The following is a 71606-nucleotide window of genomic DNA, read 5'->3' as shown; positions in this document are numbered from 1 at the left end:
TAAGTGACTCCTTTTAAAAAAGAAGCAAATTGACCTTGTCCAAAGCAATAATATCCATTAGGTTGTACATTGGCATATGTTTGTCTAATACATGTTAGACTAAGTGCAGAACTATTAATATTTAAGTTGTTCTTCTATCTCCCATCGTTTTGAAAAAAAAAAAACGTATTTATTTAGTCAGTTATTTATGTTTTTGGCTGTTCTGGGTCTTCGTTGTTGCATGGGCTTTTCTCTAGTTGCAGTGAGCAGGGGCTACTTTTTAGTTGCTGTCCTCAGTCTTCTCATTGTGGTCACTTCTCTTGTGGAGCACAGGCTCTAGGTGCTCAGGCTTCAGTAGCTGCAGCTTCCAGGCTCTCGAGCACAAGTTCAGTAGTTCTGGTACAAGGGTTTAGTTGCTCTCTGCAGCATGAGGGATCCTCCCCCAGCAGGGATCAAACCCATGGTTCCTGCATTGGCAGGGGGATTATTTACCACTGAGCCACTGGGGAAGCCCTGTCTCCCATCTTCAATCATTTCTTGTGCTGATATACACCCCATTCTGGGAAACTACAGTCTAGAGGCTACGGTGCAGCCTCCACATCACCATCTGGTTGTGGCTTCCCTCCCCAGCTCCTGTCTCTGGTTCTCCTACAGACTCTTCCATCCTCTTCTCTGTCCTTCTTCCCCAAACCATATGCCTTTCTTCAGCAACAGCGTATTTTGTCACATCTTTGCATGCTTTGTTCTCTATTCATGAAACTATCTTGATTCCTTCCTTGACCAGAAAATTCTTCCTTACTCTTAATTTAATCATCTCTACATTTTGAAACATCATTTAAACTTCACGCCAGTCAAAGGGCAGCTTTGACCTCTTTCACATTCTCCCGCTCAGTGAATTCCTTTGTAGATTCAAAATATAATCTGTGCAGGAACTTCATATAGTAGGTCAGCCTGTCACTTGTTGAGTGAATAGTCAAGAAGTAGATGAGTTATCTGATGCCTGTGGCTTCTGTGGGATTTGAGGCTGGGTAAAGGCCACCCTATGGCACCCCACTCCAGTACTCTTGCCTGGAAAATCCCATGGATGGAGGAGCCTGGTAGGCTGCAGTCCTTGGGGTTGCTAAGAGTTGGGCACGACTGAGTGACTTCACTTTCACGCATTGGAGAAGGAAATGGCAACCCACTCCAGTGTTCTTGCCTGGAGAATCCCAGGGATGGGGGAGCCTAGTGGACTGCCATCTATGGGGTCTCACAGAGTCGGACACGACTGAAGTGACTTAGCAGCAGCAGCAGAGGCCACCCTGGAGGAGGGAACAGAGTGGTGCACACGATCACTATGGAGCACAAGATGAGTGCTTACAGAGTGGCCCAAATGAGATATTCCAGTAAATCTAATACACGAAGGGCAGCAGATCCTAACTTTGAAGAATTAAAATTCAATAAAATATGATTTGCAGGGCACTTCTTCTGAACAAGGGCTCAGCAGTAACCTCAGGACCTTTCATTTCTTCCAAATCTTGCTTCATGCACATGGACTGTCTGGTTATTTGATCTAGAGCAATAGGACATTTCTAAACCGACAGTAACCCAGCCATCAATGACTCAAGAGGTCAATAGCACCTAGCCTGTTGTCTTATCAACATTTTCTAGACTCATGCTCCATGGAAAGTGCAATGCTAATCTCTGGTTTAGAAGAATTTTGGGGGGATTAACCAAGATACTAATTTTAAAATTACAGTATGGGAGGGCAATTTGAGGGAGAATGGATACATGTATATGTACAGCTGAGTCCCTTCACTATTCGTCTAAAAGTATCACAACATTGTCAGTTGGCTATACCCTAACACAAAATAAAAAGTTCAAAGAATTATAATATGGAAATAATAAAAGTCAAAAACATAAGCTTTAGGGGTCAAACACCTGGGGTTCATGCTCCTATTTGGCAGCTTCCTATTTGGATAGCCATTACTAACCACTTCTCACTTTAGTCCTCTCATCTGAAAAATGGGAATAATAATGCTTACCCTAGAGTATTGTTTTGAAGATACAGTAATCATTTTCATTTTTTTTTAATTGGGATATAGTTGCTTTACAATGTTGTGTTAGTTTTTACTGTGTTGCAAAGTGAATCAGCCATATTTATAAACACATCTCCTCTTTTCTGGATTTCCTTCCCATTTATGTCACCACAGAGCACTGTGCTGAGTTCCCTGTGCTCTACGGTAGGTTCTCGTTAGTCATCTATTTTATACACAGTAGTGTATATATGTCAGTCCCAACCTCCCATTTTATCCCACCCCTCCCCTTCTCTCCGTGGTGTCCACACATCTGTTCTCTATATCTGTGTCTCTGTTTCAGCTTTGCAAATAGGTCATCTGTACCATTTTTCTAGATTCCACATGTATGTGTTAATATACAATATTTGTTTTTCTCTTCCTGACTTACTTCACTCTGTATGGCAGGTTCTAGGTCCATTCACAGAGAAAGCATGTACTTAGTCAACTAGTGGAAGGTGCATTTTATCACTGTTGATGTCATAGAATTCATGGAACTGAATAGAAATCACGAAAGAAGTTGTCGATCTAGAGGAGCTGAGCCCCCAGGAGGGCTACATGGAGAGGGACTGTAGAGCTCAGCCTTGAGCAGTGTCAAGAGAGTGACCATTCTGACCCTAAATGGCTGATGATTCACAGCCCAAAGACACAGAGAATGCAGCGCTGGAGGGTGGGGGTGTTAAGGGTTGGTCAAGGGTTGCCTGGGGAGAGCTTTCTTTTTGAAGTGCCAGGCTGACTGACTTTGAAGCCAACTGGAAGCTTCCAACACTCAGAGGGCAAGGAACACAAGGACAGGGGGACACGGGGCAAGCAAACACTGTTAGCTTTTACAGCCAACACGGGAGCTGTACAAACCAGCCTTGCAGATAAGTTCCGAGTTCTTCCTTGATTACATCAGCCCTCAAGTTAGTACTACTGCCTCCCGTGCAATTCACAAGATTTTCTGCTTTACTGTGTCACAGTAAACTCACTGTGGGCCCAAAGTGAATCACAGGAAGGACTCACTTTTCATCATAGGGATAGTCCAAAAGGTTATTGTAGAAAAGGAAATTGTATTGAATACATTTTTTCAGTATAGTCTGTGTAAGTGTGATTTCTCTTACAGGGCAAGCTACCACCCACCATTTTGTTTGGTATATTTGTCCTTGTGCCCCCCTAGTGACTTCTTCAAGCAAGCCAGACCTCTAAAAGGCCAAGGATGTTGAGTGGTTCCCATTCCAGGTACTGGACAGTTGTTATAGGAGGGCATTCTTTCTTTAACATTTATTTATGTTCCATGTCATTTATTGGACTGCATCAGGTCTTAGTCGTGGCATGTAGGATCTTTCACTGCAGGGCACAGACTCTCTGGTTGTGGCTCACAGGCTCAGTAGTTGCAGGTCGAGGGCTCTCTAGCTGTGTGGCACCAGTCCTAGAGGATGTGGGTTTCAGTAATTGCAGCGCACAGGGTTTCTCTACTTGTGGTGCATGGGCTTAATTGTTCTTCAGTATATGGGATCTTAGTTTCCCAACCAAGGGATGGAATCCGCATCCCCTGAATTGCAAGGTGGATTCTTAACCACTGGACCACCAGGGAAGTCCTAGGATGAGATTCTTTAAGGAGCTTACAATGATTGAAGAGACAGAATAGAATATGATCAGCAAGGCTTAAGAAGGTGTTTTAAACATTTTTGTCAAAGGATGTACATCCTGAAATCCCACCCAAAGGATCTGAAATAGCACGTGACAGAAACAAGAGACTTGCAGGAGCGATGACATGGCCGACGAAGCTGATATGAAGTCTTCCCTCAGGATGAACCTGCCACTTGAACCATAACCGTGTTTCCAATGTACAGTTGAGGTTACAAGAAAAGAAAGAAAAATCCCTTGATGCCAGGAGCTCCGTAGGAACTGAAAGTTGGAACAGTAAGCAGTGAGCTGAGCCTGGAGCACCTAGAGACATTACCCACTGGCCCAGGGAGATGGGAAGGAAGCTTGTCCTCAAGTTTTGCGAGTGTGTGTGCTCAGTCACATCCAACTCTTTGCAACCCCGTGGACTATAGCCCACCAGGCTCCTCTGTCTATGGGATTTCTCAGGGAAGAATACCGGAGTGGGTTGTCATGTCCTCCTCCAGGGGATCTTCGAGACCCAGGGATCGAACTTTCATTGTTTCCTGCATTGGCAGCAAGGATTTTTTAAACACTGAACCACCTGGGAAGCCCTGTCCTCAAGTCAGATCAACATAAAAGTTGGTCTTGAGCGGAGATACCTCTGGACACCCAGCAGAAGCAGATGCAAAGTGCTGTGACCCCCCATCTGATAAGAGCGTCACATCCCTGAAGGTGACACAGGTTGACAGTGTTTTCAGGATACAGAGACTGTCAGGATCATTCAACAGATAAGTAAGTGGAGCCCCAGAGAAGCTCAGGGCTTTTGTTCAAGGTCACACATCTGTTAGCAAGGAGAGCTAGACCCAAACTCAAGTCCTTCCCCTCCTGTAGCCCTACCTCTAAAGAAGTATGGCTCACATGGCATCTCCCAAAACACCCAGGAAATTGGGCAAACTGGAGCTGCAGGCATCCTGGGGTCAGATCTAAGTGCAGAGGAGCCTGGCCTCAAATGAATGGCGGTCATATTCTGGCTACCAAAAGGCTGTCCCTACTTCCATGCCTCCACGCTGCTCATCTGAGTAGGGAAAGTAAGGAGGAAGAATGTCTGGTGGGGCTCAGAGGGGGCTGCAGTCTCTGAGTGGACAAAAATCAGACGCTGAGACCGTGAAATAGGAGTCTTTTTTTTTTTTCTTATTGGAAGCCACTTGAACTTTGTCATCGAAATTGGACTTATCTCCTCTTGTGTTTACTTAGCTCGTGGGCGAGAAATGTCATTACCCTTTTTGATTTTATGGAAAACCATTTACAAGTGTTAAATTTTGCTATGGCCACTAATCTCTGTGGCTTCAAGACACACACACACCCCCACCCCCCACAGTCTAGCCAAGAACAGGTTATCGAGAGTCTGAGAGTCTCCCTGTCTTGGATCTGGGGGAGGGAAGAAGCCCTTGCTTCATACCTGTAGTCTTGGTCCACATGCCTCTGTCAGGCTGTCTCTGAGTGGGGGCTGTAGGGTCTCCAGCAGCTAGGCCAGCCCCTTGCCCAGTCTCTGAGCCGGTCATGCTCAGTGCTGCCTGGATGGGGAGGCAGGGAATGCCGGGCAGGTGGAAGGTTTGCAGGGAATTGGTTCTTAGGCACTGCTCTCCCTCAGACACCAGAAAAGGTAGCCAATCCAGGCTTCCTGAGAGGTCTCTGGGGTTGATACTGTTCTACCCTATGAAGAAACTTTGATGATGCTCTGGCCCCCTCTCCACCTTGGAGCCCACTGAGCAGCACTCTGGGTGTGGCATTTGACGTTCATGGTCAAGGGGAGAGAGTCCAGAGGTGGAATTTATGTCAGGTATCCCTTTTCGAGGAGGGGTGTTAGGCAGGCATGACTGCATATGACAGTGTGGTGTGTCCAGGGCACTGCCATTGGTCCTCCCAGATAGAGCAGGGAAGGTTTTGAGGTGGGAGGAGGTCTCAGGTATAAATGAATTTAGCCCAAGGCTCAACCACCGCACAGTCATTAGACAGAAACATGCCAGCTATCAGCCTGTGGGCATTAGCCTACATGTGCTTCCCTGATGGCTTGCTGGTAAAGAATCCGCCTGTCAATGCAGGAGATTTGGGTTTGATTCCTGAGTTTGGAAGATCCCAGGGAGAAGGAAATGGCAACCCACTCCAGTACTCTTGCCTGGAGAATCCCATGAAGAGAGGAGTTTGGTGGGCTACAGTCCCCGGGGTTGCAGAGAGTCAGGTATGACTGAGCAACTGAACAACAATAGCCTATGTAACCCAGATGCCAGCAGAGATTGGATGGTCCTCTGGGATTTGAACAAAACTAGCTTGAATTTCTCCTAAACCCAACCTAAGATCTTGGGAGATCCCTGAGGAAATGCATCCCTTGGCCACTGGTCTTCCTGGTACCGTTTTCAGTACCAGATACTGTTCTGAGTATTTCTTGCTTTCAGTACCAGGTGGCGTTCTCAGTACTTCTTGTTTTCACTGTGCTGTCTTGGCGCCATCACATCAACCCAGAAGTGAAGCTCAGCCCCTCATTATTTTCCTCTTGCACATCTATTGATGCAAGAATTATGCTTTACTGAAACATGGAGGCAGCTGGCGAGAGAATTAAAGAAAGATGGATGGGGATTCACTTGGCAGCAAACAAGCAGCTTCAGATTCAACATCAGTCCTCCTAGAAACCTCCCTGTGCCTGGGAGTGCCTTATTGACCTGTCACCCCATACCCTCTTACTGGCCCCTCTCCTTTCTGCATGCTGCCCTGCTCTCCTCTCTCCAGCCATCCGGGAAGGAGAAAGAAGATGCAACCAGTGTCTCTCTCTCCATCTCCTGATCAGCACAGCCCTGCTTCATCATCTCAGCCTCACTGAACACCTCCCCAGCTCCCTTGCTCTCTCTCCAAAGCAGCTTATCTGATCATTTTCTCTCTCTTATTCACACACACACACAGTTTCCTCTCTGAGACGAATTCTGATTCCAGTTCTTAAGATAATGGATTTTACTTCTTTGTGTGTATGTGTGTGTGTGTGTGTGTTCAGCTGCTTCAGTCCTGTCCAACTCTTTGAGACCCCATGGTCTATAGGGCATCAGGCTCCTCTGTCCATGGGATTCTCCAGGCAAGAATACTGGACTGGGTTGCCATGCCCTTCTCCATTTACTTTCTTATATATCCCACCCCCCAAAAAAATCATCGTCCCACCTGGTGGAGACCCTCAGTACAATGAGACATATTTAAGGAACCTAAGGTTTCCCCCAGTGACTCAGATGGTAAAGAATCTGCCTGTAGTGCAGGAGACTTGGGTTTGATCCCGGGTCAGGTTGGGAGGATTCCCTCGAGGAGGGCATGGCAACCCACTCCAGTATTTTTGCCTGGAGGATTCCATGAACAGAGGAACCTGGCGGGCTGCAGTCCATAGGGTGGCAAAGGGTTGGACACAAGTAAGTGACTCACACAATCAAGGTTCAGAACAAGACAAGAGGAGGCTGTGCCGGCATCCTCTCTGAGCCATTTCCCCCACTTCCATGCCAGGGCCAGGGCATTCGTGGTGACTAAAAATGGCTGTGAGTTCTCAGCATACAAGTCTGCTGCTTAACGTTCTCCAGGGACCGTCCTGACTTGCAGCCTGGAAAGCATGTTGTGTCCCAGGCACTGTCAGAGGGAGGGCAGAACAGAGCCTGCCTCTGCACTTGGAGGGAAAGGTTTACTGGTGCCAGATCCCCAGGCACATCAGCTGCTACCCTCTGCCCACACTGTTCGGTAGGTAGTGATCTCCCTGTGGCAGGACGTATGCTAATGCACCTGCCAGGAAAGCCAGAGCTGGGCTCTGGCATGAGCACAAGGACTTCTAAGGTGCTCTGCTGGATCAACAAGTCTGAACTCTGGAAGTTTGGCAAAGTATTGTGAGAGGGCTGGAGATAAGGGAACGCACCTCTACGTGGGCTGACACACCCTGTTAGTCTTGCTCTGGGGCACCGGTGTCCCCCGTCATGAGTCCTCAGCTACTCATGGGCCCCCTACCTCATGCACAGTCAGAATCTGAGGGCTTCTAGGCTTGCAGAGCGGATGGGCCAGCAGCCCAGCAAGTTCTGGGGTGCAGAATTCTGGTGGGGAGGGCTGCCAGTTTGGCAGATGAGAAAGTGAGCACCTTGGTGACTGTGCTACAGGTAGGACCAGATAGGATCCCCCAGCAGCGGAGAGAACTATCCAGCAAACAGAGAGAGCTCTGTCTGCAATCTCCCACCATCCACTCAGACTCAAGCTGGAATGGCAGACGAAACTGCAGAGAAGGGAGAGAGACTGACACGGGTGGGAAGCAGTCACTGGCTCTTGGACCTGGGGTCCACAGTACCAACCCTATTCACATCCACTCATGCTAAACTTTCAGCCAGGAGCAAATCTGTTAGATACACACACACACACACACACACACACACACACACACACACACACACACAAATCTCTTGGCTGCCCAGCGCCAACGATTCAGTGGTTTGATAGGGTGGACCAACCTGACTACTCTATCTCTCGTTTTTGTTTAACGAGAAACAACGCGGCCTCATTGTCTGCTGACCGTTTCTGTTTGCTGACTCATCATTCACTGGACGTTGACTACGTGCCTATGTGCTGGGAATACCAAAGAAAAGGTACAGTGGAAAAGAAGACTTAGAGAAAAAAAAATCCCAGTAGGAATGAGAATATAGATATTTGCAACGTGATCTCTGAGCCCAGAGTATTCACAGAGAAGGTGATCAAGGGGAGAAGAAAAGAGAGGCCCCGTGAAAGCCAACAGGGAGGCAGGGATACCCCAATAGGTTCAGTTGATCCAGGAGGTCCTTCCCTCTTCTTTCTCCTAACTTGTCTCTGGCTAATTAAATGCATCTCAATTTCTACATGTCTGATTTAAAGGTATTCTTTCACACTTCCAAAAGGAGACTGTGTACCCATGGTCATCAAGGAGGGATTCCCAGAATACAAAGCAGCTCTAGGGGCTGATGACAGGTTTGTGTGAAGATAAAGATGGGAAGACTTTATGGACATAGTGGGGATGGACTGAGAGAGTAGCACTGACATATATATATACACTACCATGTGCAAAATAGACAGCTAATGGGAAGCTGCTGTATAGTACAGGGAGCTCAGCTCAGTGCTCTGTGATAACCTAGAGGGGTGGGCTTGAGAAAGAGGGGACATATGTGTACTTACAGCCGATTCATGATATGGTCCAGCAACATAGTGTACAGTATGTAAACTAACATAATATTATAAAGCAATTATCCTCTAATAAATTAATTTAAAAATTTGTTTTTTTAAAGATGGGAAGAGATGGTAAGGTTATGTAACTAAAGTGAGATTTTGAGACTGAAGGGATTCCTTGGCATTTTTCCTGGAGCTTCTAGATTTAGACCCCAACACACACACATACACACACACACACACGTGTATATGTGTATATGTGAACATGCACACACATGCAGGTTTGTGTGTATAGGTATATATGGGCTTCTCTGGTGGCTCAGGGGTAAAGAATCTGCCTGCCAATGCAGGAGACCGGGGTTCGATCCCTAGGTTGGGAAGATCCCCTGGAGAAGGAAATGGCAACCCACTTCAGTATTCTTACCTGGGAAATCCCATGGACAGAGGAAGCTGGTGGGCTACAATCCACGGGGTCGCAAAGAGTCAGAAACAACTGAGCAACTAAACAACAACAATAGGAATGTATGTGCACACACACACACACACACACACACACACACATTTTACAGAAAGTAGCACCTTAAAGTCTGCAGGGTTGTAGGGCTTTGTACCTGATTGACACTCACCAATGTTTGCTGAATTGGAGCAATCCGCTGCCAGGCCCATCCTGTTTTTTTATCGTTGACCATTGCTCTCAAGAGTTAATGTTTGACCCTGGCCATAAAGGAGATGACAGCTGATGACTTGTGACCGACTTTTGGAGGGGAAGGAGCCCCCTATAAATTAGCCCACACTGGCCCATACTGGCAGCCCTGCCAGAAGAGCTGGTGGATCAGCTGTGAAGAAAGCCTCTCCACCACCATGAACTTCTCCGGCAAGTACCAAGTCCAGACCCAGGAGAACTATGAGGCCTTCATGAAGGCAGTCGGTGAGTGCTGGGCCGAGGCTGGGATCATGGCCATGAAGGCTTGGCCCTGCGAGTGGTGGCCAGTCAGGGTCCTAAAGTCAGACAGGAGGAGCAGTTCAAGCTTCATACAGATTTGGAATCATGTTCTGCAGGTTTCTTGTGCAATTTTGGGCTATTCCTCCCTGGACAAGACTATACCTTAGGCAAGTGGAAATGGCACTGAACTAAGATCTGATCTAGATTGAAGCCACCTCCATGGCTACCTCACTGAGTGACCGTGTTCATTCACTCATTCATTCCTTTCTTCATTCTTCTAACAAACTCTTATTCAAGGCCAACCACACGCTGAGCAGAGTGCTGTGCTGAGCAGATACCACAGAGACAGATAACAGTGAGCCGCATTTCCAAGGTCACAATTTATAGAGAGAAGAAAGAGAAGAAATGAATGCAACACAGCCTCTTCTAACGTGTCTTGAGTGTTGACTCAGTGCCAGGTCTCGTGCTAAAGCCCCAGATGGGCAACTTCCTGTTGTTAGCCTCCTCTCACTCAGTCATGTCCAACTCTTTTCAACCCCATGGACTGTAGCCCACCAGGTTCTTCTGTCCATGGAATTCTCCAGGCAAGAATACTGGAGTGGGTTGCCATTCCCTTCTCCAAGGGATCTTCTGGACCCAGGGATCAAACCTGGGTCTCCTGTATTGCAGGCAGATTCTTTACTGTATGAGCCACCAGGTTGAGTCCTCACCATTAACTCTGAGCTCGGCACTATTATTTTTCCTATTTTACAGGCAAGGCAATGAAGGCCTTGAAAGAGCAACTAATGCCAACTGGGGTCACACAGATCATAATCCCAAACTGAGTTGAGATATAAAGCCAACACTGGTTCCCAGGGACCCCACTTTAAATCCTTGTCACCCACTCACCCCACTGAGTCACTTACAGGAGGATGTGGTGCCTGTGGGAGGGTGTCAGGGGAAGGCTTGGTAGGAGCGAAGGTGAGCCTTGGGCCTTGAGAGATGAGAAAGTGTCCCCTGGGGACTGGAGGAGGATATTGTGCTCCAGGGGGAGGAAGCAAATGGGGTGGGGAGACAAGGAAGAGTGCTGAGCAGGAGACGGTGGGGAAGATAGCAAAGGCAGAGATGGGAAGCATTCTGGGGTGGCTGAGAGCTGGGATCTTCTCCTCTAGGACACAACACAACACCTCTTGTCTCTGTATCCCTCACCTGGCAACAGGAGCCTCCCCATCACTATCAGTGCACCCGGTTTTCCTGAGCCTCAGTTCATATGACAGCACAGACACACTCTGATATTCATCACACTCTGTCCCCGGAGAAGGGACTCCTGGTCCATCTTCCTTAAAAGCCTTGACGGCAGAAGTGGAGGTAGGGATGGGGGGCATAGGCTTGCCAGGCACGATCCTGCAGCCTATTCTTGTCCGTGAATAGTTTTTTAATTCATTTATTTTGTATTGGAGGATAACTGCTTTACAATGTAGTGTTGGTTTCTGTCATATGTCAGCATGAATCAGCCATAAGTGTATGTATATCCCTTCCCTCTTGAATCTCCCTCCCATCCTGGCATAATTTTTAAGAGCTTCCCTTTCACTCTCAGGAGGGACCTGACTTGGGAGGCAAGCTGATGGTCACCCTGAGTGTGGAGGAAAAAATACTTGCACTCTAAAAGCAAAGTCTCCGAGCTTTAAACAGGGAGGATGGAGTAGGGAGAGCGAGTAAGAAGCAGGTGCTCAGCTAAGGAAAGCTTCCCCGGGGCAGAGAAGTGATTTTTTCTTTTTTTAACAAACCAAACTGGCAAGATAGTGGGCACCTGAGGTCAGGCCAAATCAGGCCACTGACCTTCGCTTTCAGAGGTCAAAGCTCAGTTTGCTCACAGGGCTCCAGGAAGTGCCACGGCCTCAGGGATCTCTCCTCCCCCTTCTCACCACAGGGTTTCTCTTGTGACCGCCAACTTGCAGGTCCCACCTCTGCTGTTTGGTGGCTCAGTCATGTCCGACTCTTTCCATCCCCATGGACTGTAGGCCACCAGGCTCCTCTGTCCATGGGACTCTCCAGGCAAGAATACTGGGATGGGTAACCATTTCCTTCTCCAGGTGATCTTCCCAACCCAGGGATCTAACCCGGGTCTCCTGCATTGAAGGCAGATTCTTTACTGACTGAGCCACCAGGGATGCCCCACTCCCACTTCTACCCACCTCTAAACCTTCAATGCTTCCCTCCAGGAATGCCCGATGACGTCATCCAGAAGGGAAAGGATATCAAGGGGGTGTCGGAAATCGTGCAGAATGGGAAGCACTTCAAGTTCACCATCACCGCTGGCTCCAAAGTGATCCAGAATGAGTTCACCTTGGGGGAGGAGTGTGAGATGGAGTTCATGACTGGGGAGAAGATCAAGGTAAGAGTCGCCCCCTCCAGCCACCCTCTGCTTCCAGAACTTTTCCTGGAGCCTGGCCCCAGGCTTCCTCCCTCAAGGCTCCCAGCTCACAATTCCTACTGCTGAGACCCTATCTCTGAACCCCCAGCTGGGGTGGAAAGGCAGAGAGATAGCAGAAACCAAGACAATACTGTCTCCACATGGTTCAGTGGATAAAGAATCCACCTACAATGCAGGGGACATTGGAGACGCAGGCTCGATCCCTGGGTCAGGAAGATCCCCTAGAGTAAGAAATGGCCACCCACTCCAGTATTCATGTCTGGGAAATCCCATGGACAGAGGAGCCTGGCGGGCTACAGTCCATGGTGTTACAGAGTCAGACACAACTGAGTGACTAAACACACAAGCAAAAAATACAATATTGTAAATAAATTATCCTCCAATTAAAAATAAATAAATAAACCAGCTCTTAAGAAAGAAGCTCTTAGGGGAGGTGTCAGTTTCCTGGGACCTCCTGGAGGAGCTCTGGCCTGAGAATCTATTATTGTCGTTCAGTTGCTCAGTCACATCTGACTCTTTGTGACCCCATGGACTTCAGCACACTCAGCTTCCCTGTCCTTCACTATCTCCCTGAGTTTGCTCAAACTCATGTCCTTTGAAGTCAGTGATGCCATCCAACCATCTCATCTTCTGTCGCCCCCTTTTCTTCTTGCCTTCAATCTTTCCCAGCATCAGGGTGTTTTCCAAAGAGTTGGCTCTTCACCTCAGGTGGCCAAAGTATTGGAGTTTCAGCTTCAGCATTAGTCCTTCCAGTGAATATGCAGGACTGATTTCCTTTAGGATTGACTGGTTTGATCTCCTTGCATTCCAAGGGACTCTCAAGAGTCTTCTCCAGCACTATAGTTCAAAAGCATCAATTCTTTGGCACTCAGCCTTCTTTATGGTCCAACTCTAATATCCATACATGACTACTGGAAAAACCATAGCTTTGACTAGAGGAGAATCTGAGCTCTCCCATATGGAGGGTATGGGGGAACCAGGCCCAGAGCAGGAGTCTAAAAGATTCAGATTCTCCCAGGCCCAGAAACAGGCAAATGGGAGTCAGTGCAAAACCTTAGCAGAGCCCTAAGTTCATCCCTGATCCTAAGGAAATGGCTTTGCCAAGCCTAGAGCTGGTGGTCATGGGGAGAGACTTCCTGAAGGAGGTGCTGGCTATACCAGAGAACCAAGGCCCCAGACAGGCCTTCAGATCAAGCCTTGCAGGTTGGTCAGTGACCCCTGGTCTTCACTACCTCATCTGTGAAATGGGCACAGTCACTTCCCAGAGCAAAGACAGTGGATAAGCTAGCATCACCTCTACTGGGCTGTGGATAAGGTATTCAAGCTGAGGGGTAGGATGTGTGAGTGGTGGGCAGGCGGTGGCAGGGAGATCCAGGCAAGGGGGTGCCCCTCACAAAGAGTCTCTATTCCTCCCTCCCAAACCCCACAAGCCAATACTAGCATCACCAATACCACTGAGCAGAGATCCCCACTCCTCTACCCCAGTATCCCCTGACCCCAGAAAACTTTGTGGATCTGTCTCAGCACAACCATTGGTCTTTTTTTTTTTTTTTAATCTTTTCTAGTGACTCTTGACTTCTGCTTCCCCAGATAAAACATTACAGGTCAGGAAACCTATGATAAATTTTAGAAGGGAAACTCTCTTATACGCCTACAGTAAGGGGCAAGCTGTCATGGCCCTTTCCAGCTGTCCATTTTGGAGGCAAATTTTAACCTTGGCCAGTATCTTCTGCTCCCTGCTGGGTTTCTGTTACCTCTTCCTGCATGTGTGAAAAGGAGACCACAAGAGGAAAGATGAAGGTGCTAGAAGGAATAACATAAGGTAACACAAAACCAAGACAGTTGTTCTCCCAAATGGCCAGTGTTTTGAATCTTACTACTTCCTCCCTCCATTAACTTGGAAAATTGTTACTTGACTTTAGTGTTTGATTTGAGACCACTTAGCCATCTTATGCTGACTCATGGATCACAGCCCATAAATGAAAAGTCTGACAAAAGAAGCCCTGCCGTTTTCTTCAGTTCTTACATGACCTCACTTGTGTTCAGAGCCAGGGAAGGGGGTTTGGTTGCTGTAAGCAGAGTCCCATGCCGGGGAGCCAACCTCATTAGCAAGAGTTACTCCCTCTTGGACCCCTCCTCACAGGCTATTTCTTCTGTCCCCTACAGGCGGTGGTTCAGCTGGAAGGTGATAATAAACTGGTGACAACTTTCAAAGGCGTCAAGTCTGTGACTGAATTCAATGGTGACACTGTCACCAGTGTAAGTCTGCGCTCTCAGCTTGGGCGTCCTAGTACTTGGGGCTGGGTGGGGAGGTGGATAGTGGGGGAGCAGGGGAGACGTGAAGAGCAGTGACTATTTCCTGTGGTCAGTCTCTGCTACTACTTCCTGAGCATCCTTTGTGCCCCAGGCAGTTTCCACACATTTTCTCAAATCTTCCCACCAATGCTGAATTTCCTAAATATGGAAACTGAGGCAGCATACAGCCAGGAGATGGCAGGGCTAGGGTTCCTCTGAACTGGATATCCATGGTGATACACTGCACAACCCTAGAAGGAGCCACTCTCATTACAGACAGACGGGCTTTGTATGTTTCTTACCATCTTGCAATGAATGATAATAAGGCACCTGTGGGAAAGGAAATGGCAACCTACTCCAGTATTCTTGCCTGGAGAATCCCGTGGATAGAGGAGCCTGGCAGGCTACAGTCCATGGGGTCACAAAGAATCAGACACAAGTTAGAGAATGAGCAGGAGCAAGAAGTATTCAATGAAATGTTGAGAAATTGGATTGGATTGAACTGGTTTGGATGGTCTTGCTCTAAGTCACTGATGTAGAAAGGAATTCTGTAAAAGGCAGGACAGCTCTGAATGTGAAGAAGTGACAAAGACTTGGCATGGGATTTTAGAAAAGATTGCCTATCCTTCCTCCGGTCCTATAGAGAACAGAGGCGTCTCTGAGTTGCTGCATATATTAGCATACTGGGGCTTAACTATTCTTTATAATTATACATCAGATGAACATTTCATGATTTCTTTTCTGGCTTTCAGACCATGACGAAGGGCGACATTGTCTTCAAGAGAGTCAGCAAGAGAATTTAGACAAAGTCTGCATTTCGTATTCTTTTAGCGTGTACAACTAATGTAATAAAGTGAACTTTGTTTTAAGAAAAAAAATGTCTTCTTTTTGCTTAAAGGAGGAAAGGGAAAGGGAGGTAAAGGAGAGAGACTGAGAGAGAAGTGGACCTGGTGTTGCCTCTCTCTCTCTTCTTTTAATATTTATTTTTGTTTATTTGGCTTCATCAGCTTAGTTGCGGCATGCAACATGTGGGATCCAGTCTCCTGACCACGAATCAAACCTGGGCCCCCTGCATTGGGAATCTTAGCCACTGGACCACCAGGGAAGTCCCCAAAATGTCCTTTCTTCTTGATGGCTTTTCCTTAATGGGGTTCTTGAACACTGATCACCTCTAGTTTTGTAAAACTTGATCATCTACATATTACATCCTGCAGGGTTAAGTCTGATTCTCACCCTGAAAGCAGACCCCAGGCTGTCCACTCAGGCAGTCCTATAAGGAACACATGTAGCCGGATCTGTAGACCAGCCCTGGAATGACATGTCCCGCCGGACAGCCACACAGCAAGGAGCTGGAGCATGAGGCTGTGTGGTGGACTAGGTCACTCCCGTGGGGACAGAGAGACCAGGATCGCTGGACAGGCAAAGGAAAGCCATGCCCACAAGTGTGGCCTTAGCAGCCCCACCAGCCTCACCCACCTAGGGACATAAACAAAAGGAGCAGGCCCTGAACCACCCAGTGGACAATTCTCCCTCTAGGGGGCGCCAGAAGTGGACAGAGGAACCTCAAGTAGAAAGTCCTTCTGGGCTGTGGGCAGAAGCAGATTAAGGGAGAAGAGGGGTGTTTCCCCAAATGGTACCCTGTTCCAGGCTCTGGCAACTGTTATGAGTTGAGTTGCATCTCCCCAAAACTCACGTGTCAGAGTCCTAACCCTCAGCCTCTGACTGTGACCTTGTTCCACCACAGCCATTGCAGATGTAAGTAGGTAAGTTAAAATGAGGTCATGCTGAAGTAGGGTGGGCCCCTAATCCAAAATGGCTGGTATCCTTATAAAAACGGCAAATGTATGGGGACTTCAAGCTTCCCAGGTGACTCAATGGTAAAGAATCTGCCTGCCAATGCAGGAGACATGAGTTTGATCCCTGTGTTGAGAAGATCCCCTAGATCTCCTCCCCTTCCTAGAGGAGGAAATGGCAATGCACTCCAGTATTCTTACCTGGAGAATCCCATGGACAGAGGATTGTGGCAGGCCACCGTCCATGGACTTGTAAAGATTTGGACACAATTGAGTACAAGCAGAAGCAAGATGAGGGATTCCCTGGTGGTCTAGTGGTTAAGACTCCACGCTCCCAATGCAAGGGGCCTGGGTTCAATCCCTTGTCAGGGAACTAGATCTCATATGCTACAAGTAAAGATCTTGCATGCAGGCCACAACAAAGATTCCTCGTGCTAAGACCTAGCACAGTTAAATTTTTTTAAAAAAGCAGAAATTTATGGAGATGGAAACATGCACACGGGGAGTATGCCATGTGGAGACTGGAGTTATGCAACCACAAGCTGAGGAGCTAGCAGAAACCAGGAGAGAGAATGGGACAAGATCCTTTCCTACTTCCTGCGAAGGGAGCATAGCCTTGTTCACCTTGATGTTCAAGTTCTGGCCTCCAGAACTCTAAGATAACAAATGTCAGTTGTCTGAGCCAGCCAGAGAGCTGCCAAGCTCTGGAATTTCTATCTTACATCCTTCAGCTCTCATAACTGCATCCAGCCCACAGAAATCTCTCAACAAATGTACCTTGATGAGACTTAGAGAATATACTTATGGTTGCCAGGAGGAAGAGTGGGGGGAAGGGATATTTAGTGAGTTTGGGATGGACATGTACCCACTGCTGTATTTAAAATGGATAACCAACAAGGACCTTATGCACAGCACAGGGAACTCTGCTCAATGTTATGTGGCAGCCTGGATGGGAGGGAAGTTCAGGGGAGAATGGATACATGTGTATGTATGGCTGAGTTCCTCTGCTGTTCACCTAAAACTTTCACATTGTTAACCAGTCATACCCCAATACAAAATATAAAGTTTTTTTTAAATAATACATTTCCGGAAATTCACTTCTTAAAAAAAAATGTACCTTGATGAACAAATGACTCTGTCACCTTTCCCACCTTCTTTCTTCCCTTTTCTGGAGCTGAAGCCCCATTACTTTTTACTTGCATAGTATCATAGGTCATAATGGCAACTCCCTGCCTCTCTCTCTTACCTGTGAACATTTACTCCATGAACTGTCATCTTCCCTAAAAACAGCACGGGTCATAATGCATCCCAATTCACTGACTTCTACATGAGAGTCAAACTCCGTAAATGGCATCCAAGTCTCTATAACAAGGATCAGTAAACTTTTGTAAAAAGCCAAGAAGTAAATATTTTCAGTTTTGTGGGCCACCCGGTCTCTTCCACAGACCCCCAGTTCTGCTGTGGTTAACACTGAAGCAGCCACAGATGATGCCCAAACATGTGGGCGTGCCTGTGTTTTACTGAAACTTTGTTTTTGAACACTGAAATCTGAATTTCATATCATTTTCATGTGTTCTTCTTTTGACTTTTAAAAACTTTTTTAAAATTTAATTTTTTTTTTTTATTTTTAAATGTTGGTTATGCTGAATCTTTGTTGCAGTGTACAGGCTTTCTCCAGCTGCTGTATACAGGCTTAGTTGCCCTGAGGCATGTGGGATCCTAGATGCCAGACAAGGGATTGAACCCATGTTCCCTGCATTGGAAGGTGGACTCTTAACCACAGGACACCAGGGAAGTCTCTGGTTGTTTTTTTCCAACCTATTTAAACATGGAGAAATATCCTTTACTGGCACACCATGTAGAAAAAGGTGGTAGTCAGATCTGAGTCATGGACCCTATGATTAAAGTGAAGACCTCGAAATGGGAAGATTATCCTGGATTATCCCACTGGGATCAATGAAATCATAAGAGTTCTAAGTGAAAGAGGCAGGCAAGGAGGGTCAGAGAAGGAGTGATGTGCTGCTGACTGGGGATCACAAACCAAGGAATGTGGGCATTCCGGAAGAAGCACTTAGAAACTGGAAAAGACAAGACACAGATTCTTCCCCAAGAATCTCCTTATTGATTTCTTTCTGCATCCTTAAGAGAAGTAAACCTGAGATATCCAGGTTAAAGGTTGTATCTGGCCTTTAATACACGTCTGTCAATTCACTTGTGGGGCAGTGGACAAGAAGCTTAGTCTGAAGAGTAGTAATCAGAGGTCTAAATTTGTTTGGTGTGGCACTGGATGGCAGAGGTTTCAGAATGCAGAGTTCACCCTTTAATGATCTTTCTATCCATTCTGCTGTATCTATGCAGCAAACTCCACTTTTATCGATTGATAACACTACAAATTAATGCGTTCTTCTAAAGTGCAACCGATCACCATGATGTAAATATCCCCACCAAGGCCAATGGCAGGTTATCAGTGTGATGCCATGCAGAGGTAGGAAGAGGTGTGTGTGGCTGACTGTCAGCTGGTCTAGCACACCACTGCTTGTCTCTCTTCACCTCCACTTTCTTAGTAGGGGAAGGGACACCCCGACAGAAGATGGGTGGAATGCTCATGGACCACTTAGGCACTGTTCTAAGAGACCTATAATTTTTAAAACGTATCTCTTATAGTAACACTCCATGGTATGCAGAAATAATGAAACTGAAGCATGGATGAAATACCCAGTCCAAGATCATCTAGCTAATATCAGGACCACTGATAAGAACCTAATTTGTGTCAGTGTACATGATCTTAAAAACTACACTGAAGAATTCTCTAAAACTGCACTAATACAGTAGACACCAGCCACATTGGCTATTTTCGTTGAAATAAGATAGTTAAAAGTTCAGTTCTTCACTCATACTAGATGCATTTCAAGTTCTCAGTTGTCCCATGTTGCTAGTGGCTACTGTATTGGACACAGATAAAATACATTTCCATCATGACAGAGAGTTCTATTAGCACTGCTCTAAACAGACTGACAGAAAGAAAGAAGCCGCACACATTTGCTTGGAAACATGGAAATTTAATAGCCTCTGTGGACTGCTTTAATAAAAACTCAAGTTACACAGTTCTATGTCTCTTGTGCTCTGATCTAAGCAAATTCATTCACTTAATCATTCATTCAATACATATTAACTGAGCACCTACTATGTCCCGTGACCTGTGCTAGGTTCTTGGATTAGAAAGATGAATAAAGGGACAAAGCTCCTGCCCTCCAGAGGCTTACAATCTGATGGAGGAGGCAGACAAGTAAAAAGGTGATATAAGGTCATGAGGAGAATGTTATGATGGGAGATTCAAGGGTAATATGACTCAGACAGGCAGCTAGCTGAATCTAAAGCTTTCAGGAAGGGCTTTACAGAAGGGGTGATTTCCAAAGAGGGTTCTGAAAGATGAATAGTAGTTGATAGGTTTTACATATTTTAGACACATTGTTTCAAAACTCAGAGAGGCACAGGAGGACATGGGTCACCCAAGGACCCATGAGTAAGTGGCTCTAACTAAAATCTCAGCTGAAGTAGATACTCAGGAAGTAACTAGACCAGTAGTCAGATGTTCTCCTTGGGGGCAATGGGTGTTGAGGAGGAACAGGCGCAGGAGTGGGGAGAAAGGAAAGAGAAAGAGTTCCTTTTTGGACATGGCTGAGTTAGGGGGCAGAACGTTCGACAGGATATGTGGGGCTGATGTTCAAGAACAAGGTTAGAGGGTACAGATTTAAGGACATCAGCCTCAAAAGTATGAAAGTGTTAGTCACTCAGTAGTGTCTGACTCTTTGCGAGTCCTTGGGCTTCAGCCCGCCAGGCTCCTCTGTCCATAAGATTCTCCAGGCAAGAATACTGGAGTGGGTTGCCATTCCTTTCTCAAGGGGATCTTCCCAACCCAGGGATTGAACCGGAGTCTCCCGCATTACGGGCAGATTCCTTACCGTCTGGGCCACCAGGGAAGCCCTGAGACAGTGAGGAAACAAAGGGCCTGGCTGAGCTCCTGGGGGAAGGTGTGCAGAGGGAGATGAGGACCAACCGAGCATGACCAGAATGAACAAAACCAGTTCTAGGAAATACCAGCCTGTCAAGGGCAGGAGAGAAACCTCAACAGAGGATCATTACAAGGATGTGGTGCCCAGAAATCAGGGGCTGTGATGCCAACTGAAGCAGAGAAGCCAAATAATACGAAGGCTGAAATGTCCCGCCAGGAGTCGACTTTGGAAAGAGCCATGCTCATTCTGCAGTGGGTTCAGGAAGAAATGGAAAGTGAAGAAAGCTAAATTCCAGTATACAGTAGGTGCAGACAAATACTGTCTAATTCCACTTATACAAGGTACCCAGAATAGTCAAATTCATAGAGCCAGAAAGTACATTGGTAGATGCAGGGCGGGGCAGGGAGGGGAGTTAGTGTTTAATGGGGACAGAGCTTCAGTTTAGGAAAGTGAAAAATTTGGGAGATGGACAATGGTGAGACTAGCACAACAATGGGAATGTAGTTAGTGCCACTGAAATGTACAGTTAAATATGGTTAAAATAGTATGTTTCATATTATGTAACTTTTACCACAATTTTTAAAAAGGCATTTTTTTAAAAAAAGAGGGACTTCCCTGGTGGTCCAGTGGCTAAGACTCCATGCTCCCTATGCAGGGGGCCTGGGTTCGATCCCTGGTCAGGGAAATATATCCCACATGCTCAAGTAAGAGTTTATGTAACACACACACACAAAAAAAAAGCCCAATGCAACCAAAATCAATAATTTTTTTCTAAAAGCGTTGTTAATAAACATGGGAGACAAAACCTTTTAAAAAATAGTTAGCTTTGAAGATTATGAGTCCCCGGCATGTCAATTAACTGCTTTAAATAAGCCAGAAATGTGAAGAGTCCAAGATGAGAGAGAATATAGGGGAGGTGAGGTTCAAAGACCCAGGAGGGGACAGGGGTCCAAGGCACAAGTGAAGAGTTTGGCTTTGGAGGAGAAGGGAGTGTGAAGGGGGCGGGGCGGGATGGGAAGCACAGATACGACATGTGTGAACCCACGTGGGAAGAAGAAACAGGAAATCCCATCTCCTGGCCCCTCCATGAAGTAGGCGATGAGGGCCTGCTGAAAGCAGAGAACTCAAGAACCAGATTGAAGACCTGAAATAACCACTGGGCAAAGGCGGGGCCAGCGAGGGGCACAGGGAGCACGTCTGGGCTGCACCCCAAGGCCAGCTGAGGTTGGAGAGGAGTCTGTGGAGGAACCTAAGATGAAAGGTGCCATTTTCCTGGCTGCACACAGACCTCCAGGTACAACAGAGGAAAAATAAGACAGCTGAATTAATCTAGGTCAGAACTCCGCTGAAAGGGGGCATGGGCCAAAAGGAAGACAGACACCTAATTTGAGGAAGAGGGGATGGAAAACAGACCAGGAGTATGGGGGAATGACCAGCAGTGTGGCAGATGAGAGTGACAAAGAAGGAAACAGATTTGGAGGAAAGTTTCATATGAGGGTAAGTCACTTCAGTCATGTCCAACTCTTTGTGGCCCCACGGACTGTAGCCCACCAGGCTCCTCTGTCCATGGAATTTCCCAGGCAAGAATATTAGAGTGGGTTTCCGTTTCCTATTCCAGGGGATCTTCCCAACCCAGGGATCAAACCAGGGTCTCCTGCATTGGCAGGCCAGCTTTTACCACTAGTGCCACCTAGGAAGACTGGGGATGGAAGAAGGACCATTTGAACTGGTACAGTTGGCTCCCTGGGAGAGGGCTGGTTCCGTCCTTTGTCGTGTAGTATGTGAGCTTAGAAGAACGGTCACTCTCCCAGTGAAAGTTCTAAAGAAGCAGGTGTCCTCAATAAAGAGCCAAGTGCCAGGTACAAGTATTCTGCAAAGAGTTGGCATCTTTGCAGAACTTTTTGGACAAAGATTTTGGCACATTGGCAGAGCTGTTATGTTCCAAGGGAGGCAGTGGATCATTCTGAGGATGAAGGGGTGTAAGGATGGAGGAAGTGACTCTTTAGGCACAAGTGACAAATATAGGTCCTGGGGGGATCATGTGACTTCAAAATGTTAGTCAGAGCTCTGGGGTCAAGGGTGGCTCCAAAGGATATAGAAGACTTGGTGACACTCCCAAAAAGAGTGTTTTGGTCCAGGATCCCCCAAAACACTGGTGAGAAGTTTGGGCTCCCAGAAGATACAAGAGCACAATTAGGACAACTGTCCCAGGCCAACGGGACAGCTGGATTGGTTGATTCCCAAGACCCTCACTCTTGAGTGAAAAATCAAGAGCAGCTCCCCAGGAGATGAGGGCATGTTGATCATACCCCAAAGAGGTCCCAACCTAAATGTGAAGTGTCCAGATTAGACATTCCTTCTGGTAAGAAAAGCAGAGAACCCAGGGTATGCACAATGAAAGAAATTAACCCAAGGAAGTCATAATTATTCACAACTAAAAATAGAGATTTCCTAGGGGTCAGTGATGAAGTCTAAGCTGATACAGACCACCCAGGCACATGTAGCCAAATCAAATACCCAAAGGCCAATTCTGCTGGATCCATGATTATCAGGTAGGTGGGTTTCCAAATTTTTCTCTCAGCTTCACCCTAAAGAGACTTCTTCAATCCTAGAAGACCAATGGCCAGAGAAATCTCAGCTAACGTCCAACTACTCCCACATCATGGGAATCACAAGGCTTGACACAGAGGGTGGGGAAGGGAGCCACTCCCTCTCTGTTCTAAAAGTAGTTTCAGAATAATGCGGGGAACCAAGACTTTAAACTGAGGCCTTAAGTGGTTTGAGCAAACCTCCATCTCCTTCTGCATAGTACCCTTATTAAAGAGGTTCTAGTTCTCTGAGTAGGACTCACGTGGCCCAAACACAGTCCCTTCTTCATAACTCCACAGTCACCTGTGGAAACTGGACAACACCCATTCCAGTCAGCAAATCCTGAACATCCCTGAGACACCTGTACAGATAGGTGAGCAGACAACTGAGACTCCAGGTACCTGACACCCTCAGCTCAGAGGTCATCTCCTCCATGACCAACTGCTGCCCACCACCCCGACGACTACACACACACACACACACACACACACACACACACTCTAGACACATATCCCTCTCTCCATAGAGCTTACCATTGCATTTATTATCACACTGTGTTTAATTGTTTATGTTTCGTCTCCCCAGTTACGTTTGGAGCTTCTTTATACCTAAGGTCTAGCACCCAATAAACACTTGTAGGATGAGTTAGACCGGGCGGGGCTGGGATAGAGTTAAACTGAACTGGACTGAGTTGAAGTTAAAGAAAATGACACCGGGGACCACAGAGCAGTACGTTCCCATGGCAACAAAGTTGCGTATTACCCTGATTTCCTCATCAAGGGTCTCCCCAAAAACCCACCACCTCCAGGATGTCTCCCCAGTCCCTCAGCCACGGCGCCCCTCCCCCACCCTGCAGGTCCTCATTGCTTCTTGTGGAACAGAGCCGGCGCCGGCTCGTTGCTGGGCTCGGCCATGACCTGCATGGGTTGGTTGTTCAGGGCGGCCTCGCGCATCTTGTGGTACATGAATTCGTTCTGGCGGAACATGCGCAGTTCCATCTCCGTCTGCATCCGCATGGCCTGTGGGACGCAGATACATCGAAAACAGTGATGACAAAGCCCCAGAACGTGTCGGTCTCTGACTTACGTTGGCCCTACTGGAAAGGACATACATACACCCTACACACACATGCACACATGTATACTCACACTCATCCACTGGGGGTCGAATGTCTTGACAGTGGGCTCCATTTGTTAGGAAGAGGCAGTCACACGAACCACTGAGAGAGAGTAGCTTGAGGGACTGTTCTCAGCGGAGATTATTCTTAGAAAGTGCCAAGTGGGGACCTGGGTTTGAACCTTGGCTCTTTAATCCCTTCAGCCCTCAGTTTGCTCATACTTGAAATGGGTGAGATGCCCTTGTACTTTACAATGTGCCAGGAAGACTACAGCCTGTGACACATAACAAAACCCTCACCCTCATAATGTTAATTCAAGAAATATTTACCAAGGGCCAGGCTTCGCTGCAGGGCTAAGGTCAGAGCAGTGAATTCGGTGACAATGACTTATTTGACAAGCTTAATATACTGACATAAAGTTAGTCTTCTCATACATTCCATGACACCAGAGTCTGTCCTCTTTCCCTGTACTGCTGCCTGAGAACAGTCCTTTGGACTCTGTTACCTTCAAATAAATCAGTCTTCAAAGCACAAAGGAAACCAGCAGCTATGAAAAGCATGCCATTCACACACCAACTCATCAAACCCTTGTGCCAACCCTGTCTTTTTCCTCCATTTCACTGATGAGGAGACTGAGGCCCATACATTATTAGCAGCCACACAGGTGGAAAGTGGTAAAGCAGGAATTGGATCCCAGCAGTGGTCTGATTCTAGAGCCTGTGCTCTGTGACTCTACTCCACGTAGCAGGTTTTCTAGTGTACCTGTTATACACACATGCACACCATTAGGTTTTCTCAGTCCAGGCTTGGAGCAACCTAGGGTTCAAGTCTGAGTTTTGCCATCCACTCGCTTTGTGACTAAGGACAAGTTACTCTCCTTCCCTGGGCTTCAGTTTTTTCAGATGTAAAATGAGAGGAGGGACTAAGCATGCCTGAATCCCTCCTGAATTCCCTCCTGGGCTTGTTTTTTCAGATGTAAAACGAGAGGAGGGACTAAGCAAGTCTGAATTGACACAACTAGGGTCTTTGCAAAAGCAGAATCTAGTACTCAGCTTTCATCTTCAGAGAGCCCAACCCAGCCCCAAGATGCCACTTGCCTCTAAGTCCTTGGTGATGGGATGAGAGGGTCCATGTGTGACCAGGAGGATGGCATAAGCTTTGCAGATCATGCCATGCCCCACCTCAATGTTGCCAGCATGCCAGTTGGTCAGCCCTGCCCGCATGATGGCCATGCCCAGCTGGGCATTGTTGGGATGGTACAGCTTCCTGTGGGGACACAGCAAGTAATCATAACACATATTCCCAACCTGCCTTGCATCTACACAGCATTTGACAGCTTATAAAGGGACCATGGGACTTCCCTGGTGGTCCAGTGGTTAACAATCCTCCTTCCAATGCAGGGGACACAGGTTCAGTCCCTCGGTGGGGAATTAAGATCCCACTTACTGTGGGGCAACTAGAGAGAAGCCTCAGCACACTGCAATGAAGACCCAGGGCAGTCAAAATAAAATAAATAAATAAAACAAAGTGACATCACTGACTAAGTCCATTTGCTTTCCCATCAGCCCTGGGAGGTATCCACCATCAAAGATAGATTGAGGCACACAGAGCCACAGTCAGATGCCAAACACCCCACGTGGTGAGGCTGTGAGGTGGAGACTCTGACCTGGGCCACTGAGCCAAGTCCTCACAGGGAAACGAGGTCAGGATTGTACTTGGAACTTGAGTACTGGGAGCTGGCAGCCTTCAGGAGCACTCAACCTCTCCTTGGGAAAAAGCTAAGAAGTTTAGGGGAAAAAAATAATTTGAATGTTCTTCGTGGGACAAAGTGGTATTCTTACCTCCCTGATACCCTCCATGGATTGAAGAGGGTACCCTCCATTCAAAAAAATACAACTTCCTTATGCAAAAGTATTCATTTGGCCAGAAATACAAATTCACACACCAGTGTGGACACATACGGCAAGAGAAAACATTAGCAGAGGAAAGGCAAGGAAGTTGCCTTTTACAGTTTATAAGCAAGGATGGCCCACACCTCTTTTATTTTCTTTCTTTTTTTTCTTCTCTTCCTGTTTTTTTGTTTGTTGTTTTTTATCACACTGTGGGGCTTGCAGGATCTTGGTCCCAAACCAGGGATTGAACCCTCACCCCCTGCAGTAGAAGCACAGAGTCTTAACCACTGGACTATCAGGGAAGTCCCTCTCTTTTTTTCTTTTGATAAACTCCAAAGCTGCAAGATTGCCTCTGTTGATTGGTTGATTGGTTGGGGGTGGGGGGAACCTTTCTAGGCATTTAAAGTCAAGCCAGATTTAGCCTTAAGGAAACCAAAAGCAGAAGATGCCACCCAAATAATAGACAATCTCGAGGTGGGAAGGACAAAGGTTGACACACAGATTTCATCTCAAGTATCAGATCTGATTATTTGGACATTATTGCTGGGCACACCATGATAAAGACGTTCAGTCATAAAGAGGATGGTGATCAATTACTAATGCCTGCTGTGGGTGCCAGAGGGAGGGATCTAGTGATACGCCTGCCATCTTCTTACCATCCCTGAAACAGACACATTTCTGGAGGCTACCTGAGACCCAGGATTGTCACCTACATGTAGCCATCCACCATCCTCCTGGCGTAGTGTGAGGCCTCCTCAAAGGCCTGCAGGTAGGACAGCACCTCGGAAACGATGCTCAGCAGCCGCAGCGTGTAGATGTTGGTGTCGGCAAACACCGGCTCCTGCTTCTGCAGGCACTCCCGGCATAACTTCACAACCTAGGAGACACAAGCCCTGTCCGTACTCATTGCTCCAGAGCACAAGCTTAATTCACATACGGGAGCATCATGATGCCACTGGACACTCATGCTTCCAAGACTGAGGAAACTGCTAACAGAGATGGGAAAGCACCAGCTTGTGATTTGAAGGGAAAAGTGGTTCCCGTTTGGCTAAGACGCCGGGATGGAAAGGGTAAGAGTGGGACACAGCGCTGACATGGCGGGATGAGGAGTTACCACAGCAGTTAGTATGGAGGCTGTTAACAGATGAATGGTACATATATACAAGGGAATTCTACTCAGCCATAAAAAGGAAAAGAATTTGAGTCAGTTGTAGTGAGATGGATGACCCTAGAGCCTGTTACACAGAATGATGTAAGTCAGAAAGACAAAAACAAATATTTCATATTAATGCATGTATATGGAATCTAGAATATTTGTTAGAAGGACTGATGCTGAAGCTGAAGCTCTGATACTTTGACCACCTGATGTGAAGAGCTGACTCATTGGAAAAGACCTTGACCCTGGGAAAGATTGAGGGTGGGAGGAGAAGGGGATGACAGAGGATGAGATGGTTGGATGGCATCATTGACTCAATGGACACGAGTCTGAACAAACTCCGGGAGGACAGGGAAGTGAAGGACAAGGAAGCCTGGGGTGCTGCAGTCTATGGGGTTGCAAAGAGTCTGACATGACTGAACAACAACAAATGGAATCTAGAAAAATAGTCCTGATGAATCTATTCACAGAGAAGAGATGGAGAAGCAGACATCTTTCTCTGTGTCCATACCTCTGCCATGTGAGGATGAAGTGAGATGATATGCATGGAAGGTGGCCAGACAAACATGAATTAAGTTTCCTATCTGCTGTATATATGTCTACTAGTCAGGAGTTTCCTTAGAAATTGACAGAAACCTAAATAAAACTGGTTAAGAATAATGGAATCACACAATGGTATATTAAAAGGAACTCAGCCATTAAAAGGAACAAAACTGGGTCATTTGTAGATGTGGATAGACCTAGAGCTGTCATACAGAGTGAAATGAAGTAAGTCAAAAAGAGAAAAATAAATATCATATGTTAATGCATATATGTGGAATATGGAAAATTGTATTGATGAACCTATTTGCAGGGAAGGAATGGAGATGCAGATATAAAGAATGGACACATTGGGGGAAAGAGAGGGAAGGAATGAACTGAGAAGGTAGCATTGACATATATATACCATCATGTGTAAAATAGATAACTAGCAGGAAGCTGCTATATAACACAGGGAGTCCAGCCTGGCACTCCATGATAACCTAGAAGGGTGGACTGTGTCAGGGAGGGAGGCTCAAGGGGGAGGAGATACATATATAATTATGACTGATTGGCATTGATGTATGTCAGAGACCTCCACAACATTGTAATTATCCTCCAATTAAAAAAGAAGTCAGTAGGGAGTTATGAAAGCTATATTCATACATTACTTCTTCTCACAACAGCATGATGAGAGAGGTACTGCTAATATCCTCATTTTCCCAGATGAGGAAACAGAAGCACAAAGAGGGTAAGTGCTTTGCTGAAGTTACACAGAGAGTGAGTGATGGAGTGCAGATTCAAACCAACCAATGGAGCTTTATCTTAACCATCATGTCCATGATTCTCCATCGTGGCTGTGCTTTGGAATCATCTGGAGAGTTTTTTTTTTTATTTTACACCTTGAACAAGTAAAATTTCTACTTCTTAACTATGCTTCAATAAAGCTGGAAAAACATAAAAAGTATACCACATCCTAGAAGATATGGCCCCTTCTCATGAAGTATTGCTTATAAAGCAGTACTTCACCTGAGCATTTGACAGCCTTATAAAACTTTTTATTAGGTGAGGAGGACATGTGTAGTATGGTAGGTGATGTAACCAGTAGAATCCAAGCTATGGTTCCATTTCCACACCTCTATGGCTATAAAATGCATCATTTGGACTAGTGATACCAATGTGCATTCAGGTACCATTGGGACAAAATCTATGTAAGTTCCTGGAGAGCTTTGTAAAATCCCAGTGTCTGAGTCCTACCCTAGACCAAAGAAACTAAATATCTAGGGGAGGGACCCTGGCATCTGTAGCTCATATCTGCCCCTGGGTGGCCCTTATGCACAGTGACATTGGACAGTCATGACCTGGTAGAGGTGTACAGGATGGATTGGCAGAGAGAGGGTCCAGGAGACCAACTAGAAGGAGGCCACATTGGTCCTGGTGAGGAAGAAGATGGGCTCAATCCCAATGGACTTGGAGTCAGGCTTTCCTGACTAAGTCACATGTAGACATAGCTTCAGTGATGCCCTACAAAGTCAGATGGTTTCTAGATTTTAGTGGTTCATAGCTCTCCTCTTTTTCCCTTGCCAATCTCATAGGAGAAACGTCACACAATTCTTTCCATTTCTAATGATTGGAAATTAGTTTTCTCTGAGATTCTCCCAGAGGCCCCTGGGGCAACTGGGTGGGGGTATGACGGAGTGTGAGCTAACAAACAATCCATCCTGAAAACAATCATGAACTCGTAGGCAGTGTTCAGTCCTACATCTGGCCCTGCCCACCTTGAGCGCAGAAGAGGACAAACAAAGAAGAGAGGACAAAGGAATGGAATCAGGGGCTGAAGCTCCTACCTCAAACCTCTAGATTTTTTATATTGTACAGCAACACTTTGTTCATGGGGACTCTCCCTGAGACTTGACAGACTCCTGGGAGGCAAGCAGCATGTCCTGTGTTGGTCACCTCAATAAGGGCTCAAAAATGGGCAATGAATGAGTGAGGAAAAAAGAGTGAAGACAACAGAAAAGCTGATAGAAATGAACAGAAATGAATCTCCCACACTGCCACATCCTAGTGGCATCCAAACCCAGCCACACAAGTTGTTTAAAGAGCTTGGAGGGGAAAAAAAAAAAAATACTGTGATGATCCCTGCGTTCTGTTGCAGACTGGGTGAATCACATCCCAGGGGGTGAGACACAGGAATCTGTATTTCCAACAAACTGCCTGAGTGAATCAATGCAAATAAGTGCTCTGCAGGTCAGTGCTGGTGGTGGGTCTCAACTTTAGGTGCACATTGAAATCACGTGGGAGCTTTAAAAATCTTGATGGGTCCCATGCTAAGAGATTCTGGAAGGACTGTCCTGAGCATCAGTATTTTTCAATGATTCTAGTGTACGGCCTGGCTCTAGCGTAGAGCCAGGGTTGAATGCACAGTTAGAAGAGCCTGGAAACTGTAGTCAGGACACACGTTCAGTTACCAGAAAGCAAGCCATCCACTGCCATTTCCATTCCTCCATCCCTAATGCCAACCTAAAATATTACAGACCATCTCCCAAACCCCAGGGACATTTGTCAGGCTGCCTGTGCTTTCCTCAAATCCAGTTTTAGTGAGTTGAACCATCAGTGAGAACACATCTCTAAAGAGGCTACATGGCTTAAGGGCGAGAAGAGTCATGGTCTCAACCATGGGACATCTTCCAGAAAAAAACCTGCTTGGTAGCCTCCCCATCTTGACTGACCCCCACCATTTCCCTCCTTTACTAGAGAAACTTTCTGACCTCTTCCCCACCCCTACCCCCTATAAAAATAAATTTTTACCTCGTGGTACAAACCCTCGGAGCGAGCCTTGTCAATTTTTTCCAATGTATCCTTGGAGAATTGTATCATCTCCTTCACCACCTCCTGAGAGGGCTGGGAAAGGAAGGGACACTGAGTTGGAGGCCCCTTCATGAGGCAACCCACCCCACCTCTGAACAGCCAACATTTTTTTTATTGGAGTATAATTGCTTTACAATGTTGTGTTAGTTTCTGCCATTCAACGAAGTGAATCAGCCATAACTGTACACATATCCCCCTCCCTCTGCGACCTCCCTCCCACCCACCCGCCCATCCCAGAGAACTGAAGTGAACTCCCTGGGCTATAGAGGAGGCTTCCACTACTTCTCTTTTTATACATGGCAGAGTATATACGTCAATCCCAAACTCCCAATTTGTCCCACCCTCCCACTCCCCCCACCATGTCTACATTTTAGTTCTTTATGTCAGCGTCTCATTCCTGCCCTGCAAATAGGTTCCGTTGCTCTTGTTGACATTTACTATAGTACAAGATTAATGCCTTCCTCCTTGTGAATGCTTCATTTCTGTAAATGCCACTCAGGATCCCTATAGCTTTTCCAGCTCCCTCATTATGCTTCTGATGCACATTGCATTTTCCATTGACCAAGTCCCAGAGTCTTGCTGCTGGGTCGTGTTCCCCAGCCCAGCTTGTGCCTGGGTTTATAGACCCCAATGAAGAATCTGGCATTAATCCCTGTTGTGTTTTCTCTGGCATTTTGGATTCTTATTGTATTCTTTCACTCAGAATGTTTGCCGTTCTTCCCCTTGACTTCAAATCAACCACATATTCTATAGGTATGCCCTTGAATTTTTGTTTCCACCCAAATACTGGCCAGCACAGGACTGAGGACTGAGGGTTTGACCAAAATAATCATACTCCGGTTTGCCACTGAAGCTCATTAAACAGGGCTGTGTGGCTTTGGGCTGTCAACCCTTTCACATGTCTCTGCATCCAGCTCATAGTTCCTAGGAGGAACTTCCTTGGTGATCCAGTGGTTAAGAATCCACTTTACAAAGCAGGGACACAGGTTCAATCCCTGGTCAGGGAACTAAGATCCCACATGCCTCGGAGCAACCAAGTCTACATAACACAACTATTGAAACACGGGTTACACAACTACAGAGTCGGTGCACTGCAACAAAAGGCCCAGTGTGCCTCAATGAAGACCTGATGCAACAAAATAAATAAATGCGTGATTTTTTTAAAAGGCTATCATGAGAGAATTTGTTAGCTGTGAAATCTAGACCAATTAGGCTTCCTATGTTTGCCTAAGCAGTCTAGTGACCTTGTAAAACAAAAATGAGGTTTTGATATTTGAGGTACCATAATTAAGAAGCCAGTTCCCATGAAAGCATAATTTTGAAGAAAAAGTGCCAGATTTCTCAAAGACCAAAGAAAGAGTTTGCCTGCAATGCTTACCAATATCAGAAGCTCTTTTCTGGGAAAAAAAAAAAAAGTTTTTTGCTTAGGCAAATCTGATATAATTTTTTCCCCAAAAAAACCCTTTATTATTTATTCTGACTGTAAAATTAATATATACAAACTGTTAAAAAAATATATGAAGAAAAAAGTGGAAATCCCCAGAACTCACCCAAAGATGGACACAGTATGTTGAGGAGTATTTTCTAATACATATACACAAGAATAATATTTTAAATATTTAACAACTAGTATAGGAAAAGCACTGACAGATCAAAGGCACAGACACATCAATAATATGTCTACATGACCATGGCACCTTACACTGGCTGAACTTCGGTCCTGCATGTTCACACATGCGTGAGTGTCTACATCAATAGCATCATGTTTTTCTAACTGGTACAGTAACATATATCTCTCTATTGCCTGTTTGTTTGTTTTTTCACTTATTATAGTCAAAGCTATGGTTTTTCCAGTAGTCATGTATGGATGTGAGAGTTGGACCATAAAGAAAGCTGAATGGCAAAGAATTGATGCTTTTGAACTGTGGTGCTGAAGAAGACTCTTGAGAGTCCCTTGGAGTACAAGGATATCAAACCAGTCAATCCTAAAGGAAATCAGTCCTGAATATTCATTGGAAGGACTGATGCTGAAGCTGAAGCTCCAGTACTTTGGCCATCTGATGTGGAGAGCCAACTCATTGGAAGAGACTCTGGTGCTGGGAAATATTGAAGCAAAAGGAGAAGGGGATGGCAGAGGATGAGATGGTTAGATAGCATTATTGACTCCATGGACAGGAATCTGAGCAAACTCAGGGAGACAGAGAAGGACAGGGGGGCCTGGAATGCTGCAGTCCATGGGTTTGCATAGAGTTGGACATGACTTAGTGACTGAACAGTAGGTATTCCCCAATATAAATATGAAAACAAAACTACCAAGCATTTTACAGAATTTTGCAGACATTATCACGCTTCCCACATGAAGCTCTCATTCATTCTGTGTTCTAAGCATAACAGTCTGGAGGGAAAGGAGCATGAGACCAATTCTCTAAGGAAAATGTCTATCCCAGGCAATAAAAGCCCCGTAATTGCTTCCTAAAAAAAAAAAAAAACCCATATTGCATTTTTAATAACTAGAATTTCCTACTATATGAAGCTAGACTAATTTATTTAATCAGGTCTCCAAATATCCAATATTTTTTTATCATAGGGAATTGGGGTCAACAACTCTGTTTAGATTTTCTGCTTAAATTGTTTTGTGGAGTCACCTTCCTTAAACTATCAAAAACTAACAAGAGAATGGGCATCTGTTCCCTTAAAAACAACCCTCCTCCATAAATGGAGATCAGGGTCTTCCCTCAGGCTCCCAGCTGCCTTGAGCCAGTTCTGCTGTGTTCACCTTGCAGTTAGGAGAGCTGCCAACCAAGAAAAGCTTGCTTCAACATCAGGATCACTTAAAGAAGTGGGATTATGTTTCTTTTTCTCCCCTCCCCTCCACTTACTTTGACTTCTGCAGAATTCCTCATTATCCCTATAATTCTAACTACCTTCATTTCCATATCCTTCTGTACCTGAAAAGTGAAAATGTCAGTCACTTAGTCATGACCGACTCTTTGTGACTCCATAGACTGTAGTTTTCCAGGCTCTTCTGTCCATGGAATTCTCCAGACAAGAATATCGGAGTGGGCTGCCATTCCTTTCTCCAAGGGATGTTCCCAACCCAGGGAAGGAACTCAGGCCTCCTGCATTGCAGGAAGATTGTTTATTGTCTGAGCTACCAGGGAAGCCTGGGCTTCCCCACAGTTCTGTGTTTGTCTCTGTACTTGCCTCACAGCCTGACCCCAACAATTGATGCATACATCAGTGCTCTGCCTTCTATTTGGTCTCACCCCTGGGTTAAACTTCACCTTGACCTTTGATTTGGCTGAGATTTCTGGCTGCTTTCCTGTTTGACGACCCAAAGGTTGACTTCCCGCCTGAGTACTACTCAGCCCCTGTTAGTTAACTGGTCATGTCTTGGTCCCAGACCACATCATTTCAGTGTGTGTCTGCTTCCCTAAGCCCGTTTGAATCAACCACATTAGTGAGAGGAGTCCACGTCTTGCCTGGTGTGCAGAGTCCTGTGAGTAGGGTCCAGAGGTGTATCGTATCATCTGTCCATCAAACCTATATCTTCAGTTTCACCTATCATTTGTTGCCCAAGTGTTGGCTCATGAAATCCCATCTAGTTGATGACTACTAGTCTCCAAGCTACTGTAAGTTCCATCATATTCAAAATTCTTAGTGAATCTTCTCGAGTAATCAATAACTTGCAGGATAAACTCAGAGAATACCAAGCTGTTAGATGTTAAGAAAAATGGTACTGATGAACCTATGTGCAGGGCAGGAATAGTGACACAGACATAGAGAAGAGACCTTGGACATAGCGGGGGCAGGACAGTGTGGCACGAATTGAGAGAGTACAATGAAATATACATATTTCCATATGGAAAATAGATAGCTAATGGGAAGTTGCTGTATAGTGCAGGGAGGTCAACACGGTGCTCTGTGACAACCTAGAGGGGTGGGATGGGGAGATGGGGGAAGATTCGAGGTAGAGGGATATCTGCATACTTATGGCTGATTCACATTGTTGTATGGCAGAAGCCAACATAATGTCGTAAAGCAATTATCCTCCAATTAAAAACAAATTAAAAAAAATAAAGTGCATCTCTTATAGAAAGCATTTTTTTAAAAAAATCTTCTTCAATTTGATGCTGTAAGAAAAAGTGCTACTTTAAGCTCTTGAAGGGAGTTAAATTTTTTCAAGGAGGCAACTGCCAAGGTTCTCAAAACAATCTGGCTGAAAAGTTGTTAACTGACACATGCAACATGTGATAAAGCTATTCTGAGAAGAGAAATGGGCTGTTCCACTTGGCTCTCTTTTCATAGTAAAGGCAGGAAAATCTGATCTGCAGATAGGATTTAAGGAACCCGGCAGAGAGAGGTTCTACTCTCCAGGAGCACCAAGATTAATAGAAAACAGGGAGGAAGAGAGAGGAGCCAGAGGAGAAGGGGGAGGAGCTAGTGGTGAAAAGCGGGAGGAACCAAAAAGAGGAGGGGAGGGAAAGAGGGACACTGGCTCCCCAAACTTGAAAAATTGAAACATTCCTATTGTGAAATAGGTGAAGGCTGGAGAAAGAGGGAAAAAATTAAAAATTAAAAAAACAACAACCTAAACAAGGAGGGTTCAAAGCTACAACTGAGGGAAATTGGTGTTATTTTCTCATTTTAAAAATATTTGGTTTTTATTTTAATCCAGCTCTATATGTATATATATGTGTGTATATATATGTGTGTGTGTGTATACATATATATATACATATACATACATATATATACATACATATATATATACACACACACACACGAGTCTGAAACAATCTGATGCCAACTGAAGGTTTGAAGTTGACTCACAAAGGCTGCTCTACAGAGAGGAGCTTATCAGGCTGTGATAAAGAATTATTTAATAAATAAAAGCAATTGTGATGACATCATAGAAAAGCCTGAAGGAACTGTTAATAAGTTAGTCCAATGCCCCACTTCACAGATGAGGAAACTGAAACCCACAAGGAAGAAACTTGCCCAAGCTTAGACATTCAGGGTCACAGCCAGAATGAGAACACAGCCTCCTAATTTTTTCTCCAGTGTCCTTTCCACTACATTATGGAGGGGAAAAAAAGTGAAAGTGTTAGCCACTCAGTCATGTCTGACTCTTTGTGACCCCATGGACTGCAGCCTGCCAGGCTCCTCTGTCCATGGAATTCTCTAGGCAAGAATACTGGAGTGGGTAGCCATTCCCTTCTTCAGTCTGCTATATTATAACAGCCTTTTATTATGTCTTCAAATGCACTTGCTTTTAAAAAATTATACTCAAAAAATTTTTTCTGCTCACTTGTTTTGGTTGAGTCATTGTTATTCCTTTGTTTTAATAGAGAAACCAAATTCATGTCTGACTCTTTGCGACCCCATGGACTGTAGCCCACCAGGCTCCTCTGTCCGTGGGATTCTCCAGGCAAGAATACTGGAGTGGGTAGCCATTCTTTCTCCAGGAATCTTTCCAACCCAGAGATCAAACCCAGGTCTCTCGCATTGCAGGTGGATTCTTTACTGTCTGAGCCACCATGAAAACCCAAGTTATTGTTATTTCTTTATTTTAATAGAGAAATGATTTTGATATAAAAATAATAAAAAGCTTTTGCTTTGAATCCAGGTCAGTTCAAGCAGAAATCATTGATGTTTTGTATCAAGAGAGATGTCAGCTCTTCAATTCAGATTGGAAGATGTGGGCATATGGTCACCATCTGGTAGCAGCTTAAAGTGAAGGGGCAGGAACTAACAACCACACATCACCTACTTAACTATTGGTATTGCCAGGTAAATATCAAAAAATTCAAAAGCCTGTATGGGAGGGCAGTTTGGAGGAGAATGGATACATGTATATGTATAGCTGGGTTGCTCTGCTGTGCTCCTGAAACTAACACAACATTGCTAATTGGCTATACTCCCATAAAAAATTAAAAGGTTAAATGAAAAAAAGAAAAATTGACATATCTGATTTCAGAATCTTAAAATGTAACTATAGAATTTTGGGTGTGTATAAGGATATTCTCCTAAAAATGTATAAAATATACAAAAATCTTAAAATCTACATGTACAGTGTATTATATGAGCATACATGGGTCCTTTCAGGGTAAGTAAATGGGAAATAAATTAATCAGTACTAATGAACTCAAAGGGGCTTCCCAGGTGGCACTAGTGGTAAAGAGTCAGCCTGCCAATACAGAAGACATAAAGAGACACAGGTTTGATCCCTGGGTCGGGGAGACTCCCTGAAGGAGGGCGTGGCAACCTACTCCAGTATTCTTGCCTGGGAAATCCCATGGACAGAGGAGCCTGGCGGGCTACAGTTCATAGGGTTGCAAAGAGTCAGACACAACTGAAGCAACTGAGCATGCCTGCAATGAACTCAAAATAAATTAGATAAGAAACAGATATTCCATGTCAAAATAAGTAATACCTATCTCTTATCTAATTTATTTTTAGTTCATTTGTACTAATTAATTTACAATTAAACTAATACCTTAACTTGGTTTCTATAAAAAGAAATTTCAAAAGGAAATGGCAACCCACTCCAGTGTTCTTGCCTGGAGAATCCCAGGGACGGCGGAGCCTGGTGGGCTACAGTCCATGGGGTCGCAAAGAGTCGGACACGACTGACGCGACTTAGCAGCAGCAGCAGCAGCAGAAGCAAGTTATGAAAAAATTACTCAGGTCCAGGCAGCAGGCAGGAAGGCTGGCTGTCTTGCAGATAAGACACATGTTAACCTGCAGGTTCTGGAAGGTCAGGGTAAGGGTGGACACAGTAGCTTATTCCTTTCTGTACCTCCTGTGGTACTGAGCTCAGTGCCCTATACATACAAGCCAATACACGAATAAACAATTTTTTAAAAAGAACACATTCCTGAGTGTTTTGTATCCTGCCCTGTATCGAGACTGACTGACTTCTGCTTGCACACACATGTGGGTACGCGTATCTGTGTGAGTGCATGTGTCCCTTCTAATTTTAATAATTAAATAAATTTAATTTTAATTTGCATACAGAGTTACATTCTCCTCCCAAATTTAATTCATATGTTTCAGTTCTAACCCCTAGTACCTCAAAATGTGACCTTACTTAGAAATAGGGTCAGTGCAGATGTAATTAATTAAGATGGGGTCATACTTAATTAAGGGTGGGCCCCTTCATCCAATGGCACTGGTGTTCTCATAAAAAAAATGCCAAGTAAAGAGAAAGATACACACATGAGGGGAAGACCATGGAAAGAGGCTCAGGGCCGTCTACCATCTAAGGAAAGAGGCCTAGAGCAGATCCTTCCTTCATAGCCCTCAATAGGAACCAGTCTAGCCAAAACCTTGATTTCAAATTTTAGCCTCCAGAACTGGGAAATACATTTCTATTGTAAGTCACCCGGTTTGGGGTCCTGGGTGTTATGGCAGCCCTAGGAAACAAATTCATATGTCAAAGTTTGGCCCCTTAACTCTTTTCCCTTAAGAAATAGAGCTCAGACTTCCCTGGTGGCACAGTGGACAAGAATCCACCTGCCAATGCAGGGGACATAGGTTTGATCCCTGGTCCGAGAAGAGTCCATATGCCAGCTAAAGCCGGCTAAAGCCAGATAAAGCCCATGCAGCTAAACCACAGCAGCTAAAGCCCATGTGCCACAACTAGTAAGCCTGCACTCCAGACTGCACAACCCACAACTACGGAGCCTGTGTGCCACAACTACAAAAGCATCTAGAGCATGTGCTCTGAAACAAGAGAAGCCACCACAATGAGAAGCCTGAGCACTGCAACAAAGGGTTTCCCCTGCTCACCGCAACTAGAGAATGCCTGTGTGCTGCAAGGAAGACCCAAATATAAACAAATAAATGATTTTAAAAAAAGAAATAGAGCTCAGCTAATCACAATAGCTAAGATGCAGAAACAACCTATATGTCCATCAACAGATGAATGAATAAAGAAGATGTGGCACATATATACAGTGAAATATTACTCAGAGATTTAAAAAGCATGAAATAATGCCATTTGCAGCTCCATGGATGGACCTAGAGATTATCATACTAAGTGAAGTAAGCCAGAAAGAGAAAGACAAATACCATATGGTACCTCTTACATGTGGAATCTAAAATATGAGATGAACAAACTTGTCTACAAAATAGAAACAGACTCACAGACATAGAGAACAGAGTTATGGTTGCCAAGGGGTGGGGGGAGGGAAGGACTGGGAGTTTGAGGCTGGCAGATGCAAACTATTATCTATAGAATGAATAAAGAACAAAGTCCTCCTATATAGCACAGGAAACTATATTCAGTATCCTATGATAAACCATAATGGGAAAAAAACATGAAAAAGAATTATGTGTGTGTGTGTGTGTGTATAGGCTTCCCAGTGGCAGTAGTGGTAAAGAACCTGCCTGCCAATCCAGGAGACATAGGAGACACAGGTTCCATCCCTGGTTCAGGAAGATGCCCTAGAGAAGGGCATGGCAACCCACTCCAGTATTCTTGCCTGGAAAATCCTACAGACAGAGAAGTTTGGCAGGCAGCAGTCCAGAGGGTCACACAGAGTTGGACACAACTGAAGCAACTTAGCATGCACACACATATGTATAACTGAATCGTTTTGCTGTATACCAGAGACTAACACAACACTAAATCAATTATACTTCAATTAAAAATAAATTAAAAAAGGAAATAGATCTCCTTTCATGTTTGTACATAAAGATATACCTCATCAGCTTTAGTGAGCTTGAGATATTGCCTTAACTTAAATATTTCCCTATTGGTGGTTATTTAGGTATTAGTCAATATTTTGTTTCCAACAATGCCACAGTGTCCTATCTCTTTATACATATACCCATGCATGTATGCAAGTATATCTGCAGGGTAATTCTTAGAACACCTTGGCCAAAGGGTAAAAAATATTATCTATTAAAAATAAAAATAAGCTAGTGGCAAAAAAAAAAAAGTCTAGAATAAGCCTGGGGATGAGAGAGAGAAACAAGTGGGGGACAGTAGCACTAATGCCTTAAGTAATTGAGTGGGGTCCCAGCATCTGAACCTAGAAGTCAGTTTTGTTTGTAGCCTTTGCTCTAATCAGAGACAAGTTTCTGCCAACACACAGGATGCAGTGTGTGTGTGTGCTCAGTCACTTCAGTCATGTCCGACTCTTTGCGATCCTATGGATTACAGTCCGCCAGGCTCCTCTGTCCAGGGGGTTCTCCATGCAAGAATACTGGAGTGAGTTGCCATGCTCTCCTCCAAGGGATCTTCCCAACTCAGGGATCAAACCTGAGTCCCCTATGTCTCCTGCTTTGGCAAGTGGGTTCTTTACACTAGTGCAAACTTGGAAGCCCAATAGGATACAGAAGTTAAGTTAATTCACAAGTATATCTGTGTCTTCAAATGCACTGATGGATTGTGCATTATACAGAAGTACTGAGTTAGTCTCTCCAAGGAGTCTGGCGCCTGGTTAAAAACCTATATGTGCTTTTTCAGATCTGACTATAAGCTGTACCTGGCACGCCACACAGGTAGGAGGGAAAGCTGCCCTCCCCACAAGAGACTTGGTGCAAAGCCAGTGCACCACAGTTTCTGAAGGGAGGTGCAGCCAAGGGCTCAGGCCCATCCTGGCAGGTCACACTCTTCGCATACGGGCATTCCTGACCCATGTGCCTTCATTCTTAAGTCTCTCCCTCTCTCTTTTTAATTGAAGTATAGTTGATTAACTGAGATCTTGAGGTCTTCTTCAGGAGCCTCTACTGAGGCCTGCTTATTGTGAAAGTGGAATTGAGGGAGATTTTCTTTTCTTTTTTTTTTTAGTATTTTCTTGGCTGCACCACATAGCATGTAGGATCTTAGCTTCTGGACTGGGGATGGAACCCATACCCCGTGCATTGGAAGCATGGAGTCTTAACCACTGGACCACCAGGGAAGTCCCTGGGGGATTTTAAGACATGTTTCCTCATTCTGACTCTGTATCCAGGACTTTTCCACTCCTAACTCTTCCTCCACCTCTGACCCCCTCACTCACATGCCTCAGGGTCCATAAAACTACAAAGCCTTCAGTTCTGGGTCCCTCAGCAGTGAGCCAACCCTCACATCTGTGCTGATATACCTGACCCTCCATCTGTGTGCCTTCCCATGGAGGGAAAATGGACTGGGGGAATCAGCGCCCACTCCAGTCTCAGCCTCATGCTTTACCATTACAGGAAGCAATTAAAGGCTTGCTGCTTTCATTGGCTACTCTGACACCTAGAAGCCTAGCTCTCCCAATTCAGCAAGCCCCGACCTCCTCGTTGATAAGACTGTCAATGCTCAGTAGTCTCACCATTGATGAGGAAAGAGCTACTCAGGAGGTAAACATTTTAACCAATCTAAATATCACCTGGTCTGCACATCGCCCATTTCCCTAAGACTAGGAAAATATTTGTGATAATCTGACAACAAATCTCTTAGCCCATCTGGGCTCTCTATGAGAAACTCTCTGCATCCCTTAAAGTGCAAGGGGGCAAGAAGAGGAACTTAAATTTACTAAGTGTCTACTCTCTATGCCATTTCCGTTACATAGATCATCCTATTTAATCCTCATAACAGCCCCTCACAGTGGATGTCATGTTCCTATTTTACAATTGAGAAAACAGAGTTACTCCCCCAAACTCAAAAACCTGGCAAGCAGTGGCACCAAGACACTAGCTAGGACCCATCTGTGGTGCTCTGTCCACAGTCAGGAAGGCAAGGGCACCGTGGGTAGCTGGGCAATCCACCCTGGTCCGGCTCTTGAGGAAGATGCCCAAGAGCACCCCAGTAGTGGGCTGCATGTACCTTCGGGTCGTCTTTCACCCCCAGGAAGAGGTCATCCTTCAGCCCCTTCTTGCAGTGCTCACACGTGCAGTCAAAGTAGTACTGTCTCTTCAGCTGCTTCTTGCGTTCCTCACTGATGTTAAGGAAGTCGATATAGGACACCGTCAGCTCCTCTCCTTCTGAGATTTTGCCCAGGGCTCGGAGCTCAATTCTAGACCAAGGTAAAGCAGAAGAGTCAATCAAATCCAGGGTGGGATACATGCTCTTCAAGGTTTCAAGGAGTTGAACCTCAAAGACAACTTCCACTAACACTCTGAGAAAACATTCCTCCAAAAGGGGGAATTGTGACATAAAGGACAGTTTTCTGAATAGGTCTGCTCTACTTGTCATAACAATCAAATCTGCTCCATTCAGTCTGTTGCTCTGGAATCAGCTCAAATGGACTCCCAGTAGAGAGCTGGGCTTGGTCATAAAAGCATATGAAGCTTCCATGTCTGCAATTATCCCTGCGCGTTTAGCCACTGATTGTAACAAAAGAAGGGAGAAATAATAAGGTACAAACTTCAAACAAGAGAAGACTTAATAGTCATGTCTGGTTAGTCAGGGACTGCTTCTCTCAGAAACACACATATTCAGTTACCCACAATCTTAGCCCATTTTTGTGTCTAATTATAAGCCCTAGCTTATCTAAACTTTTGGCCCAATGGTTCAAGCCAACATTAAATGGGGAGAGTTATGCTTGGAAATCTCTGAAGGCAACTAAAGGCTGGCTCTTTAGTAGCCCATTGCATTTTTCACTTTTTTGTTTACTGGGGCACATGGATTTGGGGTTGAAGGTGGGTTAGAGAGAGCAGATGACATTTCAACTACCTTCCAGCCTAGACCTGAGCCTCCAGTTACCTACAACACTACACACCTCATCATGTAATAGAGACAGAATGTGCTGAAGACAAAAGGCCGCTGCACAACAGACATCCAGCTAAGCCAAACCAGCAGAGACCAGCCCATGGCCCTCTCAGCCATGCATCTTCTACCCACAAGGCCAGAAGCTATAGTAAGAGTAGTGAGCCCAGCAAACTGTGCTTCTGTATCTAAGCTGTGCTCCTGTATCTCCCCAAGATCCTGGCACCTTCCTTCCCAGAGGGAACCCATCACCTAGAGAGTAAGTGGCAGGATGCAGAGGGCTAGGAAAGCATCTGCAGAGAGGTCCACAGTCATTCCCTTCACCTCCCAGAGAGGCTGAGTCAGATGCCATGTGAAAGGCAGGAGATGGTCTCAGTCAGAGGCAACCCCTTCCACATGTTCTGAGATGACAGCCCAGCAAGGAACAGCGGAATGGCAGTGACACGTGTGTTCAGGTATCTGAGGTGACTGCTTCTCTCAAAGTGGGGTACACTGCCATGCCCAATAAATGTGATCATATATATATATATACTTATACATATACATACACCCACACACACACACACACCCCTTATATGGAGACCGGCAAAATTGTCTTTAGTCCCTTGTTTCCTTTCATCTCCACTCTAATTTTTGACTGTTACTGAAGGAGTGAAAAGCAAAAGGAGAGAAGGGCAAAATGACCTACTCGCAGCTCTGCTTAGAATCCTAATATGTCCCAGCTACAGGGCATTGACCTCCTCATTTCACAGATGAGGATACTGATACCCAGAGAGGTGAAGTAACTTCCCTGAAGGTCCCACAGCACTTTGGCAATGGGGCCAAGATTTTGAACTCAAGAGCTTTATCATATCATACTGGCCACTAATTCATAGTTGGCCCAGAAGCCGTAAAGAGAATACACGAATAAATACATACCAAAAACATCACATTTACAGATATCATTTTTAGAACTAGTCTGAGTGAGAAATTGGAGGTTATGAACAAACACACAGTCCTTTAGTAGGTCAGTAATATCAACAGTCCTCATTTCATGGTAAATAGGGTTTAGAGGAATCATGTGTGGTTTTCTAAGATGATGTGGACTGGAAGGGACTGTCATACTTTGGGGTTGGAGGAGAGAAAGAAATGAGGAGTAAAACAGAAGAAAGAAAGGGAGCAAAAGAAAGCACAGCACAGCAGGTAGTGGTGGGTGAAGAACAAGATGATTAACATAAATGCATTAAACATACAGCATTCAGCAAAGATGAGATTTGGGGGAGCAGACAGGCATTACAGACAGACAGCAACCAAGGGGTCTCAGGAAGGGGCAGTCCCAGCAAAAATCAGGCAAGTGAGGGAGATGGGTCAGAGGAACAGGGAGGTTTTCAAAGACTGACCCACCTCATCTGGGTGTGAAACATGGATTTCACTGCCTCATGACTGAAAAACAAAACAGACACCCAAATGGAAATCATTACCATTGGCTCATCCCGTACAACCAGCAACAGTGCACAGCATTCCAGGTTATGCCGTCAAAGCTTTGGCCAGCAAGACCACCTCTCTCCCAACCCCTTCTAGCTGAGCTTCCTTGCCAAGATGTAGCCTGGTATAATGGAAAATACATTTGATATGGAATGAGAAGTTCTGGGTTCAAAAGGACTCAGCCCTGGACAAATACCCTGGGCCTTGGTATTTTCATCTGTAAGCTGGCAACGAGACTGTCATAAGACAATGAATTCAAAAGTAGAGGGCTACCATATTTTTCAACGGCAGGGCAAAAAAAAGCATGTGAACCATTCATGAAAGATGCTCCTGGTTGCCCAGTCAAGTTTGAATGCCAAATCATGGGCAAATTGGGCTTGGAGTAGCCCCTCAGAGCCTTAGGGTCTTCTGAGTGGTACACCAATAGGGCTTCAACTTCAAGTTACCAGCTGCATTGCCATCAAGAAGCAGAATCAAACAATCTTTGGGTGGTTTACTCTAGCTAATTTCTCTTTAAATTGAAAATTGAGGGCAAGAGGAGAAGGGGGTGACAGAGAATGAGATGGTTGGATGGCATCATCGACTCAATGGACATGAGTTTCACCAAGTTCCGGGAGATAGCAAAGGACAGGGAAACCTGGCGTGCTGCAGTCCATGGTGTCACAAAGAGTTGGACACAACTAAGCGACTGAACAACATCAATTTCTTTTTTAATGAAATAAATGTTCCTGCAGGCATTCTTTTCCATAAATAAGGTAGAGTGCTAAAAAACCACATGGGAAGCTACATATTATTATCCCTCTAAACAAGCCTCTTGCGCCACCCTTATGGGTGGCCTCTTTTGATGTCTGTCTTGGGAAGAGTTTGAATGTGTCCGGAGACCAGTCACACAGGTAGTATGTAAAAATTGCTGGGATTAGAATTGGACTCCTAACACCACAACCAGTATTCTTTCCACTATGGCAGGCACCTAGACTGTTACTGCAAAGTCACCTTCTTTCACACAACAGCCAAGAAGCTCAGGTACCATGTGCCTGTTCAAAATTAGTGGATGCATCAAAGCCAGAGCAGACACTGGTGATGATCTGAAGAAAGGGCCCCCAGGTTTCTGTGGTAGTGACAAGAAAGGCACTGGGTCATCACCACTTATGGGAGTGGTACCCAGAAAGACCAGCCCCACTTGTGAATTTGATCCTCTCTGCCTACCAGGGTAACTCCAGACACCAGTCCCTCTGGGGAGGATTCCATGAGGTCCAGACCAGGAACGCCAAGATGTTTTGGAAGGGAAACACAAATATACCAGGAAAAGATTGTCATCTGGGTCCAAAATAAACTTTCCTGTCTTGAGGGACCTTCTCAAGTGCTCAGAAGCCTAGACTCAAAAGTCAGGCATGCCCTTGTTCCAGAATTAGGAAGGAAAAGGGAAATCAAGAGTCCAGGCTCCACTGGAGCATGCACTTGTTTCTTGGCTAAGAACCAGAAACTATTATCTTTGGGGGGAAACCTGTTATTGTTGATGGCTTATAGTCAACTTGCATCATCATAAGAGCTCGTCTCTAAGAGTAAAAGAAATATTTCTTAAGCCTTTCATCCCCAGTAGCTCAGACAGTAAAGAATCTGCCTACAATGCAGGAGACCCAGGTTCAATCCCTGGGTCAGGAAGACTCCCTGGAGAAGGGAATGGCTACCCACTCCAATATTCTTGCCTGAAGAAGCCTGTGGATAGAGGAGCCTGGTGAGCTATAGCCCATGAAGTCGCAAAGAGTCAGACACCAACTGAGTGACTAACACTTTTCTTCATATCCCCAAAGCTCCCCCAGTCTGAACCATGGACAACCTGGGTTCATCATGTTTTCTGACACTTCATTTGCACCCCACTCCAAATTCTGTTCTCTGCCCTTCAGTCCCCTGATCTGTGCCTTCCAGGGGGAGAGGCTGACCTCTGAAGTTTTCATCACCAGATTCCTCGGTCCTCTGGCTTCTGGTTTAGCCAATGGGAGGAGATAAGAAGGTGGGAGGAGAGAGAAATTGGGGTGTTTAGTCTCTTGGCTCCCTCTCTGCCTGACCACAGTTCCAGCTGTGCCTGGTTTCCCTACAGGCACAGCTGAGCTGTTGGGCTGGGGGACAAAGGGCCCCCTCCCATGGCTACAGCTCTCATCAGCCACAGGAACAGCACTTCCTCCATCACCCCTCCAGGTCTAGAGGAGGTATTGATTTCATGTTGCTGCCCAGACCCTAGACACCTCACCATTCTTCTGTCAGTTTCTTCAGCTCTACCTACACTTCTATCAATTGCCCTTTTATTAAATTCTCTTAGGGTAACCCTTGAGTGTGCCTTCTGATTTCTCCTGGTAACTTGACTAACACATGCTCCTGACAAGTGCCTTCTCTGCTGATGATGCTCTGCAATGACCCCTAGAAAGAAAATCTCAGGCTTCAAGTTCAAAATTACATAGTAGTTAAAGGTTTATTTAACATATCTCAGCAACCTCAAGAAATATACAAAGACTCAGAAATCACTTTGCTACCTTCCTCATTACATTTGTCCTCTCTACACTTATTCTGGAATAAAATTTCAATTTTTTATCCAGATGAAATCCATGCTGGTTCAGGTCCAACAGTTTACTTTTGGTTTAAGTCAAGTGTAGAGATGATACCCTACTGTTTCCCATCCCCAGCACACCAACCCAAGTTCAAGACATACTCACTTGCCATTGTTAAATATGACAGTGCAGTTGGGCCAACAGTCATGGTTCACCAGGGCCAGGTTAGGGAAGACGCCCACGCCCACAGCCTGCAGGCCTCGCTGGTCACTGAGTGTGAAACCATTGCAGTTAATCTGCCCAGAAGAAAAGATGAGAGTCAGCTAACAGACCAGACACAGACTTGGTGCAGAACACTAACCAGCTGTTAAAAGTTTTTTAAAAATAGAAGACCTGTTTTCATTCTGGAAATGCTTAGAGAGTTTGGAAACAAAACAGTTAGTCTCCTGATCTCTATGTGATTCCAAATGACCCACAAGATTACTACCATGTGAGAGTCTCAATTTGCACCATTACCTTGAAAGTCTGGGGTAGCTGTATTCTACAAAAGTCCAACATGGGAATTCTCTCATGGCCCAGTGATTAAGACTCATTGCTTTCACTGCCATGGGCAGGGGTTCAGTCCCTGGTTGGGGATATAGGATCTCACAAGCTACACAGCAGTGCCAGAAAAAGCCACGAACTTCCTCTTGCGTTGCAGAGATTGCGTACAATAATAAAATAATATCTGGGACACTGGGATGGTTAATTTTATGCCAATTTGGCTGGGCTGTGGTGACCACATATTTGGTTAAACATGATTCTGTATGTTTCTAAAAGGTGTTCTTTGGATGAGGTGAACATTTAAATTGGGAGACTTAGAGTAAAGCAGGTTAGCCTGCACAATGGAAGTGGGCCTCATATAATCAGTCGAAGACCTTCATAAAGCCAGACTGATTCCCCAAGTAAGAAGGAATTCTTTCAGCAAACTGCCTTTGTACTTGAAACACAGTTCTTCTTTTTGGGTCTTCAGCCTGCTGGCCTACCAGCAGCCCCTACAATCACAAGAGACAGTTCATTAAATCTCTTTCTCACTCGCTCTCTCTCTTTCTACACACACACACACACACACACACACACACACACACACACAGGCGCGCGCGCGCACCCTTGTGGTTCTATTTCTCTGGAAAACTCTATTACAGAAGCACTGGTACATGGGGAGGACTCAGAGGTGCTGAGTATGATCATACTATTTTATTACAAGAACTCCCTCCTCAGCCCACTCACCAGCAGCCCAGGAGGCACTCAGCCTGCCAGATGGGAGACAAGCCCCCAGAGCCCACAGCCTGAGTCTGCTGACCCACTGGGCTCCCATGCCCTCCTCCCTCATTACTTCAGGAGGCCTGGATTTGCGGCCAAGACAGCGCCCTCCAGAAAGCCCCTCCTCTTCTCTCCCTGGGTTCCCATGATCAGCCCATTAAATCTGGAAAAAGGAAGAAACTTATTTCCAAAGTGCCTCATCGGCAAGAAGAAATAGTGATTGGATCTTCATTTTCTTTTCTTTCAAGATTTTGGCGGGGGGGGCGGTGGTGGACCATGTTTAGTCTTTATTGAATTTATTACAATATTGCTTCTGTTGCTCTGGTTTTTTGACCATGAGACATGTGGGGGTCTTAGCTCCCTGATCACGGATGGAACCCATGCCCCCTGCATTGAAAGACAAAGTCTTAAGCTCTGGACCACCAGGGAAGTCCCCCTGGGTCTTCATTTTCAGTGTGGAGTAGAGAACGTATAGGAAGTGCAGATGAACAAGAAAGTCAATCATCATCCAAATATGCGGTGGGAGATAAAGAGTAGCTTTCGTGTGGGATGTTGATTTCAGACCCCACAGGAATGACCTCAGAGTAAAGCAAGGCCAGAAAGAAAACTGAGTGAGAGCTCCTCATCTAAGGCCTCCTTCGTGCTCCAGAGCTTTTCTTGGCCTCCCCAGTCCACCCTTTCTCTTTTGATGCAGATCATTTTTAAAGTGTTTATTGAATTTGCTACAACACTGCCTCTGTTTTGTTTTGTTTTGTTTTTGTCATGTGTGATCTTAGCTCCACAACTAGGGATTGAACCTGCACCCCCTGCGTCGGAAGGGGAAGTGTTGACCTCTGGACCACGAGGGAAGTCCCTCCCCCTCCTCTCTGACCTGGCAGCCCACCTCTACCCCACCCCACCCCCACGTTGGGCGAACTCTTACGCACCACGCCGAAGATGTGGGAGATGTATTGCATGCTGAACTGCTGGCTCTGCGGCGGCCAGTACTGCAGGAATGTGTCCACGTCCAGCCGCAGCTCCTTCTGCTCCTCCTCCCCGAAGTGCTCCACGTGGTTCTGCAGGTCGTCCACGGAGACCAGGCAGCCCTCGGTGAGCCCGCTGCCCTCTCTCTCCACCCGCCACATGATGCGTGCCGCCAGCCTGTGCGGAAGGGCGGAGTGAGTGAGGCCTTGCTGGGATGTTCTTTCTACAACCACTTGCGGAGTGCCTCCTGCTGCCCAGCGTGGTGTCGGGCTCAAGATAACCGTTCTGAATTAGATGGATGGAATGTCTTGTGTCATGAAGCGTCTTAGAATGGTGGTTGGTAGTTTAGTCACGAAGTCCTGTCTGACTCTTGCGATCCCATGGACTGTAGCCCGCCAGACTCCTCTTGTCTATGGGATTTCCCAGGCAAGAATACTGGCGTGGGTTGCCATTTCCTTCTCCAGGGGATCTTCCCCACCCAGGGATCAAACTCACGTCTCCTGCATTGCAGGTGGATTCTTTACTGACTGAACTACTAGGGAAGCCCTTTTAGAGTCTGGGAGACCTAAGTTGAAAAGATAATCTAAACTAGTGTTAAGTGCTGTGCCCAAAATCAAACGGTGACCTGAGGGGGGAGGGGAAGCCAAGGTGCTCAGGGGAGGCTGGAGGAGGCACACGGGGCTGCCAGTGGAGTGAACAGGAGCCAGCCCTGTGCAGATGGGGAAAGAGCAGCGAGTACAATGGCCCTAGAGAGAGAGAGAGCTTGGCATGATTAGTAGCAGCAAAGTGGGGACTTCCCTAGTGGTCCAGTGGTTAAGACTGAACTTCCACAACAGGGGACATGGGTTCAGTCCCTGATTGGGGAGCTAAGATCCCACATGCTGCAGGGTCCAGTAAAAACAAGCCGGGTGGGGGCGGGGGGTGGGCGGGGAGAAACAGCAAGGTGCTGGAGCCAGGAAGCAAGGAGCGGAAAGTGAATAAAGGTGAAAACGGAAGCACAAGCCATATTGTGTGGGTTTGGGAAACCATGAGAGGGGTCAGGGGACACAGTGAGGTCCAGTCACCTGTGTCTCTCCTGACCCTGCAGCTAACTGAGATGAGCACTGGAGAAGAAGTCTGATGACTCCACTTCTTACTGTGTGACTCTGGGCAAGTTGCTTGCCCTCTCTGAACCTCTCCAATGTGAGGGTAATACACATTCCCTGCCATGCTAACCTCCAGAGTGCTGCCCTCCCTTTACAGAAGGCAGGAGGAGACCAAAGAAAGAGGCCCACCACTCCAGATTGGTGGTGGCATTCTGAACCTGCAGGGCACTCACTTAGAAAGCTTGTCTTGGGTGACCACTGATAAATAGATCTTTCACAATATACATGTATAACAAATCAACACAATGTACAATACATTTTAAATATCAATATCTTATGACTTAATTACACCTCAATAAGGGGGAAATTTATGAATAAGTAAAATTTCACATGAAATTACAAAAAGAAGGAATGGGGGAAAAGAAGAAGTAAGATTTCAACAGATGGAACTAAGGGGGACAGGGGGTGGGGAGGCTGACTAAGCAATTTCATTTTGCAGTTTCCCATAAGTTATCAGGATATGATGATTCCAGTCTGGAATCTTCACAGTTAAAATGCTCAGTTCAAATGCTCCAGCATCACCATCCCCATCTCCTCCACTCTCCATTGCCGGCTGCCTAAGCACCTACCTGCAATCTACCATCAGGTCCTACCCTGGCGGAGCCTTCTGGACTTGGTAGCTCTGGAATTAAGGTATTGGCGCAGAGATTTTTGCAAATGCAAATGCCTTTCAGGTGTAATGAGTCCAGAGGGCTAGTGTACAACCATGGGGATGAGTGGAGCTGTGATAATTTGAGAAGTTCTATTTTTTTTTTAAAGAGGTTAGTTGCTATTGCACTCTCATTTTGCCACATCTTCACATTTTTTTAAGAGAAGCCAGAAATCTTAATTTTTTAATGTGCAACTTCCTAATTTTTTGACATGGCAGGTCGGTTTTTAATTAATTTTTATTAGAGTATACTTGATTTACAGCGTTGTGTTAGTTTCAGTTGCTAACCATAAGTTTGTTTTCTACATCTGTGACTCAATTTCTCTTTGGTAAATATGTTCATTTGGACTTTTTTTGTTTTTAGATTCCCCATATAAGCCATATTATATGATATTCGGATCAATTTTTTAAAATTTAACATTGAGGAGCCACACAGAACAAGTCTGCAGCCAGCTCCACCCAGTGGAGATTCCCTCATAAATGGGTTTCCCAGACCAAGTGTGGCGGGACTTCCCTGATGGTTCAGACAGTAAAGAATCCACTCGCAATGTGGGAGACTTGGGTTCGATCCCTGGGTTGGGAAGAGCCCCTGGAGGAGGGCATGGCAACCCACACCAGTATTCTCACCTGGAGAATCCCTGTGGACAGAGAAGCCTAGCAGGCTATAGCCCACGGAGTCGCAAAGAGCCAGACACAATTGAGTGACTAAGCACAGCCCAGACCAAGAGAGGGCACAGAAGAAGCAATCATAGTCTCCTTGGGGCTCTCTCCTGATTTGCTCTTAGCCCAGCTTGCTTGGACCAAGGCGTGGTGCCCCCGCTGCCACCCCACTCCTCACCTGACGTTTGGGAATCCAAAGCCCCACCCCAGGGCCCAGCTCTGACCTGATGTTCTCGTTGGGCACCTTGCCATATCTCTTGATGGCCGAACATTCGTTCTTGTGGTTCAGCCAAGCATCCTTCTGGCAGGTGCGGTCACAGTAGTGGGCAAACTTGCACTGCCCGCATCGGTGGAGCTTCTCCTGCCTCTTGAAGCAGGTGTGGCACACAACATTCACAAGGCTGGAAATAGAGGGAGAAAACTGTGACCACGGGGCACCACACTGGCTGTTGGGAGACACGTTTGGGTATGGGCTCAGTGGGCTGTCCTTGTCTTTCTCAGCTTCAGAGTCCCACCTTTCAAAATGAGGGGCTTGGGTTTCCAAAGGTCCCTTCCAGCTGTAACCATTCTTTTTCATAATTTTATTTATTTAGTTTTGGCTCTTCTGGGTCTTCCTTGATGCGAGGGTTTTCTCTAGTGGCAGCAAGCAGGGGCTACTCCTTAGTTGCAGTCCCAGGGCTTCTCATTGCGGTGGCTTCTCTTGTTGCAGAGCACAGGCTCTAGGGCTCCAGTAGTCGTGGGTCTCGGACTCTAGAGCACAGACTCAGTAGCTGTGGTGCTTGGGATTTGTTGCTCCACAGCATGAGGGATCTTCCCAGATCAGGGATTGAACCCATGTCTCCTGCATTGGCAGGTGGATTCTTCACCACTGAGCCACCAAGGAAGCCCTGGAACTATTCTTTTGGCAGATATTTTTCAGTGAAACTAATGAAGGGGACACTGTTGAACTCTGCATATAAACCCTTCAGTTTAATTCAGTAAGTATAGATTTACGACCTGTATGCGTTAGGCACTGGGAATATCATAAGTTGCTGGAGGAACAATTGAACCTGGGGTCACCAGGCAACATGAGCAGCGCTATAACAGGAGGGACACAGGGTGTTCCTGGATCACAACATAGGAGTTCCCCTTTAGGAACTGGGGAAGTCTTCTAAGCCAAGGGAGTGGGTGGAAATTCCTCATAGTCCTCTTGCTGAAAGTCACAGGTCATTAGCACCATGGCATGGGAGAGAGCATTCTGTGTCACATGTCCTTCTCGTTGAAATAGAATCTCCGTTGCCCCAAAGAATAAAAAAGTCATAATTATCTACAGTATAATGGGACATGACCTGTTTTACCCAAAATGACATCTACACATTTATGTCATAGTTCTGTGTGTTTGGCACGAGTAAGAAGGACAGAGTTACTGATGTCACCAGTGTTATGTGGTGTGTTCTCTTGGCTCAGAGAGAAATTGGAAGCGATGGGTGGCCAACTCCACAAACTGCTCTGCCCCATCTGCTGTGAGGTACAATGCCAGTAATTAATGATAAAGTGCTCAAGGGTTTGAAAGGTTAGTGCTTACTTACAGGTTAAGTTATTCCCATTGTAATGTCTTCCTCACTCCCTTGTTTTCCCTGAAGTTTTCCCAATGAGAGAGGAAGCGTGGAATTACTTGCAATTGCACAGAATTGCAGCCCATTAATTACTATGCCACTACTACTACTTGCACCAGGAGAAGGCTAGGGACAGAGCCCCAAGATACTACAGTATAGACCTCACCCCATACTGGGTGATGGAGAGACCTTTGCAACAATGTATATAATCCTTTATCAGGCCTTGACTCAATTCAACCACCAGTTCACAATATCTTGCCTTCATTTTGTCTCATCAGAATCTTTACAATCACTTTGTTATAATAAATGTTTAATTACAATTCATGAGAAGAAAACATGATCAATCTCCTAGTGAGCTCATGGTGGGTCCCAAATGTTAACCACCAAATCATTGTCTCCAGGCCCCCAATCTGTTTTAAATTCCATTCTATAATTTTTAAATTTGGGGGGAAAAAAAGCTACAAGGATATACTGTACAACACAGGGAATATAGCTGATATTTTGTCATAGCTATAAATGGAGTATAATCTTTAAAATTTGTGAATCACTACATTGTACACTTGTGACATATAATACCACAGATCAACTGTACTTTAATTAAATAAATAAAGTTCTAAGACCACTTTCTGACTATTTTATTGAAGTATAGTTGATTTACAACGTTTCAGATATACAGTAATGTAATTCAGTTATACATATATATATCCTTTATCAGATTCTTTTCCATTATAGGTTATTACAATATATTGAATATAGTCCCCTGTGCTGTATAGTAGGTCCTTGTTGTTTATCTATTTTATATATAGTAGTGTGTACCTGTTAATCCCACATTCCCAGCTTATCCCTCTCCCACTTAAAACCATGTCTTAGATTCCAGAAGAAAGACTGCTTCTGCCAGCCAGCTTAGCTGATGACCTTCACCAAGCCACATTTCCCCTCCTTAGTCTCATTTTTTCAGTCCCCACAAGAGTCCCATTTACACAGTGCTTTGCAATTTTCAGAGATATTTTTAAGCAATTCTCTTTCGTTAAACCTTCACAACAACCCTTTAGTGTATAGGTCATCACTGTCTTCCCAGGGATATTATTCTCATAGGGGTCCCTGGTGCCTGACACTGTTCCCAGCACAGAAGGCAGAGGAAGCTCCCAAACCTACCTGCTCTGTATACAGCCCTGAGTGTGCCCTGCCCCAGCCATCGGGTCCCTGCTCGCTCTTTCCTCCGCAGCCCTGGGTTGTATCATCTGTCAGAGTCAAGAGGGATGGAAAGGCAGCTGCTGCTCAGCTCCTTGTATGGAAATAACCGGTTCCTGGACAGATAAATGCAAATAGAAGGCGCCTGCAAGGTACATGAGCCCTCTAAAAACACAGCCAGAGAGGACTGGACTAACTGTTCTGGCTTCCTGGGCTACCTAAAAACTTGTAGCCTGAGAGGAGGTCTCCCCTCAAAAATTGCGGGGGAGGGCATCTGTCTTAAAGAACATCACATCTGGGAGGGGGTTTCAGGTTGGAGGGGTAGACACATATATACCTATGGCCAATTCATGTTGATGTATGGCAAAAACCATCACAATATTGTAAAATAATTATCCTCCAATTAAAATAATTAATTTTAAAAAAGAACATCGCATCCCGCAAGTACCCAGAGAACTTTACAATATTTTGAACTCCTTCTTTCTTCCTTGTTCCTTCCCATCTTTCTTCTTTCACAAGTTTTTATTGGGCATCATTTACAACAATGTGGATGGACCTGGAGGGCATTATGCTTAGTGAAATAAGTCAGAAAGAGAAAGATAAGTAATGTTTGTTATCACGTATATGTGGAATCTAAAAAATAAAATCAACAGATGAGTATAACAAAAACAGAAACAGACTCACATATATAGAGAACAAACTAGTGGTTACTAGTGGGGAGAGGAAAGGTGGAAGGGTCGTGATAGAGGTACGGGATTAAGAGACACAAACTACTGGGATTTCCCTCGCAGTCAAGTGGTTAAGACTCTGCGCTTCCAATGCTGGGGGATGCAGTTTCAATCCCTGGTTGGGGAACTAAGATCCTACATGCAGCCAAAAGATAAAAAAATAAAGAAAATTTTTAAAAAGAAGGTATTGTTTAAAAAAAAAGAAGTCTCATCGTTGATAATGATTCCATGATCCTACCACTTCCTTCTGTAAAAACATATTTTTTAAAAAAAGAAATACAAATTACTGTGTATAAAATAAATAAGCTGTAAGGAAATAAGCTATAAGGATACAACACAGGGAAATATAGCAAGTGTTTTGTAATAACTTTAGATGGGGTATAATCTATAAAAATACTGAATCAGTGTGTTGTACTCTTGAAACTAACATGATATTGTAAATTAAAAATACTTCAATTTTTGCATTTTTTGTTTCATTTCTATTTTTTACTATAGTTCCATTTTTAAAAGTAAATTAAAAGTTCTAAGTTTATTAAAAAGCATTTATTGAGCATCTATTATGTGCCTTGCCTTGAGCTAGCTGACAGACAAAGAAGATACAGACTTTGCCTTGAAGCAGTCCCCAGTTTGGGCTGGGGCATAAACACATATAAGGAAGGTGAGGTATGCCCCCCAGGAATCCTGCTGCAGGATTCAAAGTCAAGGAAGGTGGAATCTGGGAAGGCCATCACCAGGGAGGCATAGTTCTGACCATCTGAAGATGAGCTGAGTTATACATAGAACATAGAAGGTCAAGTGCTTCTGCCACGGAGAGGCACTAGCATGAGTCAAGGGCTTCCATGGGGGAAGCAGTTTAGGGCAGGTGTGTCTAGGAGACAGGAGGAACTGTTCGACAAGATCACATTACTGGGAAATAATGTTGGAAAAATGACTGGACTGTGGGGGACCTAGAATGCATCTTTCAGTGGTAAGACCTTATTCTGCAGGTGGGGGGTGGGGGTGGGGGCGGGCGGGGATGGGGAGGGGAGGGTAGAGAATGATCTAGTGGAGGCTTCTGCAGAGAGGAGAAACATGGCCAGAGTTGGGACACTCAGTTTCTCTTTGCTACAGCATCTACCTAATGTCATTTTTTAAATTATTTATTTGTTTGTTTTTGGCTTTGCTGGGTCTTTGTTGCTGCTCGGGCTTTTCTCTAGTTGTGATGGGGGACACTCTCTAGTTGCAGTGTGTAGCCTTCTCATTGCAGTGCCTTCTCTTGTTGCAGTGCATGGGCTCTAGGCGAGTGGGCTTCAGTAGTGTTGTACATGGGCTCTAGACCTCAGTAGTTGTGGCATTTGGGCTTTGTTGCTCCACAGCATGTGGGATCTTCCCGGATCAGGGATCAAACCCTGTATCTCCTGCATTGGCAGGTGGATTCTTCAGCACTGAGCCACCAGGGAAGCCCCCTAATCTTGTTTTTAAATGACCCATGTAAATCCTTAAGGGATTCACGTTTGCACAGTTATTTGCCTTAGCAGAAGTTAGGTGGTGCTACATCCCTAGACCAGACCTAGAGATTTTTAACGTTTCTCTGATTAATTTAGCAACTTTTAAGATTTTCTCTGCCATAGCTCCCAGGACAAGGCTCACACACCTCACTCAGACCTGGATGCACTTCCCACACTCTACTAAACCCCTCTTCCCAGACTCACAACACATCTTCAGATGCAAATGAGAAAAGGTGACATTGTTTGGGGGACAACTTGGCATTTGACCTAATCTATGCTTAAGAGGTATTATCCCCAAACTTCTGCATTTAAGGATTAGTTAATAAAGTTTAGCAACACAGCTCACTATGGGTCATGTGACATATCAACACGTCTGACCTCTGCAGATGAATTAAAGTGCCAAATTAAAGATATATGTCTAAATCTACTCTGTGGTTATCCTTAACATCAAATGCAAATGTTGAAGACTGTAAGCTGAATGCTTTCACAGTTACTCACTCATTTTCTGAACTATCTGTTCAGGAATTTCTCTAATCCCTTTATTAAATTATTTCCATTTATAGCATCATTTATATCCCACCACCTACCTCCCAGCTGTTACCAGATTAAGGCCACACATGTATTTGTGCATATGCCATGGTTAATTCTGGTGGTTCCCCTGGGTCCACATAGAATTACATGTGCTGAAAACCCTGCCCTCTCTGCTGGACCTGAAGAAGCTCATAGCTGGTTTAATTTTCAAAAAAGCCCAGCTGACAGTAATTTGTTCTAAAATAACTTTCTTTTCAAACTCTCAGACTTAGAGAATGAATTTGTGTTGTCGGGGGAAAGGATGAGGAGAAGGGATAGTTAGGGAGTTGGGGATGGACCTGTACAGACTGCTATATTTAAAATGGATAACCCACAAGGACCTACTGTATAGCACAGGGAGCTCTGCTCAATGTTATATGCAGCCTGGATGGGAGGGCGTTTGAGGGAGAATGGATACATGTATGTGTATGGCTAAGTCCCTTCGCTGTTCACCTAAAACTATCACAACTTTGCTTATTAATTGACTATACTCTAATACAAAATAAAAAGTTTAAAAAAAATCTTTCTTTTTCTCATATTTTCATCTTTGTTTTTACCTGCTCAGATAGATAGATAGGTTCTCTTGGGCACTTCCAGCTCTTTAAACAGAATTATTTAGGAGTTGGTCAAGAACTTTTAAAAAAAAAAAAACCTGGCAGTCTACAGTCCATGAAGTTGCAAGAGTCGGACACAACTTAAGTGACTAAACAACAACAACAAAGGAAACTAACACATTGGTTTATTACTATAAACATTTTTTTCCTGTGTCAAAGTGAAAGTGTCCAACTCTTTGCAACCCTGTTGACAGTAGTCTGCCAGGCTCCTCTGTCCATGAATTTCTTCAGGCAAGAATACTGGAGTGAGTTGCCATTTCCTTCTTCAGGGGATCTTCCCCCAGGGATCAAACTGGGGTCTCCTGCATTGCAGGCAGATTCTTTACCATCCAAGCCACCAGGGAAGCTCCTAAAAATGAATCTGTCTGCCATTGCAGGAAGACACAAGTTCAATTCCTGATCAGGGAAGATTCCCACATGCCGCGGGACAACTAAGCCTATGTAAAGTTAAGTGCAGAGCAAAAGGAGAAGAGAGAAACCTTGAACAACTCGAGCTCATCCACCATGCTTGGGGTCACACCCACTTTCAAAGACCAAATCCATGAAAGACGACTCCTTGGTAAATTGACCTTATCCACCTACTTTGCCTTCATCCCTTTCCAGCATGAAACTCAGAATCCCCAAAAAGCATGACACGCAGGCTCCCTTCTAAACATCAGTGTCGGTTGATTCGCAGTGGCTGCCTGGAGTACCCTGTTAGAAAGAACAGTGAGGCCAAGTTGGAGTTCAGGAAGAAGGTGTTGCCTGACTGATTAGCCATGTCTACCAGGGATCCTGGTGCCCAAGTGCTGCACACTTGCCAAGTCTCAATGGATGATCTCTGTTTTATTCTTGGCCTCTTATGTTTAAGCAGGTGACCTGTTTTTCCAACCAACCAAATTAAAGAGATTCTAACCAGACTAAGGGCTATATAATAAGGGCCTGGAGAGCTGCTCTGAATGCTAAGCCCAGACTATTCTAGCAAAGACACAATTCAACTTGCAAGTCAACATGACACAGTGCAGCATTATATTTTAAAGCTAAATATCTCATGCATTATGAACCAGAAATTCCACTCCTAGGACACACACCCCATGTATCTGTTCACCAAGAGATACAAACAAAAATGTCCATAGCAACTACTTGCAGGAGGATGGAAACATAAATTGTGGTACATACACATACAGAGCCTACTCATTTTGTTAGTTACACAAAACCATATGGATAAATAATAGAAGAACATTTAAATGAAAGAAGCAAGAGCATAAAACCACCTATAACTGTATACCTTGGTTTAAAAGATGAAAAACAAGCTATAAAAACTAAATTATACCTCCAACTAATAAAAAAAATTAAAAAAAAAAAAACTAAATTATATATTGTTTAGGAATATGTACATATATGACAAAACTATCATTGAAAACACAGGGGAATAAGTAACATGAAATTCAGGATACTACTGTAGTTACCTTTGGGGCAAGTATGGTACAGGATAGGGAAAGATAGGCAAGATGAATGTAATAGAATGTTCTAGTTAAGTAGGATGGTGTTTTCACAGGGGCTCATTTATTGTAATGCTTCATGTATGTTCGTGTGTGTGCTCAGTCACTCAGTCATGTCTGATTCTTTACAATTCCATGGACTTTAGCTGGCCAGATTCCTCTGTCCATGGAATTTTCTAAGCAAGAATACTGGAATGGGTTGCCATTTCCTACTCCAGGTAATCTTCCCGACGCAGGGATCAAACCCTCGTCTGTTGCATCTCCTGCGTTGGCAGGCAGATTCTTTACCACTGTGCCACCTGGGAAGCCCTGTAATGATTCACAGAATATATACATATACATACATATATATTTCATGTATTGTTTTCAAGAAGAGATTTTCATTTAATACACTCCTCAACTAAATATAAAATCTTCATTTTTGTGTTTGGAAGTTAATACAGATAGCCTGGTTTGCAGTAACACAGTGTTAGAAAATGCTTCTTTCATAAGGTGACTTTTGTGGGTCACCTGGTCCTACCTCCCCAGTCAGGTTTCTCCCTTACAGTGGCTGAATTTCACCAGGAGCCTAAAATTGGAGTGAGGATAGGATGAGCAAAGCTTTCCTCTGAAGCTTCTCCAGGCTGTCTCAGGTACACCCGAGCAGTTCCCTCATCTTTGCAGTGATGAGTTTGATTGTATCACTTATTTTTTAACTATAAAGCAGTCATTTCAATTTCTATATTTCTTTCTTTTTTATTGAAATATAGTTGACTTGAAATGTCTTATTAGTTTCAGGTGTACTGGGTAAATCACTTTTAAAAATAATCCTTTTTATTTTTTAAATCATTTTAAAGATCATTTACTCTAATCATCCTAATCTTTATTACTATTATAACAATAAGATTTTATTAGCATTTTATCTGCAACATGCACTAAAGTTGTTTTTATATAGTTATTGCTTAAAATGAATGATGAATTTTTTATAATAAGAAAAACATGTAAACAATCTGAATGTCCAGTTATAAAGGAATGGTCAGAAAGTATGCAGTCTTATTTTTTTTTTTTTTTTTTTTTATTAGTTGGAGGCTAATTACTTCACAAAGGTATGCAGTCTTAAACTCTACAAAGAGAGTATAGTAACACAGAAGATACCTAAATCATTAAATGAAAATCTTCCAGGTCAGGAAGTGGTAAAAAAAATCTGCCTGCCAGCGCAAGAGACACAAGAGGGGGAGGTTCAATCCCTTTGGGCCAGGAAGATCTTCAGGAGTTAGAAATGGCACCTCACTCCAGTAATCTTGTCTGGAAGATTCTGCAGACAGTAGCCTCGTGGGCTACTGTCCATGGGGTCCCAAAGAGTCAGACATGACTGGGCATGCTCGAAGTTTAGGTAAGATCCCAACTAATAGTACAAATAAATGAAACCTATGTTTTAAAATGGGTTTCCTTGGTGGCTCAGTAGTAAAGAATCCACCTGCCAATGCAGGAGACTCAGGTTCAATCCTTGGCTTGGGAAGATCCCTTGGAGAAGGGAATGGCAACACACTCTAGTATCCCACGGACAGAGGAGCCTGTGGGGTCACAAAGAGTCAGACATGACTTAATGACTAAACAACAACAACATTTTAAAATAAGCTGGAAGGAAATAGACAACAATGTCAATGTTAGCTTCATGTGAAGATACATTTTTTTCTTCCTGAGTTTTACTCTTGTAACAGAAGCAAAATCCACTCATCTTCGGACACTCTTGAAAGGGAAACTGATTGGCAATATTGGTTTTTAGGGAGTTGAAGACACCCATGGATGTTCTATAAAAGGCAAGATGGTGACTCAGTAGTAGTACTAAGATCATTGTTCAGAGTTCCTGTGTTTCTAGCTTTTTCTGTCTTAATTCTGAATCCAATTGATTCCTCAACTGCCCCCAACACACCCACACAAGTAAATAAAGTAAGACACACTCCCCCTGAAGAAGTATTACTGTCATCTCAGCCTCTCTAAATTCCTCAGCTATAGCTAGCCACATACACCATTCACAGCCTTTTCCCTGAAGGTCTTGGTGGGCAGGAAGAAATGAGAATTTGAATGCTACCTAAATTATCTCTGAAAAGCTGTGCCTATTCTCAGGATGGTCATACAGTGAGTCAACCAAGAAATCTAGGTTATCAGAGGCCATCTTAATTAAGACCACGTCAGTGTCAGTCAGGTCACCCCAATTTGGGGACTCAGAGAATATTGTCATAATGTTATCACAGTAGAGGGTTTTTTTTAAAATAAAGATTATCACTATGGTTCGGGAAGATCCACTGTAGGAGTGTATGGCAACCCTCTCCAGTATTCTTGCCTGGAGAATCCCATGGACAGAGGAGCCTGACGGGCTACAGACCATGGGGTCGCAAAGAGTCAGACACAACTAAAGCAACTGAGCACGCATGCATGCAAAAGTGCGATGGTCAAGTATGGACAGGACTGTAGGGGAAATGGGAATGTAAATTTAATAGATTCGCTTTGGAGGGCCTATTAAAATGGAAAACAGCACACCCCAACGCACAGTGATTTCTCTCCTAGCCAGTTAGCCTAGCGAATAATCACACATGTATGCAAGTGGACACGGTCAAGGATTTCAATCACAAAAACATTTGCTTTTATGAAAAATTGGAAACCACCAAATGTCTCTCAACAGGGCAATAGATTTTCAAAAGTTCATATATTCATATGGTAAAATACCCACAGCAGTTAAAATTGGTGGTCCATATAGGATATGGACCAAAATGGATAGACTTACATGTGGGCAAAAAAAAAAAAAAGGAAAAAAACCTCACAGATCTTTGAGGATTTAAAAGAAGTGGCTATAGACTTAACAGTTTCCATGAGGATAAATATCAAACCATGTTGTTTAGTGAAAGGAACAAGTTCAAGGATAACATCGAAAGTATGATATTATTGAGAGTTCCCTGGTGACCTAGTGGTTAGGATTCTGTGCTTTCACTGCCATGTCCCAGGTTCAGTCCCAGGTCAGGGAACTGAGATTCCCCCAAGCCACACAGTGTGGCCAGGAAAAAAAAAATTACCATTTCTGTTAAAAAGAAAAAACAAACTAGCTATGCATTTTGATAAGTATATATATATGTATGTAGGTAGAGAGATATAATAGTACAAGAACATTCTAGAAGGAAACACATTGAAATCAAAACAAGGATTACCTCTGAAGAAAGACAGAGGGAACTGGGACCAGGGGTGGGAAAGGGGGAAAGGTGAAACAGGATTACAGTTCATTGGTGATATTCTAATTTTAAAAGGTAAATGGATTCCAGTGTTACTTGTGTGTTTGCAGTTACTTTTTTAAAGTCTCAGCAATTACTTAATCCTCTAATATAATTATTACACCTCAGAAGCAAAACAACATGGAGCCTTCCATAGGAGACTGTCTCCTAGACACCACACCCCCTTTTCACTCCCATTCCCTCTACCGTCTCCACACACAGCACTCCCACTCGGCCAAGTTCACTTATGTTCTGAGTGCTTGTGTTGTGCTTAGTCACTCAGTAATGTCCAACTCTTTGCAACCCCATGGACTGTAGCCCGAAAGGTTCCTCTGTCCATGGGATTCTCCAGGGAAGAAAACTGGAGTGGGTAACCATTTCCTTCTCCAAGTGATCCTCCCCACCCAGGGATTGAACCCAGGTCTCCTGCATTACAGGCAGGTTCTCTACCGTCTGAGCCATCAGGGAAGCCCAGTGTTCTGAGAGCATGCCCTAAAGCCTTCAATCACCTTTGCAGCCCTCCTAGGCACCAGAGTAAATCCCATTGACCCTGACCCTTTGCAGAAAAAGTAATGCCAGCAAACAGTTAGCTGTGCATGTACCCTTCATTATCAACAGCCACATGAATTGCATCCCTTTCCATGATTATTTTTTCATTTTATTAATTGGAGGATAATTGCTTTACAATGTTGTGTTAGCTTCTGCCATACAACAATGGGAATCAGCTACATGTATACATATACTTTCTCCCTCTTGAGTCTCCCTCCCACCCCACCCCTATCCCACCCCTCCAGGCCGTCATAGATCACCAGGCTGAGCTCCCTGTGTTATATAGCAGCTTCCCACTAACCACCTATTTTACACACAGTAGTGTATATATATCAGTGCTACTCTCCCTCAAATTTGAGAGCAAAGTATTTGAGAGTGTGGCACTGGCCAAATCACCAGGAGGAAAGAAGGCAACAACCCAATTCCATACCTGTCAAAAACCACAGCGGAATAAGCCCGCTCCGCGAAGATGATGTCGGCAGCACAGAACTCCTTCGTGGCCTTCAGACCTCTGCCTTTGCCCTCAACAGTGAAGACCTCCACATTCTCCATTTCCCCTATTGTCATCTCAGAGTCTTCAGGCAGCTCGGCAGATATTTAACACTGAGCCAAGTCCCTTGTCCTTGCAGCTATTTCAGCACCTTCAGCATCCCAAAGAGCACGTCTATAAATGGACAAGCACCTCCCCTTCCCTACCCCCTCCAGCCCCTGGGCCCTCTCTCACTCCCCCTTCTGCTTCTTTTCCTGTGACCGGGATGGGGCAGGCCAGAGGACACTGATCTGGAAAGGATCCCCGCCACCACCCAGCCAAGCTGACAAAGTAGAAAAAGACCATGGGCTGTTGTGCTTCTCAAATTGGGCCTGAAAACTTTGGAAAAGTTCCTTTGCAAAGAGTAGTTAAGTCCTGGATTGCAGTCATGCTCAGCTTTAGTTGGAATGGGCAGCACTTGGTCAGTAGGGTATTTTTAGCAACCAGATGCCTCTGTCAATCCAAAGCAGAGACAGCTGAAGTGGTCCAAGAGAAGAGGCGAGGTGATGCTTGCTGCTCTGGGACCCTTCAGCTGTCAGGCTTGGACTTTCTCAAGTGAGATGGGCCCCTTGTTTCCTCCATGGGTAGACTATTGGCAGAAAGTAACAGATGCTAAATTGACCCTTTGCCAATATATCTAACTTCTCTCCTCCCTTGTGGCTCAGACAGTAAAGAATCTGCCTGCAATTCAGGAGGGTCGGGTTCAATCCCTGGCTCAAGAAGATCCCATGAGTAGGGAATGGCAACCCATTCCAGTATTCTTGCCTGGAGAATCCCATGGACAGAGGAGCCCAGCGGGTTACAGTCCATAGGATCGCAAAGAGTCGGACATGACTGAACGACTAAGTACTCTCTAGGCTCCAAAGGGCCTCCCTCTTCTCTAATATTCTGTGGCTCTCCCATAGTGCCCCACCCAGGGCATGGAGGTCTGAGCATTCTCTGATGAATGTAGGTATGTTGGACCCTAGGATGTGTTATGAAAGGAGGCTGGCTTTGAAGATGAAAGCCCTCATGTCTATTATCATTCTGTCAAATCTGCCTTAAACATTATGTCTGCTACCAGAAAAGTACCAATACCTTCTTTCCCAAGAATGAGGACATTGGAAGGATAAGTCTAAAATCCCAGCTATTGAACTGGATACCGCTCATCTTGATCACCAGGCAGCTCTCACTGAGGTTGAAAAGAGAGACATTTGCAGATCTGGAGCTATGGCTTATCTTCCAGATAATATTTTTAGTTCCTGGGATGCATCTATTTTCAGATTTCTGTTTCTGTAAGTGTACTAGTTTACAAGCACTGGCTTCTGGGTTAGACAGGTCTGCATTTGAATTTTGAGCCTTCTAGGACCGTGGGATTCCCAGGTGGCACTTGCCTGCCAATGCAGGGGAAATAAGAGACCGGGGTTCGATCCCTGGGTGGGGAAGATCCCCTGGAGAAGGGAATGGCAACCCACTCCAGTATTCTTGCCTAGAGAATCCCATGGACAGAAGAGCCTGGCAGGCTACAGTCCATAGGATCGCAAAGAGTCGGACATGACTGAAGCAACTTAGTGGGACAACTTTGAGAGAGTACCTGTAAGACAAGGGTGATAATTTCTATCTCACTGGTAAACGAGATAATAGGTACAATGGGCACGGCGCAACACTTGGCTGTGTCCATACAGAACTTATTAAATGATGGCAAATTTATTTTATTTATTCTGTCCATTTTCTTCCCCAAAACCATCAAGATACATTCGAAATTCTAATGTGTCTTCAAATTAACTGTATCTCCTGACGCTTCTTTGCTCTTGGAAGCAGCTGGAAAATCATCTGTCAGACCTTGCATGCATGCTACGTCACTTCAGTCATGTCTGACTCTTTGCGACTCCATGGATGGTAGCTCTCTAGGCTCCTCTGTCCCTGGGATTCTCCAGGCAAGGATACGGAGTGGGTTGCCAGGCCCTCCTCCGGGGGATCTTCCTGACACAGGGATCGAACCCAGTTCTCTTGTGTCTCTTGCATCGGCGGGTGGCTAGCACCACCTGGGAAGCCCTCTCCATGTATCCCAGTCTTTAGGTCATAACACATAGTTCCTGGAACTAGAGAATAATTCAGCAAACTCTGATCTAGCCCAAAGGGCAAAGCACATTAAGACATTTAAAACTGGGTGCCCCCAAAAGTAAACATCACATGCTCTTGGGGGAAAATAAATGATTAAATAGGAGTTCTTCAGGTTAGTCTCAAATGAATGTCTGCACCCACTTTACCTGGCAACAGCCAGGGTCTACCCTTGGGAGCCAGCAGCTCTGCCTGGTAGAGATGACCTCATTCTTCTCTAGACACACAGTTCAGCCCAACCCAAGGTCAAGGAAGACATCAAGGAGCATCAAGCCTGATGCTTTAGTTTCAACGGTGAGTCTCAACCTTCTCAGAACAACAAGATTATATTATTTAATATATATTATATTATTTAATATATTATATTATTAAAACATGGTAGAGGGCAGTGCAGTGGATGAGAAGGCAGGGGACATGAGGTCAGTCCCTGGTTCGGGAATATTCCACATGCCATGGAGCAACTAAACCCATATGCCACAACTACTGAGCCCGAGAGCTGCAACTACTGAAGCAGACACGCCTTTGGCCTGTGCTCTGCGACAAGAGAAACCACCGCAATGAGAAGCCAGCACGCCACAACTAGAGAAAGCCTACACAAACCGACAAAGACCCAGGGCAGCCTAAATAAGTAAATAAATAAATAAATTTTAAAATATGATAGACAGAAAAATGGTTCCCCAAAGATACTCAAGTCCTACTCCGCAGCCCTGTGAATATATTATCCTACATGACAAAAGGGACTTTGCAAGTGTGATTAAATTAAACCTCTTGAGAGAGGGAGGTTATCCCTGGATTGTCTGGTTGGCCCAATGAAATCATAAGAATCCTTATAAGAGGGAGTTAGGGAGGTGGTCAATGTAAGGTGGAGATGTAACAATGGAAGCAAGAAGGTTAGACTCAGAGAGACATTTGAAAATGCTATATGGTTGGCTTTGAAGTAGGAGGAAGGAGCAAGGTGAAAGGCAGATGCCCTCTAGAAACTGGAAAAGGCAGGGGTATGGCTGCTCCTCCAAGAGCCCCCAGGGGGAGCATGGCACTGATGACACTTTGATTTAAACCCAGTGAACCCTCCATTTCTGGCTTCTGACAACTGAACTCTAATACAATAAATTTATGTTATTTTAAACCACTAAGTAATTTATTAAAAAGCAGCAATAGGAAACTAACACATACATTATTATACTTTGTTTTACATTAGAGTAAATATTATACAAACTCCTTTTTGATATATGAAATTAAATTCATAGAGAATATAATGTGTTAGTTCTTGAACCTAAAAAACGTAAATTACTAACTCCTCTGGGGCTTCCCTGGTGACTCAGATGATAAAGAATCCGCCTGCAGCGCAGGAGACCCAGGTTCGATCCCTGGGTCAGGAAAATCCCCTGGAGAAGGGTATGGCAACCCACTCCAGTATTCTTGCCTGGAGAATTCCATGGACAGAGAAGCCTGGCAGGCTACAGTCCATGGGGTCACAAAAGAGTCAGAAATAACTGAGCGACTAACGGGTTCACTTCACAAAGTCTGAATAGTTGTCCCCTCCACCCCCAAATTCATACGTAGAAATCCTCACCCTCAAAGGTGATGGTATTACTCTGTGGGGGCTTGGGTAGATCCTTAAATCATGAAGGTGAAACCCTCATGAATGAGATTCGTGCCTTATATACAGAAGAGGCTCCAGAGATTGCCTCGGCCCTTCTCTTTTGCCATGTGAGGATACAAGGAGAATTCTGTGACTTGAAAAGGAGCCTTCATCCAAACATGCTGGCACCCTGATCTAGGACTTCAAGCTTCGAGAACTGTAAGAAATAAATTTCTGGTGTTTATAAACTATCCAGGCTTTGGTATTTTGTTATTGCAACTCAAATGGACTAAGACTCTGATCTAACCTAGTACGGGAAAAGGAAAAATGACAGTTAAATGATAATAAAATAACATATATTCATTCTAAACTCCAGGAGATGTTGAAGGACAGGGAACCCTGGCATGCTGCAGTCCATGGGGTCTCAAAGAGTTGGACACAACTTGGCAACTGAACAACATAAAAAAAAATAAAACTATCTTATATAATGTTAATACTATTTAAAAAATAAAAGGACCCAGCTTTTTAAAAAATTTACAGAAACTGATCTATGATTACATAAGACAGTGTTCTAGACTCAGATAATTATAAATAAGATTTTACATAAGTGAAATGAATATCCAGATATTTGAAGTACAAGGCTGTCACTTACTTTCCAGGACATCTGGCATCTCTGGCCAGGACCAGTGAGACAGGCGATGTTGACTCTAGTTATCAGGCGAGTGATGGAGAAGGGAGCACAGGGCCCTGCTGTATCACACACCAACACAAATCCTGTGCAAAGGCTTTTTGCCCATCTACCCACCTCCAGTTCACTTTTTTCCCACTGGGATCCCAACTTTTCTTGGTGGCCCTAGCCCTACTCCTGCCAACAATACGCCAGTGCTTGTATGTGCCTGCTCAGTTGTGTCCGACTCTTCACGATCCCATGGACTGTAGCCCGCCAGGCTCCTCTGTCCATGGGATTTAACAGGCAAGAATACTGGAGCGAGTTGCCATTTCCTCCTCCAGAGGATTTTCCCAACCCAGGGATCAAACCCAGGTCTCCTGCCTTGGCAAGTGGATTTTGTACCACTGCGCCACCTGGGAAGCCCACATTATGCCAGTTGCACCCCACAATCATCATAACAAGCAAAACATCCCCCAACATTTCTAAGATAGCCCCTAACTAGTAGAACTGCTTCCATTGAAAACTGCTGTCTTCATCATCAGAAAAAGCACATCTAGAGTTTTTAGTGGAGTCCTTATCGCTCTACTGGAGATGTTTAGCCAGAAAAGATTCAAGAAGGACATGAGAGCTTTCTTCAGCATCATTCATCAAAGCATGGAAGAAGCAGTAGATTCATTCCACGTTTCTTAAGAGAGCAAACGAGGGTCCAGAGTGGACATAACCATTTGGCAATGTGGTGTTGAGGTTAAGATCGTAAACTTGAGCTTCACAGACCCTCACAATCCTATCTCTCTTGAGCACTTTTCTGCTCCAAGAAGATGGAAACTTTCCCATTGTTAATGATTTTAATAGCCATCCAGGCTCTTTCTTTGATGTATCTATTAACAGATAAAGAAAGGTGATAAGAAAGAAAGAAAAATGAGATTGTGCAAGTCAAAGGACCCCTGGTCCCACGAGTACCGGCTGAGTTAGGAGACTGCAGACAAGGGGATGATGAGAATGGCTACAGTGGTTCTGTAACTGAAAGTGGGATCCAGCTGCTCGCCACTCAAAAACCATTAAAGAGGCCAGGCAGGTGGAAAGAAAAGCTTGCGTTATTTTGGTTGCTGGCAACCAGGAGTCAGGAAGGCAGATGCTTGTCCAAAGGTTAACTACTCCCCAACCCCTGACAATTAGGGCACAAGAGCTTTCATAGACAGAGAGAGGGGCTGCATGCAGAAACAGCAGAAACAGCAGTCAGCTCTGACGGTCATCTTGAAGCTGGTCATCAGTGATCTGACCAGCGTCATCTTGATTAAGTACAGTTAAACTTCAGTTCCAGGGTGGGTTTGTTCCCATTTCCTTGAGGCCAGTTCTCAGAATTGTGGCAGCTTATGTCATGGCTACAGTCTGGTCATTATATAGTTAAATTCCCCACCCGGTGGGGGTTTTGGTGTCTATAAGAGAGCTCACAGGATATGGCTCAGATTTTTATCTATAGCTCTTGAGAAGGAACTAGAGGTCCTTAAATGTGCTTAATGACTACATTATTATTATTTGGTCTCCTTTGACTGTTTTCTTTTGTTTCTGCATTTTCTTACTTTTCTGACTAGATTTATTTTTTTTTAATATTTTTATTTTATTTATTTATTTATTTTTGGCTGCATTGATCTTCCTTGCTGCGCTCAGGCTTTTTTCCTCTAGTTGAGGAAAGCTGGAGCTACTCTCTAATAGCGGTGCGCAGACTTATCCTTGCAGGGGCTTCTCACTGCATAGACTCTAGGGCGAGAGGGCTTCAGTAGTTGTGGTACATGGGCTTATTTGCCCCACAGCATGTGGAATCTTCCCAGACGAGAAATTGTCCCTTGTGTTGGTGGGCGGATTCTTAACCAGTAGACCTCCAGGGAAGCCCCTGGACATATTCTTTGGCTGAAATTTTTCCACAGGCAAAAGTTCAGCAGAAAACATGGGTGGGACAATGGAGGGGAAGAAGGTGGCAGGACCGTAGGGTCCTGCTCCATTTCGGTTCCATTTACCTCAATTTTAGCTGAATTCGCCTCCCCACTCAGGCCATACACACATACCAAGGACATTACTATGGCTATTGAGCACCCTAAAGCAGTGCGGGCAACCATTGCTGGGTCCCCAGTCTTGCACCTCCATGGTAGAAGAAGCTAACATGAAGTGGCCAAGACTGGGGCCTATTTTGGAAAGAATTGTTAGCATAACATCACAAGCCTAAACATGGGCTTCAAGTAACCCTTACTATAAGCTCCACTGGTTAACTTTTTTTTTTAAATTTATGTATTTTGGGAGGGGGTTTCCCTGGTGGCTCAGATGGTAAAGAATCTGCTTGCAATGTGGGAGACCCTGGTTCAATCCATGGGTTGGGAACATCTCCTGGAGAAGAGAATGGCTTCCCACTCCAGTATTCTTGAGACTTTCTCTTTTTTCCCCCTAATTTATGTATGTATGTATTTTTGGTATAGATTCTCAGATTCTTATTTTATTCAATAAGTTATAAGGCATTGTTATTATTTTTTCTTTTTCATTTTTTATTTACCCCTGTATTTTACTTTATTTTTTTTCAGTTTTATTGAGATGTAATGACATATAACATTGCATAAGTTTAAGGTGTGCAATATGATAATTTGCCACTGGTTAACTTTCATCTCGGGTAGAATCTGTTCCAAGATTCCACATCTCAGCCCCAAAATCTTCTTTTTTCAGCCCCAAAATCTTTAACCATATCCTGTTTTCATATTATTATCCTGGATTTTTGAGCAAATAATCTTGGAAGCCTTGAGAGAGTGATTGCATTCCCTTCAGTTGGATATGCTGCAATTCAAGGAATATGTAGAAATAAGTATGAAGGTGGAGATGTCAGTGAAACCCAGAGTAACGATTTTGAACCACTGAGACAGTTTATGTACCTGTATCATGGTAGCTGATGGACCACACTCAATCCTTCCTTTTGGTGAGATTCAGTCACACACCTGCAGAGACCACCACCTAGTGGCAAATCAAGAGAGCTGCAAGATTTTAAATCTTTTTTGAAGGCCTTTTTTTTTTTTTCCTAGGCAAGGCTTTGTTGGGGCCCCTGCTGTAGCACCGTGGAGCAAGAATAAGCAACAGGTTCCCTTGCTTGCCTGCTCCCCTAGGGAGGGGACAAGCTTGTTCCTTATTTTGGGTGAGGGTAGGGATGTGTCCAGAGGTTGGGCTGGAGAGGTGGCTTAGGTGATTTGCCCAGAAGTTGGGCTGAAGGGATGGCTTAGGTGTTGTGGGCAGAGGGCATGCTCTGTACCCTGCTTTTGTTCCTGACACCCAGTTTTTGCTCCCGGCTCTTCAAAAGTGGCAGTTGGGTATTTTTTTTTTTTTTTTGGTCTCTCTGTATCTTTTGTCCAGAGTTTGCCCCAACTGTGCATGCAGGCAGTTAATTTTAGTCCTGTATAGTTTCTTCGTATTTTGCTGTTCGGAGGAGAGGTGTGTCCAGGTGCAAGCATTTTAGCAAAGGTTCCCAGGTCTCCCAGCCTGTCTCATTCCCCACTGTGAAACTCTGTGCTCAGTCACTCAGTCATATCTGACTCTTTGCGACCCCCTGGACTGTATCCCACCAGGCTCCTCTGTCCATGGGATTTTTCAGGCAAGAATACTGGAGTGGGTTGCATTTCCTACTCCAGGGGAGAAACTCTTCACCCTTATTATTTTAGTAAAAGTACAGCACTTTATCATTGGATTCGACCTTCCTTTGTACCCAGAGCTAAGATCCATTTAGGCCAGGGGTTGAAAAGGTTCCTTTAGGCCTGTGAACTAAGAACAGTTTGTACATTCTTTAATGATTGGCACTGGAATAGAGTGGGGGAAATCAAAAGAAGGATATTTTGTGACACTTGAAAATTATGTGAAACTCAAATTTCAGTAATGATAAATCATATTAAAAAAAACAGCCATACTCATATGTTTACATATTTTCTATGGCTTCTTTCACACTATAGCCCCAGAGTTGAATATCTGCAACAAAGACCACATGGCCCACAAAGTCAAAAATATTTACTGTCAGGCCTTTTACAGAAAATGTTTGCCAATCCTGCTTTAGACTAATAGTAGCTAATGCCTAGCAGTGTTAAATAAGCCAGGGGTTGCTCACTGTTTTCAAGTGCATTCACTGGCTGATTCATTATCATTTCATAATCACAGGATCAAAGAGGTTTGTGGGCACACCTAACCCTCACATTCCAGAATGAGAGGAGCAGGTTCCCGCCTGAATAGTCCATTATATCCTGTGTAATCGGGGTTCCCAGGTGGGACAGTGGTAAAAAATACACTTGCCAATGCAGGAGACCCAGAAGACAGGTTGGATCCCTGGGCCGGGAGGATCTCCTGGAGAAGGAAATGGCAACCCACTCCAGTGTTCTTGCCTGGGGAAGCCTATGGACAGAGGAGCCTGGCGGGCT

At 44.8% G+C, this 71606-nt stretch overlaps 2 protein-coding genes across 3 annotated transcripts; one reads left to right on the top strand and one right to left on the bottom strand.

The window, feature by feature from the left end:
- Positions 1-9580: 9580 nt before the first annotated feature.
- FABP1 (fatty acid binding protein 1) lies at positions 9581-15351 on the top strand. Its single transcript, XM_043468771.1, has 4 exons — positions 9581-9750; positions 11967-12139; positions 14345-14437; positions 15226-15351. The coding sequence occupies exons 1-4, from the start codon at positions 9684-9686 to the stop codon at positions 15274-15276; spliced, it is 384 nt and encodes a 127-aa protein (XP_043324706.1). The 5' UTR covers positions 9581-9683; the 3' UTR covers positions 15277-15351.
- Positions 15352-19304: 3953 nt separating this feature from the next.
- Positions 19305-62947, bottom strand: SMYD1 (SET and MYND domain containing 1). Of its 2 annotated transcripts, XM_043468764.1 has the most exons (10): positions 62723-62947; positions 51060-51236; positions 48345-48558; positions 46282-46412; positions 43493-43531; positions 41228-41417; positions 30364-30456; positions 26591-26754; positions 25083-25251; positions 19305-23887 (listed from the first exon to the last, which is right to left on the bottom strand). In XM_043468764.1, the coding sequence occupies exons 1-10, from the start codon at positions 62857-62859 to the stop codon at positions 23729-23731; spliced, it is 1473 nt and encodes a 490-aa protein (XP_043324699.1). In that variant the 5' UTR covers positions 62860-62947; the 3' UTR covers positions 19305-23728. The 2 variants fall into 2 exon arrangements, with proteins under 2 accessions (XP_043324699.1, XP_043324700.1); XM_043468765.1 differs by lacking the exon at positions 43493-43531.
- Positions 62948-71606: the final 8659 nt, after the last annotated feature.

This window comes from Cervus canadensis, chromosome 5 (genome assembly GCF_019320065.1).
Source record: "Cervus canadensis isolate Bull #8, Minnesota chromosome 5, ASM1932006v1, whole genome shotgun sequence".
NCBI lineage: Eukaryota > Metazoa > Chordata > Mammalia > Artiodactyla > Cervidae > Cervus > Cervus canadensis.
The sequence above is the reverse complement of the archived record's forward strand: the minus strand, read 5'-3'. Positions and strand labels throughout refer to the sequence as shown.

What these genes read in the sequence shown, in the direction of transcription:
- SMYD1 (XM_043468764.1), bottom strand. Translation starts at nt 62,859, where the DNA reads ATGACAATAGGGGAAATGGAGAATGTGGAGGTCTTCACTGTTGAGGGC. An exon ending in TCTCCCACATCTTCGGCGTG is followed by an intron (nt 46,413 to 48,344) that starts GTGCGTAAGAGT and finishes TCTTCTGGGCAG; the next exon opens with ATTAACTGCAATGGTTTCAC. An exon ending in ATGTTTCACACCCAGATGAG is followed by an intron (nt 41,418 to 43,492) that starts GTGGGTCAGTCT and finishes ACCTTGGTCTAG; the next exon opens with AATTGAGCTCCGAGCCCTGG.
- FABP1 (XM_043468771.1), top strand. Translation starts at nt 9,684, where the DNA reads ATGAACTTCTCCGGCAAGTACCAAGTCCAGACCCAGGAGAACTATGAG. An exon ending in GGCCTTCATGAAGGCAGTCG is followed by an intron (nt 9,751 to 11,966) that starts GTGAGTGCTGGG and finishes GCTTCCCTCCAG; the next exon opens with GAATGCCCGATGACGTCATC. An exon ending in ATGGTGACACTGTCACCAGT is followed by an intron (nt 14,438 to 15,225) that starts GTAAGTCTGCGC and finishes TCTGGCTTTCAG; the next exon opens with ACCATGACGAAGGGCGACAT.